At 39.0% G+C, this 69,144-nt stretch overlaps 1 protein-coding gene across 1 annotated transcript; it reads right to left on the bottom strand.

The window, feature by feature from the left end:
- Positions 1-3,229: 3,229 nt before the first annotated feature.
- Positions 3,230-56,796, bottom strand: LOC130076435 (uncharacterized; the record flags this gene model as incomplete). The annotated part of the gene is made up of 12 exons (XM_056241511.1): positions 56,666-56,796; positions 40,277-40,597; positions 21,601-21,948; positions 21,151-21,240; positions 20,688-20,750; positions 12,311-12,355; positions 12,085-12,165; positions 10,579-10,639; positions 10,441-10,493; positions 7,961-8,080; positions 3,554-3,741; positions 3,230-3,439 (listed from the first exon to the last, which is right to left on the bottom strand). Coding segments are annotated over exons 1-12 (1,641 nt in total), but the record flags the coding sequence as incomplete, so codon positions are not given.
- Between the last annotated feature and the right edge of the window lie 12,348 nt (positions 56,797-69,144).

Raw genomic sequence — 69,144 nt, forward strand, 5'->3', positions numbered from 1 at the left:
ACGCTTGGCAAAAGTTCTGCCAGTGGACCATTACAGTACACAAGTAAATGTTGCGGATCTATGCATTTATTCACGTGAAAATTATCAGCACTAACAATGTATGTTAGTAGATCTCATTAAATGACAAATGTACCCAAAATGACCCAATGTACTTTTGAAATTGATTTCTGGACATCGTAATGTTATTTAGCAACCTCCCCCCCACCCATGTTGATGAAATCAGCACGGGCTAGCACCGACACATCACTGGGCCCAAAGGGCGTTCCAAAATTTGATTGGCTGATAACACAAGTCAGTCAAAGTTATGATCAAATGGAAAATGTCAGCTTCAACGGAAGGCTCTATACTACTAGTGATGGCCTAAGCTAGCTACCTGGTCGCAGCTATAATGTATGTCCCACAACGTTAGGAGGACTCCCTTCTGAGGAGGCCTTTTAAGGTTAAACCACCTGAGGTAAGCCCATGGTTCTGGCTCAACAAAGCAAAGACTGACGGTCCTGGAGTGGCCTAGATCTGGAATAAAGACAAGGGCCACACATGGCCTAGCTCTGGCTGACAGGAGGCCAGCTGTGCCAGCGTTCGGGCCAAGATCACTTGCTGTGTGTGTGTGTGCACCATGAAGCTTTTATTAGGCTACTAAGTTTGTGCTTGTGAACCTACAACTTCCAGAAGTGTTGCATTGACAGATGCGTCAAGATCACACTTCATCTATATATACACAGCAAAAACTCCAGTGTTATATTAACTCTCCTGGGAGTTTATTTTAAACCACACTTAAAAGTGTTAAAATAAAGGTACATTAAAATCTCAATCTCATGAGCCCATTTAAAGCAAACATTGATCACCATAATGGTGACTTATTTTTTTTATTGTCTCCTTCAGTGATTCTGCTTGTTAACATCAGGTGTCTTCAATAAGGGTAAATCATCACTTAATGATTAATTGTAACTTAAGTATATCTTAATAATAACTTTAACACTGCTTCAGTGTTATTTTAACTCTCTTAGGGGCTGTTTATACAACATCGTTTTCAACGTTAAACTTTTTACATTCATTTACGACAATGGCGCTTTGGGTACCTGAAAACGCAAACGTTTGAAAATGGGTATCAAAGTGTACGTTTTTGAAAACGGTCTCCTCGAAAACAATCAAAATGTGAATCTCTGAATATGATGACGTCATGGACATGCATTTTATGTGTTCACTCGGAAAACTCAAAGGACAGAATTCTCCGTTTTAAGCATAACTGGGTTGTAACAACCAGACAAAAAGAAAAGGTAGTCAGGTGTATATCTGATGGTGTTGGTTATTTTTCGACATAATCATCATTTGACCTGAATGACTGAACTAATTTATAGTGTAATCTCTTATTTACCTAATTGATTACAGCATCACTGTGATTCTACAGGACAAGATCAAGCATCAAGCAAACTCTTTCATTAAGAGTGTTTAATTGTGTTAGAGAGACTTTAAATAGTACTTTATAGAGTGCAGACTGATTCAGAGCAGCTTCACTGGGATCAAGAGAAAAATAATGATGCAAACAGATTTTCCTGACTCCTGTAAAGACAATGGAGTCATTATTCAGATCAATTCAGTTCAGTGGTGATTTGGTTCAATAACTGTGTAAGGTTAATCAATTATGAAATGAGTTGAATTCAGATAAGCATAAAACGTACTCGGTTACTAACATAACCTTGGTTCCCTGAGAGTAGGGAACGAGTATTGCGTAGCTATATGCAGTGGGAAAACTCCTTTTCTCGAGAATATTGAAGATGTTAATTTAAAACGCAGTGCAGCTGCACAGCCAGCACAATGCAGAGCGGTCTAGCACGCTGATTAGCTGGGCTGCGGTAACTGCACGAACCTATGGCGAAGCAGTGAAGAAGCGCAACCTATCCGAACGCTTCCTGCGTTGCGTGCGCCAGAATGGGCGTAGCTGCTGACTATATTAGCGGCCCATCTCGCCATAGGAATCAGGTTAAATCAACTCAAGCGACAGACCTGAAGTGCAGCTTAATAGCATGGCTGGCTACGAAATACTCTCAGGGGACCGAGGTTACTTTAGCAACCGAGTTAGTAATCATGCATGAAGGGCCCACAAGTCGGGACGAGGGTGCCAAATTGTTTTTTTCGCCTGTGTGAGGAGGTCCTTCCTCAGCGGTACAGGCCATGGTGAGGCCTCTGTCAGCTGTGCCAACTCGGGAAACCATGTGTGGGTGTTCTAGAGGGGAGCTATCAGAAGGATCACACATTATTGTTTCCTGATCCGCTCGATGACCTGAGGGAGCATTACGACTGGGGGAAATGCATAAAGGGGGAGGCTGGGCCATTGTGCTGAATGCCAGCGCATTGTGCTGAGGCTGAATGCCAGCGCATCCCTGTCCTTTGAGAAGAATATTGGGCAGTGAGAGTTGTCTTTTGAGGTGAAGAGGTCCACCTCTGCCTTGCCGAAGACACTCCAGATCATTTTAACTGACTGAGGGTGAAGAGTTTTTCTGTTAGATTGGTGTCGTGTTTTTAAAAAGTAAAGTAAATATTACTTATTTATTAACTAAGGTAATAACTAATGATCTTCGCAACAGAAGTGAATCAATCAAAACTAACTTTAGCTGGGCCATAACTTTATTCCTAATGCTTTTTTAAAGCCTAAACAGTCTGTTACGGTAATTTCTATTATAACTATAAAGCTGCTTTGAAACAATCCATACTGTTAAAAGCCCTTTATAAATGAAGGTGACTTGACTTGACTTGAAGTGACCATTCCCCTGGGGGAACATTGTCTCAAGATAGCATATCTGCACGCTGGTTCAGAATGCCTGGTGTGTGTGCCGCTGTCAGCGAGCGCAGGTTAGCGTGAGCCCATAAAAGAAGGTGTTTGGCCATGGTGTACAAGTTGTTGGACCTGAGACCGCCCTGGCGATTTATGTAAGACACCACTGGCATCTTGTCCATCCAAACCAAGACGTGGTGTCCCACCAGGCTTGGGAGGAAGGTTTTCAGGGCTAGAAAAACTACTCTCATTTCGAGGCAGTTGATATGTAGGCGCTTCTCTGAGCTCGACCAGAGGTCAGAGGCTGGCCTGCACTCGCACAGAGCTCCCTAACCTGAGTTGGAGGCATCTGTCGAAATCACCTTTCTTCTTGAGACCACACCCATATTTACACCAGACTGGTACCAGCTGGTGTTTTTTCCACGGGGCCAGGGCTTTGATACAGCCGTGGCTCACCCTGATGCCTAAGTGGCCAGCGCTCTTGATTGGGGAGTCCAGGAAGGTTGCCCTGTCTGCATCCTTGATCTCAGTCAGGTTTAGCCAGAGAATGGGTCGCTGTCGAGGGCCCTCAGCAGGAACCATTCGTCGAGGCGGCGAGATCTTCGACGGCCTTGGTGAGGACGTGGAGAAGATCAGAGTCCGAACTCGCTCTGGCGCCACCAGCACCTGAATGAGAAGGGGGGGGGGGGGGGGGGGGGGATATCATCAATACATTGGCTGCATTGATGCAGCCAATGTCAAGCTGTCATCATGTTCCTCCTCTGATCCGCCGAACGAGACGAGGTCGGCCGCTTCGTTGGAGGGGCGCTGGTCTGTTTTCGTGAACAGGACAGGTGAAGGGTCTCTCTTCGGAGAGAGTAAGGCACGCAGGGACGTGGGCAGCGTAGGCTCGCTCATCTCAAAACACTCAGGCATCCTCTGAGTTTCTTCCTTCCTCGTCGTGGCCGTCTGAGGCATGCAGATGCGTCCTGCACACCGAGCAGTCGGCGCGTGACATTTGAAACAACAACAAATTTTGCTCTTTCAGAGTGACGCCGCAGTGAGCACTTGAGATAGCTTTTGGCGCACTTCGGCGCACACGACACAGGAAGCGTTCTGATAGGTTGTGCTTCCTCACCGCTTCGCCATAGGTTCGTGCAGTTACCGAAGCCCAGCCTATCAGCGTGCTAGACAGCTCTGCATTGTGCTGACTGTGCAGCTGCACTGCATTTTAAATTAATGGCTTCAATATTCTCGAGAAAAGGAGTTTTCCCACTGCGTATAGCTACGGACGTTCTCGAAAGGGACCAATAGTGTAGGCCTAGTGATTCAGCATTGTAATCTAGCTTTTCCCAAAGTTTGTTCATTTTTGCGATTGTCCCCTCTATGGCTGGGTTTGCATGATTTGTTTTATAGTATTTATTAATGATTTTAAATGTGAAGGAACGAGTGATAGTTTACTAGTTTGTGGTTCCTGGTTTTGTATATTTTGTAATATGTACCTGTAAGAATGGGATGTAAATCTATGCTAAATCATCTCATTTTAAAGGTGCCCTAGAATGTTTTTTTTTATTATTTTATAATGTTTCCTGGGTTACCCTTATAATGTTAGTATGTTTTTTAGATAAAAAATAATCATAATTTAGAAATAAATGGCATTTTTCCTAGCCTGCTTTTAGCCTCTGATTTGAACACTCTGTTTGAAGGGGCGTGTCTCTGTGGGATTCAGTGTAACCGCGGCCACTGCTGTGATTGGCTGACATGCTTGCATATGAAATAGCAACGCATTACATGTGAAACTCTCTCCCGAATACTTGTACTACTGCTATTATACGTTTTTACTATAACAGCTATCGAGATTAACGAATCGTGAGATGTTTTTAAAGTATTTAGATCTATTCCCATCACATAAAATGTTGCCGTGATGAGCATTGAGCAGATGACAGTGTTGATCGCGAGAATGAAGATCTTATCAGTGCAAAGCAGTTTCTGCACTCTCTCTCTGCTTTCACCAATGCAAACACGATGATGTAAATACAGTAAGAGCTTCGTTGTGCAGTAACGTGCGTCATTGATTTCATAACGAGTTTGGCAAGTGTCCAGATAAACTCGCGCTGTGTGGAAAGATTGTTCTTTGATCGCTTTCTGTATATAATTTGTTCACAAATTAAATACGATTATTTTCATCCTACTAAAAGAAACGATGTGAAGCTGATATTTTAGTCACTGGCTTGACTTACTGATGCATAAACAGTATTGAACGATTTTGACAGAAAGATTACCTGTCTGAACTTGAACAATTACACATCAGAAAGTGTTGCTTGGTAGCTCGATCCGAGGCCAGCTCTGTATTGGCCCAAGTTGAGGAAACACTCGGTGAAATGTTTGGAAATTTCCAGAGAAAATAAAATTAACCCATTGTTTCTTCAGAGGCTCAGATGAAGGAACTAAAAAATACTTTTGTGTTCATGTGTACATCCACATTGAGCAACTGCCATGCTTCGGCTGCGCAAATCCGCCTGGCATTGAGGGCTGGCATTATGCAAATATTTGGAGGCGTACATATTAATGATTCCGATTATTGCGTCACAGTCGGTATTGTGTGGAGAACCGACCGTTTTTCAGGGGTGTTTTTCATAAACGTGAATTAAATGAGAACGCGAAAACAGTCCAGTTTGAGATTCACTCTATGTCATGTCCATGCACTGAACTCTTGTTATTTGACTATACCAAGTTAAATTCAATTTTGAACTATAGGTCACCTTTAAATGATTATTGAAAGTCATGAAATTATGTGATTTTATGCTCAGATAAGATGATTAAAAATGTATTCCAGTGATTAAATTGAATCACTTTTGTGGGGTATTTTTCTAAATATTTTACTGTCCACATTAAAATGAAATGTCTGACTACATTCAGCTCCCGACGAGCTGGATGGCCTTGCATGGCTGACACTGCCATCGGTGTATGAATGAGTGAATGAATGGGTGAATGTGAGGCAATATGTAAAGCGCTTTGGTGGCCATTGGGTCTGTGAAAGCGCTATATAAATGCAGTCTATTTACCATTTACATTCATGTTTTGTTGGGATTTATTTAATGAATGTCTTGAATTTTGGCGTACGCATGGTTTTATAAATCGGAAAACTGTTGTGCAGCACGGACTTTTAGGTTGAAAACTACGTAAAGTTTAATACATGACATACATGCTGTTCACTCAGGTTTTCCTGACCGGTTCCTATCCATAATTCATTTAAAGACTGTGATTTATTACGGTTTTAAAGTGTATTTGTGTTCTAAAAAGCATTTAAACTAAATTAACTAACTCTCCTAGTATTTCTGGCGCTTTACTCTACAGTCTTATTAGTTAACAGCTAGATCTCTGGTGTTATATATCGTGCTACTGGCTTTATACAAACTGTTAATAATGTACTTTTAGTCTAGAAAGATTTTGAATTGAGATGATTGTGGACTTTAGGAGAAACCCCCCTGCACTCCCCCCTCTCACTATCATGAAACAGCACTGTGGAAGCATTCAGGTTCCTGCTCAATACTATCTTTCAGGACCTGAAGTGGGACAATCACATTGACTCCATTGACAAAAAGGCCCAGCAGAGACTGTCCTTCCTTCACCAGCGGATGAAGTTCAACCTGTGACAGGAGCTGCTGATACAATTCTACTCTGCAGTCTCTGAATCCTCTGCACTTCTATGACTGTCTGGTTCAGCTCAGCTATCAGATCTCAGATAGTCTGCTGAGCGAATCACTGGTACACCCTTCCCCACTCTCCAACAACTGCACTCATCCAGAGTGAGTAAAAGAGCTGGCAGAATCACCCTGGAGCCCTCACACCCAGTAGCACCTCATTCTAGTACACGAAATCCAGGGGGTGGAGTTGGATCCAGATCTAAGGGGTGGAGATGGGTAGGATTAGGGGTGGGGTTAGAGATCAGGGGTTGGAGATGGGTAGGATTAGGGGTGGGGTTAGAGATCAGGGGATGGAGATGGGTAGGATTAGGGGTGGGGTTAGAGATCAGGGGTTGGAGATGAGTAGGATTATGGGTGGGGTTAGAGATCAGGGGTCGGAGATGGGTAGGATTATGGGTGGGGTTAGAGATCAGGGGTTGGAGATGAGTAGGATTATGGGTGGGGTTAGGGATCAGGGGGCGGAGATGAGTAGGATTATGGGTGGGGTTAGAGATCAGGGGTTGGAGATGGGTAGGATTATGGGTGGGGTTAGAGATCAGGGGTGGGAGATGAGTAGGATTAGGGGTAGGGTTAGAGATCAGGGGTTGGAGATGGGTAGGATTATGGGTGGGGTTAGAGATCAGGGGGTGGAGATGAGTAGGATTATGGGTGGGGTTAGAGATCAGGGGTTGGAGATGAGTAGGATTATGGGTGGGGTTAGAGATCAGGGGTTGGAGATGAGTAGGATTATGGGTGGGGTTAGGGATCAGGGGGCGGAGATGAGTAGGATTATGGGTGGGGTTAGGGATCAGGGGGCGGAGATGGGTAGGTTTAGGGTATATGTAAGGTGAGAGGAGTTGAATCTGGATCCAACTCCTTCCCCTGGATTTCGTGTTCTGCAGTGAGGACCATCTCCTCACACCAAGGCCACTTCCTCTTTGAACTGTTGCCGTCTGGTCGGCACTACAGAGCACTGAGCAACAGAACGGCCAGGAACAGTTTCTTCCCTCAGGCAATCCACCTCATGAACAGTTAATGCCTCCACTTAGCAATAAACATGTGCAATACTTAAACACGATTTATACATTGATTTATTTAACACACCACATTTCTTCTTTACATTTGCTTGCATTTGTACAAACATACCTGTACATACCATCTATTGTCTATTTTTGTGTATATTGTTTTTGTTGTTTTTTAATCTATTTTTTTTGTAAATTGTGTATTTTACTTATTATTTTTTTATTATTTATATGATCTGTGTCCTGTCACTGTTTGTACTGTGGAAGCTTCTGTCACCAAAACAAATTCCTTATATGTGCAAACATACCTGGCAATAAAGCTCTTTCTGATTCTGACAAAAACTGTACAAGACATGTATCAAAATATCATAGACTGACAAATCTATTTAAAGAGCTTTTTATGTAGATAATATGTGTGATGATAAACCAGTGTGTGAGAGCCAGTGTAAACCACTGAAGCGAGAGTGATGATGTGTGACAGTGGTCATGTGATCATGAACCTTGTGTAGAAGCTGCTGCTGTAGTTCGGCTTGATGTCTTCTCAGAGTTTGATCTGCTGACTGGAGTCAGTGTTGTTGAAGAGACTGGAGCTGCAGAAGATGAATGTTCAGACGCATCACCTGTAGGACATTAACATCATATCTTCACATTGATCATAACATGCAGTTTGTGTTCAATCATCACAGCTTACACTGTAAAAAAAGATTAGTTGACTCAACTAAGTCAAGTCATCTTTTTGCTTTGACTGAGTTAATTTGAGTCAACTTATAGTGTCAAGTTTATTACACTTCAAAACAAGAATTGATGCAACATGCAGTCTGTTGAATCAACTTCCTGTATCAAGTAATGTGGACTGGAAAACATTACTTAAGAGAAGTAATGATTAAACTTTTGAACCAAGAAGATGGTTGAACTTATGTTGGTAAATGGACTGCATTTATATAGTGCTTTAAACAGACCCATGGCCACCAAAGCGTTTTACACATTGCCTCGCATTCACCCATTGGTGATTGCATTCATACTGATGGCGGTGTCAGCCATGCAAGGCGCCATCCAGCTCGTCGGGAGCAGCTGGGGTTAGGTGTCTTGCTCATGGACACCTCGACACTTGGTCAGGTGGAACCGGGGATTGAACTACCAACCTTCCGGTTTGTAGACAACCTACATGAACCAGTGACTACGTTTACATGCAGCCAAATTTCGGGTTATGGTCGGGTTAAGGTCACTATTCGGGTTTCTGAAACATTAGGGATAACCCGTTTACATGCGTGAGCAGAGAGAGTAACTCCTGTATACATGGAATTGCAATATCCCGATGTAAACGCGACGCGCGGTTAGCGTCTGGACGTACGGACAACCTTAAGACGCAATATGCGTCATTTCCGATTCTTCTTCCTGTATCCAAAGACAACAACAACAGCAGCACGCGGATAATGAATAGTTCGGGGCAGATAGCGATCACCTTTGTTTGCGCTTTGGTGCTGGTAACGTTACTGACCTCGCTCCAAAGGTACGCTGTGCTGCGTCTCGCCATGTTTACTTCCGGTATACTGCACGCGGGTTTTTGTATGCGCCGAGAAGTTTCTCTACTCAAAAGACCAAGATTCCTTGCGAATAGAACATGCGCAGAACACAAATCACTATGGGGATATGCCGATGCGCGTTTACATGACCAAAAATTCGGGTTAGAAAAGGGGTACCCCAGGTATAATATCCCGGTTTTTAAAATCCGGGATATGAGCATATTCGGGTTTTTGCCGGTGTTTACATGGCCGTTCGCGACCGGGTTATTGCTAATATCCCGGTTTTTAACGGGTTATTGGCTGCATGTAAACGTAGTCACTGAGCCACTGCCGCTCGGATTTTATCAAGTTAGGGCAACATTATTATTATTTTCTCATGCTCTATTACCAAGTTACTTGAGTTTACAGAAATTACTAGATTTCAAAAATGTAAGCAAACTAATATCTACAAAGAATCTACATGAGAATTGAGAATTGTAAACAACACTGTAAAAATTTGCTATAAAAAAACAGCCAAATTTTACAGTATCATGCTGTTTTCCATTAAAACAGCAATATACCGTAGAAAAAATGCATTCGGGGTGATATTTGTCGTTTTCGAGAAAGTAGCCTACAGGAATATACTGTGAATTAACAGTGCTCAAAGTCGACATTCAGAGGATGTGTTCAAAATCATATCCTATACCCTCATTCACTATTCCCTACATTAGTTCACTAATATAGTCCACTTGACTGAGTGAATAATTCAGTTAATGTTCTAAGTTAATTGAGACCCTGATGAACACCTGCTGTTAACAATCAGAATCACTGAAGGAAATAGGAACACGAAGAACAGAAAAAGACGAAATCAAGATAAAAGACATTAAATCTTAGCAAAAGATCTCAGCAGAGGAGGATTAAACATCTCCACAAACAGCATTACCAGCTTCACTTATTACTAACCAGACTGACTTTATTTCTGTCAGACGTCTACAGAACGTTCTTATTAAAAGGTGACAGAGGTTTAGATGTCATTTTATTTTAATTTGATGTTACCATAATGGTGATCAGTGATTGCTTTAGTTAGGCTCTTGACCCTTGACTTTTGAACATTAGTTGTTATTTCGCTGCTGTAGCTGTGTCTTTAAAATACATTAGCTATGGCACAAAGCTGAAGACAACAGGATGACAATGACTGTTTGTTAATAGTCACAATAATCATATAACGGTCTGATTTCCTGATCTCTTTTGCTGCCTAAAGTTGTTAAATGGTTGATGTCTTGTAGTTTTGATTTTGTTGTCATTGTGATTTTACAGATTGAGATCTATCGGGGATTTGACGTCCAGAAAATATGAATGGTTTTAAAAAGGTTATACTCCGAACTTCTTGATCAGCCAGACACACAGGCATCAATAATTGGTCTATGAATCTCAACAATGCAAATCTCAAACACTGTGAGGTTACACTTTTAGCTCACTGTGACTCACATTGTGATCATATGGAGAGATCACTGTGAGATCACCGTGTTGACTGGGAGTGTAAATGAAAATAAATCTGGCCTTGTATTTGTAAAAAAAATAAAAAAAATAAAAAAACAGATTTGCTCCAAACTCACCAGTTTTGATTGTAATATTCAGGCATCTCTATTTCCTCTGGGTGTTTCGAGTCCTTCCTCCCTGCAGAATAAAAGCATTGCCTGACCTCTCGTGTGTGTTTATCATGACTGCAGATCAGGGCCTGAAATTAACACCCGACCACCTGCCAAATGCGGGTGAATTTTGCTATTGGCGGGTAACACTGTCAATCTACCTGCCACATTGGCGGGTAGCCAATGAGAATTGAGTGATTCATTAGGTTTTTTTTTTACGTTTTCATTTTCATTGCGTTGGACCTTAGCTGTAATGTGGCGGCACATTACTGGGGTAAAAAGGCCAGCTGAAACAAGCAACCAACAAAAAGATGAGGATGAGTCAAAGAAAAGTAAAAGAAGACATTTTAAAACAAAGTGGTCAATTGGCGACAACGGCAAGGTTCGTGAACGGCTGATTTATGACAGCGACTGTTGTTTCGTAACGTTCATGCGATCAGAAAGAAGATGAGGCCCTTTTCTGACTACGTTTGGATGTGCCAGTATTGAACTGTTGGTGAGATGGGATGAGATAATGTAACGCTGACGTAGGCTCCAGAACAATGACAGTTGCACAGATGTGTGCGTGTGCAACTGTAGTACATGTTGGGAGTTGGGAACCGGTGAGAAAATGTCCGGTACGCCGGTAACTTTACCAGTAATAATATTAATTTAGTTCTGCTTAACGGTTCCTGAACGCTGTAACTAAAAGCTGTCAGGACCTAGCTGTCTACGTGACTAAATCAGCCATCAACACAGCCGCGGGTGATTTGTTTAACGTTACATACGAGCTGCGGTAGGTCTATAGATCTGTTGTGCGTGTGTGTGTCAAAATCAATGAATAAAAAGATTTTTTTTAAATGTATATTCTAAGAGTTATTATTACTTATATTGATTTCGTTAATAACTTGACAGCACTTAAATGTGTACAAGTTAAAGAACAATATTGTGAAATTCCCGTTTTTCACCTATGAAAATGAGGCAAAAAAAAAAAAAGGCTGGTAAAAAGTCTCTGTGGCAGGTGAATTTTGATATCCACCTGCCACAGTGGCTGGTGGCCAAAAAAGTTAACTTCAGGCCCTGCTGCAGATGTTCAGTGTGTGTGTTTATCATGACTGCAGATGTTCAGTGTGTGTGTTTATCATGACTGCAGATGTTCAGTGTGTGTGTTTATCATGACTGCAGATGTTCAGTGTGTGTGTTTATCATGACTGCAGATGTTCAGTGTGTGTGTTTATCATGACTGCAGATGTTCAGTGTGTGTGTTTATCATGACTGCAGATGTTCAGTGTGTGTGTTTATCATGACTGCAGATGTTCAGTGTGTGTGTTTATCATGACTGCAGATGTTCAGTGTGTGTGTTTATCATGACTGCAGATGTTCAGTGTGTGTGTTTATCATGACTGCAGATGTTCAGTGTGTGTGTTTATCATAATTGCAGATGTTCAGATCAGATGAGTGTGAATCTTCAGATTGTGTGCGGCTCAAACTCACCAGCTCTTCTTGCACAGATGATCTGAAGAAGAATCACAGTAGGAGCAGCAAACACTGCGATCTCAACAATACTCACAATCACTGCAGGAAACATGAGAGGAAGAAGAGAAACTGTACATGACTGAAGTCAAGGGTCTTCATCTATCAACAGTTATTGATGAAGCATTTACAGACTGACTGATAGTGTAATGTTATAAAGCTGTCAGTATAAATGAACGTGTCGTACCTCTGTATAATAATCCAGCAGTTTCTGATGCTGTATCAGCTGGATCTGTGGATCACGTCTGTTAGTTCAGTTCAACACATAATGCCACATCTACACAACATCATCATCACATAATGCCACATATACACAACATCATCAACACATAATGCCACATCTACACAACATCATCAACACATAATGCCACATCTACACAACATCATCATCACATAATGCCACATCTACACAACATCATCATCACATAATACCACATCTACACAACATCATCATCACATAATACCACATCTACACAACATCATCAACACATAATACCACATCTACACAACATCATCAACACATAATGCCACATCTACACAACATCATCAACACATAATGCCACATCTACACAACATCATCAACACATAATGCCACATCTACACAACATCATCAACACATAATGCCACATCTACACAACATCATCAACACATAATACCACATCTACACAACATCATCAACACATAATGCCACATCTACACAACATCATCAACACATAATGCCACATCTACACAACATCATCAACACATAATGCCACATCTACACAACATCATCAACACATAATGCCACATCTACACAACATCATCAACACATAATGCCACATCTACACAACATCATCATCACATAATGCCACATCTACACAACATCATCAACACATAATGCCACATCTACACAACATCATCAACACATAATGCCACATCTACACAACATCATCAACACATAATGCCACATCTACACAACATCATCAACACATAATGCCACATCTACACAACATCATCAACACATAATGCCACATCTACACAACATCATCAACACATAATGCCACATCTACACAACATCATCAACACATAATGCCACATCTACACAACATCATCAACACATAATGCCACATCTACACAACATCATCAACACATAATGCCACATCTACACAACATCATCATCACATAATGCCACATCTACACAACATCATCAACACATAATGCCACATCTACACAACATCATCATCACATAATGCCACATCTACACAACATCATCAACACATAATGCCACATCTACACAACATCATCAACACATAATGCCACATCTACACAACATCATCAACACATAATGCCACATCTACACAACATCATCAACACATAATGCCACATCTACACAACATCATCAACACATAATGCCACATCTACACAACATCATCATCACATAATGCCACATCTACACAACATCATCAACACATAATGCCACATCTACACAACATCATCAACACATAATGCCACATCTACACAACATCATCAACACATAATGCCACATCTACACAACATCATCATCACATAATGCCACATCTACACAACATCATCAACACATAATGCCACATCTACACAACATCATCAACACATAATGCCACATCTACACAACATCATCAACACATAATGCCACATCTACACAACATCATCAACACATAATGCCACATCTACACAACATCATCAACACATAATGCCACATCTACACAACATCATCAACACATAATGCCACATCTACACAACATCATCATCACATAATGCCACATCTACACAACATCATCATCACATAATGCCACATCTACACAACATCATCAACACATAATGCCACATCTACACAACATCATCAACACATAATGCCACATCTACACAACATCATCAACACATAATGCCACATCTACACAACATCATCAACACATAATGCCACATCTACACAACATCATCATCACATAATGCCACATCTACACAACATCATCAACACATAATGCCACATCTACACAACATCATCAACACATAATGCCACATCTACACAACATCATCAACACATAATGCCACATCTACACAACATCATCAACACATAATGCCACATCTACACAACATCATCATCACATAATGCCACATCTACACAACATCATCAACACATAGTGCCACATCTACACAACATCATCAACACATAATGCCACATCTACACAACATCATCAACACATAATGCCACATCTACACAACATCATCAACACATAATGCCACATATACACAACATCATCAACACATAATGCCACATCTACACAACATCATCAACACATAATGCCACATATACACAACATCATCAACACATAATGCCACATCTACACAACATCATCATCACATAATGCCACATCTACACAACATCATCAACACATAATGCCACATCTACACAACATCATCATCACATAATGCCACATATACACAACATCATCAACACATAATGCCACATCTACACAACATCATCATCACATAATGCCACATCTACACAACATCATCAACCCATAATGCCACATCTACACAACATCATCATCACATAATGCCACATCTACACAACATCATCAACACATAATGCCACATCTACACAACATCATCAACACATAATGCCACATCTACACAACATCATCAACCCATAATGCCACATCTACACAACATCATCAACACATAATGCCACATCTACACAACATCATCATCACATAATGCCACATCTACACAACATCATCAACCCATAATGCCACATCTACACAACATCATCATCACATAATGCCACATCTACACAACATCATCATCACATAATACCACATCTACACAACATCATCAACACATAATACCACATCTACACAACATCATCAACACATAATGCCACATCTACACAACATCATCAACACATAATGCCACATCTACACAACATCATCAACACATAATGCCACATCTACACAACATCATCAACACATAATACCACATCTACACAACATCATCAACACATAATGCCACATCTACACAACATCATCAACACATAATGCCACATCTACACAACATCATCAACACATAATGCCACATCTACACAACATCATCAACACATAATGCCACATCTACACAACATCATCAACACATAATGCCACATCTACACAACATCATCATCACATAATGCCACATCTACACAACATCATCAACACATAATGCCACATCTACACAACATCATCAACACATAATGCCACATCTACACAACATCATCAACACATAATGCCACATCTACACAACATCATCAACACATAATGCCACATCTACACAACATCATCAACACATAATGCCACATCTACACAACATCATCAACACATAATGCCACATCTACACAACATCATCAACACATAATGCCACATCTACACAACATCATCAACACATAATGCCACATCTACACAACATCATCAACACATAATGCCACATCTACACAACATCATCATCACATAATGCCACATCTACACAACATCATCAACACATAATGCCACATCTACACAACATCATCATCACATAATGCCACATCTACACAACATCATCAACACATAATGCCACATCTACACAACATCATCAACACATAATGCCACATCTACACAACATCATCAACACATAATGCCACATCTACACAACATCATCAACACATAATGCCACATCTACACAACATCATCAACACATAATGCCACATCTACACAACATCATCATCACATAATGCCACATCTACACAACATCATCAACACATAATGCCACATCTACACAACATCATCAACACATAATGCCACATCTACACAACATCATCAACACATAATGCCACATCTACACAACATCATCATCACATAATGCCACATCTACACAACATCATCAACACATAATGCCACATCTACACAACATCATCAACACATAATGCCACATCTACACAACATCATCAACACATAATGCCACATCTACACAACATCATCAACACATAATGCCACATCTACACAACATCATCAACACATAATGCCACATCTACACAACATCATCAACACATAATGCCACATCTACACAACATCATCATCACATAATGCCACATCTACACAACATCATCATCACATAATGCCACATCTACACAACATCATCAACACATAATGCCACATCTACACAACATCATCAACACATAATGCCACATCTACACAACATCATCAACACATAATGCCACATCTACACAACATCATCAACACATAATGCCACATCTACACAACATCATCATCACATAATGCCACATATACACAACATCATCAACACATAATGCCACATCTACACAACATCATCAACACATAATGCCACATCTACACAACATCATCAACACATAATGCCACATCTACACAACATCATCATCACATAATGCCACATCTACACAACATCATCAACACATAATGCCACATCTACACAACATCATCAACACATAATGCCACATCTACACAACATCATCATCACATAATGCCACATCTACACAACATCATCAACACATAATGCCACATCTACACAACATCATCAACACATAATGCCACATCTACACAACATCATCAACACATAATGCCACATCTACACAACATCATCAACACATAATGCCACATCTACACAACATCATCATCACATAATGCCACATCTACACAACATCATCAACACATAGTGCCACATCTACACAACATCATCAACACATAATGCCACATCTACACAACATCATCAACACATAATGCCACATCTACACAACATCATCAACACATAATGCCACATATACACAACATCATCAACACATAATGCCACATCTACACAACATCATCAACACATAATGCCACATATACACAACATCATCAACACATAATGCCACATCTACACAACATCATCATCACATAATGCCACATCTACACAACATCATCAACACATAATGCCACATCTACACAACATCATCATCACATAATGCCACATATACACAACATCATCAACACATAATGCCACATCTACACAACATCATCATCACATAATGCCACATCTACACAACATCATCAACCCATAATGCCACATCTACACAACATCATCATCACATAATGCCACATCTACACAACATCATCAACACATAATGCCACATCTACACAACATCATCAACACATAATGCCACATCTACACAACATCATCAACCCATAATGCCACATCTACACAACATCATCAACACATAATGCCACATCTACACAACATCATCATCACATAATGCCACATCTACACAACATCATCAACCCATAATGCCACATCTACACAACATCATCATCACATAATGCCACATCTACACAACATCATCAACACATAATGCCACATCTACACAACATCATCAACACATAATGCCACATCTACACAACATCATCAACCCATAATGCCACATCTACACAACATCATCAACACATAATGCCACATCTACACAACATCATCATCACATAATGCCACATCTACACAACATCATCAACACATAATGCCACATCTACACAACATCATCAACACATAATGCCACATCTACACAACATCATCAACACATAATGCCACATCTACACAACATCATCAACACATAATGCCACATCTACACAACATCATCAACACATAATGCCACATCTACACAACATCATCAACCCATAATGCCACATCTACACAACATCATCATCACATAATGCCACATATACACAACATCATCAACACATAATGCCACATCTACACAACATCATCAACACATAATGCCACATCTACACAACATCATCAACCCATAATGCCACATCTACACAACATCATCATCACATAATGCCACATCTACACAACATCATAAACCCATAATGCCACATCTACACAACATCATCAACACATAATGCCACATCTACACAACATCATCAACACATAATGCCACATCTACACAACATCATCAACACATAATGCCACATATACACAACATCATCAACACATAATGCCACATCTACACAACATCATCAACACATAATGCCACATCTACACAACATCATCAACACATAATGCCACATCTACACAACATCATCATCACATAATGCCACATCTACACAACATCATCAACACATAATGCCACATCTACACAACATCATCAACACATAATGCCACATCTACACAACATCATCAACACATAATGCCACATATACACAACATCATCAACAGATAATGCCACATATACACAACATCATCAACACATAATACCACATCTACACAACATCATCATCACATAATGCCACATCTACACAACATCATCAACACATAATGCCACATATACACAACATCATCAACACATAATACCACATCTACACAACATCATCATCACATAATACCACATCTACACAACATCATCAACACATAATGCCACATCTACACAACATCATCAACACATAATGCCACATCTACACAACATCATCAACACATAATGCCACATCTACACAACATCATCAACACATAATGCCACATCTACACAACATCATCAACACATAATGCCACATCTACACAACATCATCAACACATAATGCCACATATACACAACATCATCAACACATAATGCCACATATACACAACATCATCAACACATAATGCCACATCTACACAACATCATCATCACATAATGCCACATCTACACAACATCATAAACACATAATGCCACATCTACACAACATCATCAACACATAATGCCACATCTACACAACATCATCAACACATAATGCCACATCTACACAACATCATCAACACATAATGCCACATCTACACAACATCATCAACACATAATGCCACATCTACACAACATCATCATCACCTAATGCCACATCTACACAACATCATCAACACATAATGCCACATATACACAACATCATCAACACATAATGCCACATATACACAACATCATCAACACATAATGCCACATCTACACAACATCATCAACACATAATGCCACATCTACACAACATCATCATCACCTAATGCCACATCTACACATCATCATCAACACATAATGCCACATCTACACAACATCATAAACACATAATGCCACATCTACACAACATCATCAACACATAATGCCACATCTACACAACATCATCAACACATAATGCCACATCTACACAACATCATCAACACATAATGCCACATCTACACAACATCATCATCACATAATGCCACATCTACACAACATCATCAACACATAATGCCACATCTACACAACATCATCAACACATAATGCCACATCTACACAACATCATCAACACATAATGCCACATCTACACAACATCATCAACACATAATGCCACATCTACACAACATCATCAACACATAATGCCACATATACACAACATCATCAACACATAATGCCACATCTACACAACATCATCAACACATAATGCCACATCTACACAACATCATCATCACATAATGCCACATCTACACAACATCATCAACACATAATGCCACATCTACACAACATCATCAACACATAATGCCACATCTACACAACATCATCAACACATAATGCCACATCTACACAACATCATCATCACATAATGCCACATCTACACAACATCATAAACACATAATGCCACATCTACACAACATCATCAACACATAATGCCACATCTACACAACATCATCAACACATAATGCCACATATACACAACATCATCAACACATAATGCCACATCTACACAACATCATCATCACATAATGCCACATCTACACAACATCATAAACACATAATGCCACATCTACACAACATCATCATCACATAATGCCACATCTACACAACATCATAAACACATAATGCCACATCTACACAACATCATCAACACATAATGCCACATCTACACAACATCATCATCACATAATGCCACATCTACACAACATCATAAACACATAATGCCACATCTACACAACATCATCAACACATAATGCCACATCTACACAACATCATCAACACATAATGCCACATCTACACAACATCATCAACACATAATGCCACATCTACACAACATCATCATCACATAATGCCACATCTACACAACATCATAAACACATAATGCCACATCTACACAACATCATCAACACATAATGCCACATCTACACAACATCATCAACACATAATGCTGGAGCTTCACATCACAGAAGGAAGGAATATGTGCTCGAGTCTGTCATCATTATCTTCTTACTTCAATCTCAAGCCGTCAGGAGGAGAACGACTATCGCCATTGACCAAAAATAATCTATTTGATGCTTTATTCATTCACAGATATTCATGTTAAGTGAGGTTCTAGCACACTTGCATTTAAACATTGAGATGAGGAATATCTATTTATTGACGGCATCTAAAACATATAACGTTTCCTGTATGAAAACATTCAAATGCACAAATATTGAGGAATCCTTCGAGGTTGATGATGTGTGACAGTGGTCATGTGATCATGAACTGTGTGTCGGAGCTGCTGTAGTTCGTTCATACACACCTGGACTCAGAGAGTTTGCTGTGGTGTCTGGAGTCAGTGCTGTTGATGCAGTTGATGTTACAACTATTAAAAACAAGATGGAAACAGAAATATGATTACACAATATCAAGGCATTTCTTTGACAAACTGCTGTAGTGTAGAGCTGCTCCACATCAGTGTGACGCTCAGTTCTGGGGCTGGGATGACATACTAACATGGGATGAGTTGTGTTTAATAAATCCTCACTATGATTGTATTCATTTATCATAGGAGTGTCGTGAGTTACACTAGCTGTATATTATGATTATTTTGCATCAGACAACAGACTGTACAAGACCAGTTATATGTGTCAAAACTCACTGACAAATCTGACTAAAGAGCTTATTATGTAGATAATATGTGTTATGATAAACCAGTCTGAGAGTCAGTGTAAACCACTGAAGCGAGACTGATGATGTGTGACAGTGGTCATGTGATCATGAACCTTGTGTAGAAGCTGCTGCTGTAGTTCGGCTTGATGTCTTCTCAGAGTTTGATCTGCTGACTGGAGTCAGTGTTGTTGAAGAGACTGGAGCTGCAGAAGATGAATGTTCAGACGCATCACCTGTAGGACATTAACATCATATCTTCCCATTGATCATGACATGCAGTTTGTGTTCAATCATCACAGGTTACAGTGGCAGTAGTTGAGAAGAGAGAAGTTACTGTATCATTTATTCCTGGTTTATATGAGAGTGAAACAAAAATTAAACATAATTACCAAACATAAATTGGTAATTTATCATGTATGAAATAAATTGGGAATTATAAGGATTTTACATGCATGATTTGACCTCTAATATTTTACAATTGCCAAACGTATGAAGTCATCATAAAGAGTAGAGCCAGTCTGTGAAAGTTTTCACAAATCTGTCAGAAAAGAGTGTTTTCTCACCTGAATACTTGACAGTGTATCTGACTGAGGTCTTGAGTTGATTTCTGAGAGTAAGCTGACATCTCCACTCTCTGTTGTCATCTTCATTCAGGAGTGTTGTAGTCAGAGTGATGATGATACAGCGATATTGATCTGATGATGATAATATCTGATATCTGGAGTCTGTCTTCAGATCAACACCAGCCTGATTCACCCACAACAGCTCAACTCCCTCAGAACGAACCCGATCATCACAGGAGAATCCAGAATAGGAATACAACTGACAGGAGAGAGTCACAGAGCGGCCTGGACTGATCTCAGTCTGTGAGGATGAAGATGATGATGATGAAGATGATGAAGAAACTGAAACTGAACACAAGACACAAATTACAGACTCTTCAATCATCATCTGAGTTTAATAAAGAATCTGCCCTTTTTATATTGACCATATAATCATAAACTCACCATGAAGAACATGCAGATAAACACGTGCATCAGATACATGTTTCTGTCCGTTCACATATTGTCTGCAGGTGTAAGATCCAGAATCTTCTTCTGTGACGCTCTTGATGTTCAGAGAGCAGTCAGACTCCAGACTCAGTCTCTCATGTCTCTCTGTGTCTTTCTTCTTTATCCCTCCAGTAATCAGTTCAACTGCTGCTGAATGACTAAATCTGTTATAGGTCCATGATGTTGATTTGCAGTCAGGAAGAGCATTATTACAGGACAGACAGACATTTCCACCAGAACTGATGAACACATGATCATAATCCACTCCACTGGTGCCTGAAACACAGTAGATCTCAGTGATCATTATGATATTTATTAATACATTAAACCATAAACCATACCAGCATAACAAGCAGAAGATTCAAATCATACAGTCTTCTTCCAATAACGCGTTACAATAAGGGTATATGAATAATCATGTACTAATACCTGAATTAATACTTAATTCAACATGATCTAATGATAATTAAAAGCAGAGGTGTAAAGTCCAGGTTCAGAAAGTAAAAGTCCTCCTCAGTATTTTGTTCAATCACCTGGATTTGCTAATTAGCAGTTTTCCAGCCGGAGAGAGAACTAATTAGTGGAATAAACATATGGCAGGACTTTTACTTTCTGACCCCTGGACTTTACACCTCTGATTAAAAGCCTGAACTAATCATGAACCAATGAAGAGTTATCCTGAACTACGACTGGAGTCATAGGGTTGCCAACTCTCACGCATCTGGCGTGACACTCACGCTCTCAGCATCAATCTCACGCTCTCACGAACATGCAAGAAATGTCACACCAAAATCCATTTTTCTCCCCTCTCAATCCGTTAATTTTCTGTTGATGACTAGACCACAGCGTATTAATGACAGGAGAGGGGTTTAAGGCCCACAGCTGTAACATCAGCCTACAATGTCGTTCTCACTGTATTCTCTGATCGTTGATTCGCTGAAATTGAAAACCTTGCACCTGATACGTCAGTTGAGTGTGAAAAGTTCAGAGAGAGTTATAGGTTCGGAGTCGGAGCCACTGATGCAGGTTTGAAAGTTTGGATGACAATCAAGGTAAGCAGATAATAAATGGTGTGCCTTTTCACTGACAACTTTTGTTGTGAATTCGGGCCAAGAAGGTGTGGTTCAGACGATCACTGGAATGTTTCCATGTTACTAGTGAACTTGTCAATGAGTGAGTGAGTGTGTGTGTGTGTGTGTGTTCATGTTTATATTACATTGTGAGAACCAAATGTCCCCACAAGTATAGTAAAACCTGAATCCACCTACGCAGTCTTTACCAAATTGTAAATTTTTTGGGAATGCTTGGTTCAGGAAATGTGCTACCAGGATGGTGTGTCCATTAAAACACAGGGGTCCAATACTCAGTCCATAATCATTTATTATAACAGATGAATCAGGCCATAGAGTAGACTTGTAATCAGATATAGAGTTGTATGGTTTCTGTAAACAAATAAACAAACATAATCTTACATATAATTAACAGCATAGACCTTCAACTAATACATCAATAATCACATAATCCAATCCTAAACAATTCAACATCAAAACAGTAAGAAACATAAGAATCATAATCACATAGAACATTTCAGAATTAGACAAACAGAATCTCAGGAATTAACATCATGAAACAAATCAAAAGGGCACACACTTACATTGTCAGGAACACATCAACTCTTCAAAGGCTCTCATTAGGAGAGAAAGAAAGGACTATGGGTGCTTCTCATTTCTTATTTTTGCATCCTCGTTTCCTTTCCTCGCTTCCTTTCCTCGCGTCTCAGCTCCACCCCCTGTAGGACGCGAGGGAAGGCTGCAAGGAAAAAAAATGATGACGGAGGAATTGAATGAAAGCTTTTTTATACATTGGAATACTTGATCACTCGAGCGTCATTTCACTCCGTCATCAGCAGTGCTCAAAGGATCTGCCCTTATGTTGTTAAAGTTTGTTTATTTAAGAAATTCATAATAAATAATAATAAAGCAAGATACCTTGTTGAAATATGTGAGTTGTGTGGTTTATGTAAACTACAAAAGTAAAGTATAAATTCAATTGATTGTGACAGATGTGAAGGGGGAGGAGAATTGATACGTGCGTCATGTTTAGTCGATAAAACTCTTCCGCAAAGGGTACACCTGTGTATCCTCGCTCATAGCTCCTCTGGAAGCCTCCTCACTCCTCGATCCTCGCCTCCTCGCGGTGCAATTAGAGAATTGAGATGTCCTTCAAGATGGCTGAGCTCGATTGGTTTCCGGGTCATAGGATGGAGGACGGACATTTTTCATTTTTCAAGTCTATAAAACTCTAGCCTGGTAATACCAGACTCTGCTACTTCACTTTGCTTCGTACACAGAGTCTGGGATAGCATAATAGAGAAGTGTTTTCTCTCTCGCTAGGGGGCGCGTACTGAAGTTTAAAATCATTGGTTACCTGTAAGCCAATCAGATAAGTTTGTTTATGACGTATGTTATGCGCCGACACAGCCATCGAACCACAGACATCATGCATCGAACTCAAATCTATGATCGAACTTCCACTGTAAACACTTGATGATGCGAGCGAAATACCCGAGTGAACATGGCTGTAAACGACTCCCACGTCTACAAACAACACGAGCGCAGTCTTGCTCTCTCTCCCTCGCGCATATTCATAAAAATCAATCGACAAGATAGTAAGAGGTCGGAAGACCGCGGTTTCACGTGGAGTATCAAAAGGCTCCCCAGTTTCTCGCTGACGATCGGTAATAGTTGATAAATTAAACTTTTCCCAAAGGTAGTTGGGCCACAACATCACCTCCATTCAAAATGTTTAATACACACTCTTCGTGTTCGGGCTTCAGTTTGCTAATGCCGGGAATATTCTCCACAACAGAGCGAATTGCATCCGCGTCTCCATATCAGCGGTCGTTTTCGATTTCCCTGACCTAATCTTAAACACGGCGCTTACCGACTACGTCACGGCTTTCAGCCCGCCCTCTGTTCGTTGATTGGCCAGGCTGTTTTCAGGCCGGTGGAAAACAGAAAGATAGGCTGCTATCTCAGACTGACTACAGGAGCGAAATTAAATTAGCGGAAGTAGGAAGTCTGACGTAGTCAGGCTAATAAAACTCGTCAAAACTCTGCGAATCACAACAAGCGTATCGGTGAGAACACTCGTCTAAACAGCACACAGTTTAAACATCAGTCATTCTACGAAACGGGTGCCACTTCCACTTAGTAATTTTCCAAATGTTCATTAAGAACAAACTTATTTTTCAAATACTTACAACTTTAAAGATATGTTAATCCTCCAAAAAACATATTTTCCCACCTCAGGCACAAAATCCTTAATATCCTTTTTTATTCAGGCAAGGGAGTCTTTCTTGTACCACCCCGTCACGGACAATATGCAATATGTAAAACAAGAAATATATTTTTTTAAATCTAATGTTTTCCTAATAGTAAAATGCCCCCTTTTTAAGGTTGGTAAACACATTTTGGGACATTTTGTGCCTTATGCATCTCATCAAACGTTGCGGACCCAAATGGCACCAGTTTCGTAGAATGACTTGCATCAAATTTTTGACATTATTGATACATCTTTCAATCGTAATGCAACGGACCGGTCTACAGGACATAAATTAAGCCTTTAAATAAAAGGGTTATTGGGCTGTTTACACTGAAATACACAATAAAAGAGCGTACACAGCGACAGGAAATAGAAATGAACACAAAAGCTGCTGCACCCCCACTTCCTGTGTCTCTGGTTTGATTTGGTTTATCCATAAATGTTAATGAATGCATTAATTATCAAACATGTATAACATGTAGTGAAGGCTGCCGTTATTCATGTGTGAATCCATAATGACTCCAGTCGTAGTTCAGGATAACTCTTCATTGGTTCATGATTAGTTTGTGCTTTCAATAATTATTAGTTCATGTTGAATTAAGTATTAGTTCAGGTATTAGTACATGATTATTCATATACCCTTATTGTAAAGTGTTATCACTCTTTCTTCGCTTAAAGCAAACAACACACTCTCCAGAATAAACTATTAGTCTTTATCAGAGAGCTGTTCAAATCACTGACACACTCTTAATATGAAGATCATTCTTCATCATCAGATGTTTGAGTGACACTATGTCCAGTATCAGGAATAATACAGTATGATCTGTGTGTATCAATACACAACTCTGAGATCACAACGTGAATGTGTGCAAGAATAAACTGAGCATGTTCAAATCAACTCTTTCCAGACTAATTCCACTAAATGTGTTTAGAGAAAATACAGATTCCTTTACCTGTGAGAAGTGAAGAGAGAATGATCAGTCCCAGCAGACACAGATCACACTTATCAGACATTTCTGTTTCTGTCAGTCTTCCTCTTCATTAGATATAGTTACAGCTCTTTCTCTTCATTATATACAGTTACAGCTCCTCCTTTAAACATCATCAGCTCCTCCTGTGGTTGGTAACTTCCTCTGATCTCATCAACTGAGTGTTTAGTCCTGACTCTATGATACAGCTGAAGAAGCGATCAGAAAGATCTCTGGTGTGAAACTGTGTTGACTTTGAAAAGCTCTGGATCAGAAAGTGAGCTGAACTGTGGCATCCAGAAACCAAGTCCATAAAGAAGTATTATGTTTGACACTGAACAAAGTGCTTTGAATGAACAGTTTCACACAAATCAATACAAACATATATTTTTCCTCTCATTAGCTCTGTTTTCATCACCCTGTTTTTATGCGTTTTTTTACTATTTCAACATAATAGAAAATAGTTACTTTTAAGTGACCCAATACAGTGTCCTCTTTTTCTTTTTTTTGTATGCGTGCGTGCGTGCGTGCGTGCGTGAGTGAGTGAGTGAGTGAGTGAGTGAGTGTGTGAGTGAGTGTGTGTGTGAGTGAGTGAGTGAGTGAGTGAGTGTGTGAGTGAGTGTGTGTGTGAGTGAGTGAGTGAGTGAGTGAGTGAGTGAGTGAGTGTGTGAGTGAGTGTGTGTGTGAGTGAGTGAGTGAGTGAGTGAGTGAGTGTGTGAGTGAGTGTGTGTGTGAGTGAGTGAGTGTGTGTGTGAGTGAGTGAGTGAGTGAGTGAGTGAGTGAGTGAGTGAGTGAGTGAGTGTGTGTGTGAGTGAGTGAGTGAGTGAGTGAGTGAGTGAGTGAGTGAGTGAGTGAGTGAGTGAGTGTGTGCGTGCGTGAGTGAGTGAGTGAGAGAAAGAGATCATTAAACAGTAAATTACTGTATAACATCAGATTGATCAGAGATGCATCAGTCCAAGAGAGATTGATGGCATCAAATACGTATGCCACGTGATACTGCAAACAGATTACCATGGTAGAGACATTACTGTAACTCACCCTTCATCTGTAAAGGTCAACTACACTATAGATTCAATGTTTGTCTGGCACAGCTCCGGTCCACAAAGCCCCTTTTCCCTCGGTCCTCGTGTCCCAAAGAATGACGCCCTGGAGTGGCCTAGATCTGGATTAAAGACAAGGGCCACACATGGGCCATAACTGGCTGACAGGATTCATGCCATTGCTGACATCAGGCCAGCATGAGGCCACATTCAGGCCAAGACCGCTTGCTATATGTGTGTGTACTATGAAGTTTGTGCTGGTGAAACCACAAATGCACAACCCCCAGAAGTGTTGCGTTGACAGATGCGTCATGATCACACTTCATCTATATATACACAGTAAAAACTCCAGTGTTATATTAACTCTCCTGGGAATTTATTTTAGACCATTCAAACCAATTAGTTATCACTTCACAGTGGTTCTTTTACAGCCATTATCATGTTGTCAATAATATTGGTTATGTTGTCTCTATAGTCTGGAATGTAAAATCAACATGATGCATCCCAACATTTTCCACACTCCTCCTTTCTCAGCAGTTAACATGTCTAACCGTTATCTATTCTTTATAACATCATCTCTGATTTGTTTAATTTCATCATCACCCATTGTCAAAGCATTCTCAGTGCTGTTTGCTATTTCAAACACAGTATAGCCCACATGAAAAATAAAACAATAGAACATCAAATAAAACATAAATGAACATAAACCTTAACTTTGTAAAATACTCATTAGCCTTGTTACTACACCAAAATAGTTTGAACAAGAACAGTCAGATTTTCATAATCCGCTAATAACTTCATGAATCTCTGGTTTGATGTCGTGCAGTGGTGTATCAGCTGCCTTTCCTTGAGCTGCTTTCACCTAATCATAAATGTTAGATAGGAGAGAAGACGTTTCTTTACAACATGTCATGTTCACACACCTCGGTTGATGGCACTCGTTGTTTAACCCCTTCCATTCCCATAAATGGGTTTTCCCAGTTACAACTCAGAAGGGTCTGGTGTCAACCAGGCTAAGTGTGACTTCATATTTTCAGTAGTATTTTCAGAGCGATGAACTCACTGTTGAGGTTTGGGAACATGTTACTGATGAGTGTGAGAACTCAGTTAGTTTGACCACACATGCTATTAGAGAAACACGTGTGGTTAAAGAAGAAAGAAAGAAGAGTAACTGACATCTTAACTCACACAGAACTGATCATCTCTGAACCCAGTTTGAACTGAACCTGGTAAAACTAAAATAACGTAATAATGGATGATTAATACTGGACATAAACATGTTTTGCTCAAAGTTGCGTTGGATTTTCTCCTCAGCGTGAAGGTTAAGAGGTCTATCTATCACAGTTTTAGTGAGTAAATATAAAGGCAATAATCTGTGTGTTTACACAGCCTTTTATTAAAATGACGGGTGCTTGTGTTTTGCATTTAGTTCCTATAGTGTGAGTGTCACGTTTACTATAGGCTTGTTTGAGATGAGCAAAATCTGCGCAGAACCGATCACCGGTGATCAGCGCGAGATGCATGCCGGTTAGAAATGTGTCCGAGTGCGGTCCGCCTTGCTCTGATGTCATGCCGACGTATGTCAAAAAACTCTCGCGAGCGCAAGGCGCACGTGTCGGACTCTGCAGTCGCGCGCAGTTGCTCTCCACCGACTGCGCTGATCAAAAGCATGATGGGAAACGACTTGCTGACGACACAGCTTAATGCTCATTGGTTTAAACAACCGTGATGTATTGTTCTCTTTTAAAATGTTTGATTTTAAAACTCTGATATCATGTTTTATGTGTATAAATTATTTGAGAATATTCCCAAACTCTCTGACAGTGTGATCTATATGATGTAATAAAAAAAAAAAAAAAAAAAAATAGAAACACATATCTGTATTAAAGAAAAAATTATTGATAAACACGTAGGCCTATTTAAAATGGAATTAAATAAGTACTTTGGGTGTCTTGTTCATTATATTTATTTTCATATTCAAGCAACAAAACTTCAATTACATCCAGTTTATTAGCAACACCGTGCACGAGCGTGAATCCCGCGATATCCGCCTTTGATCTCACAGGTGTCAGATCCACTGCGAGAAGCGAGATCTGTCCGGCTTGCCTGCGCTTTCTTCACTCCTCCTCTCACTGCAGCCGCCTACTCTCACCTACATTTCAGGCGAGGCAAGGCGCATCTCAAACAAGCCTTATGTGTTTAGTCCAGTTTTGCGTTCCTGTTTCCCCCTGTCTTTTGTGATTTTGGTTCAGTCCTGTTAGTTTTCCCGCTCTGTCTGATTAGTAATTCGCTCTGTGCACGAGAAAAATGCTAACTTCCGGCTTGAGGGTGGAAATTGGGTACTTCGTTTCCGGTTGCCGTCTTGTTTACATCAGTGGACCGGCGTTAAGTTAGTTTAATCGTTCGCAATGGACCTAAAACATAAAAAAAACCGATTCACTTTTCAAAGGGCAGTCGGTGGTAATACCATAATTCCTCAAATAAAAGCTGGGGCCTTTATTTACCTAAACTGCAGAAGGTAACAGGCTTTTATTAGAGGCAGGCGCTTTATTTAAAAAAAATCTAAATCAAATTTCCGTCTGGGTTCCATGCTCCTCAAGACAATTTCGTTTTCATTAAAGTTGTTGAAAAGACCGTTACACTAGCAGCACTAAATTATATGTGTGTTACATCTATTGTCTACTACCATCTATTGGCTGTACGTTACGATGAACTTGAATGCATATTAGGGGATGTTTACACCTGGCCACTTCATGTGTTTTCTCAGATCGGAAAGCTCTCTGATTTATCAAAACAATTCTACTTAAATCTGCTCACAAATGCGTTTTCGCAAAACGGATATAAATCTTCAATTCCCACGCTATATGCGGATTTAATGGAGTGGACGTCACCGAAAGCAACAGATATGAGCTGCATTTGATAGATCAGCTCATTTCTAAATCAAAAGACCGCAATAAGCGAGAGCGGCAACAAGCCTGGTAAGATCATTTCGTTTCTTTACTTTTAATGATGAGGAGAATTGTCTGCGACTTACTTTCACTTTAATTTGCAATAGTTTGCACGTTGGCTTTATGGATAGATGCTCGGCTGCCGTGATGCGTGTTGCAGTAGCGTTGTCACATCTTGCTATAACATTACATAGCCTATAACACGCTCTCACACTTATTTTTTAGCGTTTTTGGGAGGAGTAAAATTTAGATACGTGGTTTCAACAATCAGATGCATTTGATTTACACTTGTGCAGTTTCGTCTGGAATCTCGTCTCAGATCTCCTCCTGAAGAAGTGGTTTGAGCGATCGGATTTAAATTGTCTCGAATGTGCTTCGGATGGCATTTATACATGGTCTTTTCACGATCAGATCACAGAACACGCATGAAGTGGACAGGTGTAACATCTCTTCAATGAAAGTCATTTAGGAGATTATCCACACTAATTTTCCCCCGGCCTTTATTTGTCCGCGTTGATCACGCACCCGGCCATTATCAGAGGCCCGGCGTTTATTTGAATACCGGTTTTTATTTGAGGAATTACGGTAACCAGGCGCTGCTGCATTGTGAAAAGTAAACAATGTTTAACGTTACTTCTACGTCGTCCATCAGGCTACCGGAAACTAGACACCCCCTATCGGTTTCGCAGCCGGAAGTAGCATATGCTAACGTGCACATAGTCTATTCCCTTCACCTGTGTTCTGTTAATTATCCCATTAGTCCCTGTTCATTTAAGCCCTGTGTTTTCCCTCAGTGTTTGTTGATCGTCGTCTTTGTATGGTTGTGTGATTTGAGGTCCTGGAGTTTTCATTTGTTTCTGTTAAGTTTAGTTTGTAATTAAAGCAACTATACTTAGTGATGGCAAGATGAGGCTTCCTGAACCACTGAGACCTCGCAGCCCATTGGTTCACCCAAAGGTTCATACTCGAAGCTTCATTCAACATTGCTCACTAGTGACACCTAGCTATTGTGCAAAGAAATTGCAGGCAAATTAATTCATTGTGAACCAATGACCCGCCCCCCTCCCGCAATGTTTTCTTTATTTATCTTCTTCTCACTGATAATGTCTCTGTAACCTTTCATAAAGATATCTGTGCAGACATTTGTCCATTGCCTGGGTATGAAATAAAACGTGTATCTTTCTCTGTCTGCATTTACTTGTACAGAGACAACTGTCACACACACAGTTAATTAATTATTCCAAAAAATATTGGATAGGGACAGTATGAACAAAAGTGACTGTGTTGAGTGCAGTGCTTATGGTGGAGGGACTCGAGGGAGTGTAATAAAGTAAACTGCAGTAAACACCACAGTTTGGGGTGGATGACGGAAGGATTGCAATAGATTTTTATTGAGAAAATGATTTTTTTGAAGTGTTGGGGTCTAGACAATTCCTCTTCTTGGTCAAAACCTCACCAGCCTTGGAAAAATATCCTTTCACAAGGAACAGAGGATGCAGGGGAACATAAAATGTCAGTGCCAGCGGGTATAAATGAAGATACTGATGCTTCTGTTGAGCCCAGACAGGGGAGGATCTCCTCTTTCTTGCTGGCTCCATTACCATGAAAAAGGAAGATGTCATAAAAAGCAAACAAATCCAAAAGGGCAATCCAAATTAAAAAGCAGTCCAGTCCAGATCCAAAAATCTAAGCTACCAAAAATCCAAAGCAATCCAAATAATCTTATCTAATTAATATAACAAGACTATAATATAGCTACTATAATTAATAATAACAATTATTAATTATTATTAATAACTATTCTAACCTGATATAATGTAATAATATACAGCCCTAACACATATATGACACAATAACGGCAATTAGAGTTCTGTAACTCTCTGACTCTACTACAACCCACAAGGTGGCGCGAGTTTCGAACCCCCTTTATCCAGAAGCGACACTCAGACCGAACCGATGACGTATCCACACAAACCGAGGCCTCGTTTGTCATTAGTCACGTGATTTTCACGTTAACAACACAAGCCTCGAATCGCGGCTTCATCTGGCACGCCCATTTTTTCTCGACACAAGCTCCGACGCCTCGGTTCAAATGTCACATCACTAAATATACTGCAGTGCCCGTGTCCTCGTGTTCAGTATCCTGCAACAACCTGACAGACAGGTTGAACTTCATCCGCTGGCGAAGGAAGTACATTGCTTTTTGACAATGGAGTCTATGGGGAACTCCTACTTCCGGTCCTGAAAGACTCTTGCTGTTCATGATGGTGAGTGGGAATGATGTTGTGGCGTTTCTCCTGAAGTCCACGATCATCTCCACTGTTTTAGTTCACCCAAAAATTAATATTACCCCGTAATTTACTCAAGTTTAAAACATCCCAGGTGTATATGACATTATTCTTTCAGACGAATACAATCAGTTATATTAAAAAAATGTCCTGGCTCTTCCAAGATTTGCTATTTTTATGCTTTAGTGAAGTGAAAAAGTTACATCCAGCACCTTTAAACTCAGATCTTGAAGAATGTGCAGTCCTGTGGCTCTCTCTAGTGCACAACATTAGTGGGTTATGAATCACATTGATATTTATGGCTGATTCTTTTTAATGATTAGAAATTTTCTAATGACTTTTTTTTACTAATAACATACCCACATTAAAGGGATATTCCACTTTTTTTGGAAATAAGCTCATTTTACAACTCCCCCAGAGTTAAACAGTTGGGTTTTACCGTTTTCGAATCCATTCAGCCGATTTTCTGATATTTAGAAGAATATCAGTAACCAGACAGTTTCTGGTCCCATTGACTTCCATAGTATATATTTTTTCCTCCTATGGAAGTCAATGGGACCAAAACTGTCTGGTTACTGATATTCTTTTAAATATCAGAAAATCGGCTGAATGGATTCGAAAACGGTAAAACCCAACTGTTTAACTCTGGGGGAGTTGTAAAATGAGCTTATTTCCAAAAAAAGTGGAACATCCTTAAAGCTCAAATTCACTAATCCTTGGTACCTTATTTAATGCTTTAACAGTTGAAATATAAACTTGAACTCTAAACATCCCAGTTTAAAAAAATACTTTTTTGTGTGATCATGTTGATACATTTTGTACATTTATTAGACAAAATATTTTTAGAACATACAGACATGAAAACGTGTTGATTTTGAAAGTATGCATGTTAAAATAATGTATCAATTTAGGCTATATGTTGAATAAATAAAAACAGTAGAATAATCAATATTAACAATTTAAACGAAGCTAAAAGTTGGACTAAAAATGCAATTTAATGATGTTTGAGTCTGAAATCAAACAAAAGTTTAGACGTCAACCCAATTTACATTTTCAACCAAACTTTGACGTCTAAATGACGAAGTCCACGTCCAATAACATTTCTAGCTGGGGTGAGCTCATATTGTGGCCATAATACGAGCACGCAGTAGCTGTGTCCCAATATGAAGGCTGCATCTTTCGAAGGCTGCGACTTCGCCAAGCAACGGTGGAAAAGTCCCGTGTAAATGTTACTCCCGCTCGTCATCGGCAGCTGTCAGTCACAGTTGCTAGGCGACAAGAACAGTCCGTAGGCTAGACCGGTCTGAGCGCTTCAGATGCACACTTTGATATGGGACGCAGCTGTAGTTACCAACAATTTGTTAATATTGTGACAATAGGCCTACATTTTGTTACAAAATAAATCTGGCCTTTTATTTGTAAAAAAACAACAACAAAAAAACAGATTTGCTCCAAACTCACCAGTATTTTATTGTAATATTCAGGCATCTCTATTTCCTCTGGGTGTTTCGAGTCCTTCCTCCCTGCAAAATAAAAGCATTGCCTGACCTCTCGTGTGTGTTTATCATGACTGCAGATGTTCAGTGTGTGTGTTTATCATGACTGCAGATGTTCAGTGTGTGTGTTTATCATGACTGCAGATGTTCAGTGTGTGTGTTTATCATGACTGCAGATGTTCAGTGTGTGTGTTTATCATGACTGCAGATGTTCAGTGTGTGTGTTTATCATGACTGCAGATGTTCAGTGTGTGTGTTTATCATGACTGCAGATGTTCAGTGTGTGTGTTTATCATGACTGCAGATGTTCAGTGTGTGTGTTTATCATGACTGCAGATGTTCAGTGTGTGTGTTTATCATGACTGCAGATGTTCAGTGTGTGTGTTTATCATGACTGCAGATGTTCAGTGTGTGTGTTTATCATGATTGCAGATGTTCAGTGTGTGTGTTAGTGTGTGTGTTTATCATGACTGCAGATGTTCAGTGTGTGTGTTTATCATGACTGCAGATGTTCAGTGTGTGTGTTTATCATGACTGCAGATGTTCAGTGTGTGTGTTTATCATGATCTGCAGATGTTCAGTGTGTGTGTTTATCATGACTGCAGATGTTCAGTGTGTGTGTTTATCATGACTGCAGATGTTCAGTGTGTGTGTTTATCATGACTGCAGATGTTCAGTGTGTGTGTTTATCATGACTGCAGATGTTCAGTGTGTGTGTTTATCATGACTGCAGATGTTCAGTGTGTGTGTTTATCATGACTGCAGATGTTCAGTGTGTGTGTTTATCATGACTGCAGATGTTCAGTGTGTGTGTTTATCATGACTGCAGATGTTCAGTGTGTGTGTTTATCATGACTGCAGATGTTCAGTGTGTGTGTTTATCATGACTGCAGATGTTCAGTGTGTGTGTTTATCATGACTGCAGATGTTCAGTGTGTGTGTTTATCATGACTGCAGATGTTCAGTGTGTGTGTTTATCATGACTGCAGATGTTCAGTGTGTGTGTTTATCATGACTGCAGATGTTCAGTGTGTGTGTTTATCATGACTGCAGATGTTCAGTGTGTGTGTTTATCATGACTGCAGATGTTCAGTGTGTGTGTGTTTATCATGACTGCAGATGTTCAGTGTGTGTGTTTATCATGACTGCAGATGTTCAGTGTGTGTGTTTATCATGACTGCAGATGTTCAGTGTGTGTGTTTATCATGACTGCAGATGTTCAGTGTGTGTGTTTATCATGACTGCAGATGTTCAGTGTGTGTGTTTATCATGACTGCAGATGTTCAGTGTGTGTGTTTATCATGACTGCAGATGTTCAGTGTGTGTGTTTATCATGACTGCAGATGTTCAGTGTGTGTGTTTATCATGACTGCAGATGTTCAGTGTGTGTGTTTATCATGACTGCAGATGTTCAGTGTGTGTGTTTATCATGACTGCAGATGTTCAGTGTGTGTGTTTATCATGACTGCAGATGTTCAGTGTGTGTGTTTATCATGACTGCAGATGTTCAGTGTGTGTGTTTATCATGACTGCAGATGTTCAGTGTGTGTGTTTATCATGACTGCAGATGTTCAGTGTGTGTGTTTATCATGACTGCAGATGTTCAGTGTGTGTGTTTATCATGACTGCAGATGTTCAGTGTGTGTGTTTATCATGACTGCAGATGTTCAGTGTGTGTGTTTATCATGACTGCAGATGTTCAGTGTGTGTGTTTATCATGACTGCAGATGTTCAGTGTGTGTGTTTATCATGACCAGATGTTCAGTGTGTGTGTTTATCATGACTGCAGATGTTCAGTGTGTGTGTTTATCATGACTGCAGATGTTCAGTGTGTGTGTTTATCATGACTGCAGATGTTCAGTGTGTGTGTTTATCATGACTGCAGATGTTCAGTGTGTGTGTTTATCATGACTGCAGATGTTCAGTGTGTGTGTTTATCATGACTGCAGATGTTCAGTGTGTGTGTTTATCATGACTGCAGATGTTCAGTGTGTGTGTTTATCATGACTGCAGATGTTCAGTGTGTGTGTTTATCATGACTGCAGATGTTCAGTGTGTGTGTTTATCATGACTGCAGATGTTCAGTGTGTGTGTGTTTATCATGACTGCAGATGTTCAGTGTGTGTGTTTATCATGACTGCAGATGTTCAGTGTGTGTGTTTATCATGACTGCAGATGTTCAGTGTGTGTGTTTATCATGACTGCAGATGTTCAGTGTGTGTGTTTATCATGACTGCAGATGTTCAGTGTGTGTGTTTATCATGACTGCAGATGTTCAGTGTGTGTGTTTATCATGACTGCAGATGTTCAGTGTGTGTGTTTATCATGACTGCAGATGTTCAGTGTGTGTGTTTATCATGACTGCAGATGTTCAGTGTGTGTGTTTATCATGACTGCAGATGTTCAGTGTGTGTGTTTATCATGACTGCAGATGTTCAGTGTGTGTGTTTATCATGACTGCAGATGTTCAGTGTGTGTGTTTATCATGACTGCAGATGTTCAGTGTGTGTGTTTATCATGACTGCAGATGTTCAGTGTGTGTGTTTATCATGACTGCAGATGTTCAGTGTGTGTGTTTATCATGACTGCAGATGTTCAGTGTGTGTGTTTATCATGACTGCAGATGTTCAGTGTGTGTGTTTATCATGACTGCAGATGTTCAGTGTGTGTGTGTTTATCATGACTGCAGATGTTCAGTGTGTGTGTTTATCATGACTGCAGATGTTCAGTGTGTGTGTGTTTATCATGACTGCAGATGTTCAGTGTGTGTGTTTATCATGACTGCAGATGTTCAGTGTGTGTGTGTTTATCATGACTGCAGATGTTCAGTGTGTGTGTTTATCATGACTGCAGATGTTCAGTGTGTGTGTGTTTATCATGACTGCAGATGTTCAGTGTGTGTGTTTATCATGACTGCAGATGTTCAGTGTGTGTGTGTTTATCATGACTGCAGATGTTCAGTGTGTGTGTTTATCATGACTGCAGATGTTCAGTGTGTGTGTGTTTATCATGACTGCAGATGTTCAGTGTGTGTGTTTATCATGACTGCAGATGTTCAGTGTGTGTGTTTATCATGACTGCAGATGTTCAGTGTGTGTGTGTGTTTATCATGACTGCAGATGTTCAGTGTGTGTTTATCATGACTGCAGATGTTCAGTGTGTGTGTTTATCATGACTGCAGATGTTCAGTGTGTGTGTTTATCATGACTGCAGATGTTCAGTGTGTGTGTTTATCATGACTGCAGATGTTCAGTGTGTGTGTTTATCATGACTGCAGATGTTCAGTGTGTGTGTTTATCATGACTGCAGATGTTCAGTGTGTGTGTGTTTATCATGACTGCAGATGTTCAGTGTGTGTGTTTATCATGACTGCAGATGTTCAGTGTGTGTGTGTTTATCATGACTGCAGATGTTCAGTGTGTGTGTGTTTATCATGACTGCAGATGTTCAGTGTGTGTGTTTATCATGACTGCAGATGTTCAGTGTGTGTGTTTATCGTGACTGCAGATGTTCAGTGTGTGTGTTTATCATGACTGCAGATGTTCAGTGTGTGTGTTTATCATGACTGCAGATGTTCAGTGTGTGTGTTTATCATGACTGCAGATGTTCAGTGTGTGTGTGTTTATCATGACTGCAGATGTTCAGTGTGTGTGTTTATCATGACTGCAGATGTTCAGTGTGTGTGTGTTTATCATGATTGCAGATGTTCAGTGTGTGTGTTTATCATGACTGCAGATGTTCAGTGTGTGTGTTTATCATGACTGCAGATGTTCAGTGTGTGTGTGTTTATCATGACTGCAGATGTTCAGTGTGTGTGTGTTTATCATGACTGCAGATGTTCAGTGTGTGTGTTTATCATGACTGCAGATGTTCAGTGTGTGTGTTTATCATGACTGCAGATGTTCAGTGTGTGTGTTTATCATGACTGCAGATGTTCAGTGTGTGTGTTTATCATGACTGCAGATGTTCAGTGTGTGTGTGTTTATCATGATTGCAGATGTTCAGTGTGTGTGTTTATCATGACTGCAGATGTTCAGTGTGTGTGTTTATCATGACTGCAGATGTTCAGTGTGTGTTTATCATGACTGCAGATGTTCAGTGTGTGTGTTTATCATGACTGCAGATGTTCAGTGTGTGTGTGTTTATCATGACTGCAGATGTTCAGTGTGTGTGTTTATCATGACTGCAGATGTTCAGTGCGTGTGTTTATCATGACTGCAGATGTTCAGTGTGTGTGTTTATCATGATTGCAGATGTTCAGTGCGTGTGTTTATCATGACTGCAGATGTTCAGTGTGTGTGTTTATCATGACTGCAGATGTTCAGTGTGTGTGTTTATTATGACTGCAGATGTTCAGTGTGTGTGTTTATCATGACTGCAGATGTTCAGTGTGTGTGTTTATCATGACTGCAGATGTTCAGCGTGTGTGTTTATCATGACTGCAGATGTTCAGTGTGTGTGTTTATCATGACTGCAGATGTTCAGTGTGTGTGTTTATCATGACTGCAGATGTTCAGTGTGTGTGTTTATCATGACTGCAGATGTTCAGTGTGTGTGTTTATCATGACTGCAGATGTTCAGCGTGTGTGTTTATCATGACTGCAGATGTTCAGTGTGTGTGTTTATCATGACTGCAGATGTTCAGTGTGTGTGTTTATCATGACTGCAGATGTTCAGTGTGTGTGTTTATCATGACTGCAGATGTTCAGTGTGTGTGTTTATCATGATTGCAGATGTTCAGATCAGATGAGTGTGAATCTTCAGATTGTGTGCGGCTCAAACTCACCAGCTCTTCTTGCACAGATGATCTGAAGAAGAATCACAGTAGGAGCAGCAAACACTGCGATCTCAACAATACTCACAATCACTGCAGGAAACATGAGAGGAAGAAGAGAAACTGTACATGACTGAAGTCAAGGGTCTTCATCTATCAACAGTTATTGATGAAGCATTTACAGACTGACTGATAGTGTAATGTTATAAAGCTGTCAGTATAAATGAACGTGTCGTACCTCTGTATAATAATAATCCTGATGCTGGATCTGTGGATCACGTCTGTTAGTTCAACACATCATCAACACATAATGCCACATCTACACAACATCATCAACACATAATACTGGAGCTTCACATCACAGAAATGAGGAATATGTGCACGAGTCTGTCATCATTATCTTCTTACTTCAATCTCAAGCCGTCAGGAGGAGAACGACTATCGCCATTGACCAAAAATAATCTATTTGATGCTTTATTCATTCACAGATATTCATGTTAAGTGAGGTTCTAGTACTCTTGCATTTCTAAGTTTGCAGAAACATTGAGATGAGGAATATCTATTTATTGACGGCATCTAAAACATATAATGTTTCCTGTATGAAAACATTCAAATGCACAAATATTGAGGAATCCTTCGAGGTTGATGTGTGTGCCAGCGATCATGTGATCATGAACCTTGTGTAGAAGCTGCTGCTGTAGTTCGGCTTGATGTCTTCTCAGAGTTTGATCTGCTGACTGGAGTCAGTGTTGTTGAAGAGACTGGAGCTGCAGAAGATGAATGTTCAGACGCATCACCTGTAGGACATTAACATCATATCTTCACATTGTGAAGTCATCAGAAAGAGTAGAGCCAGTCTGTGAAAGTTTTCACAAATCTGTCTTCTAACAGTGTTTTCTCTCCTGAATACTTGACAGTGTATCTGACTGAGGTCTTGAGTTGATTTCTGTAAGTAAGCTGACATCTCCACTCTCTGTTGTCATCTTCATTCAGGAGTGTTGTAGTCAGAGTGATGATGATACAGCGATATTGATCTGATGATGATAATATCTGATATCTGGAGTCTGTCTTCAGATCAACACCAGCCTGATTCACCCACAACAGCTCAACTCCCCCAGAACGAACCCAATAATCACAGGAGAATCCAGCATATGAATACAACTGACAGGAGAGAGTCACAGAGCGGCCTGGACTGATCTCAGTCTGTGAGGATGATGATGATGATGATGATGATGATGATGGAGACACTGAAACTGAACACAAGACACAAATCACAGACTCTTCAATCATCATCTGAGTTTAATAAAGAATCTGCCCTTTTTAAATTGACCACATAATCATAAACTTACCATGAAGAACATGCAGATAAACACGTGCATCAGTTCCATGTTTCTGTCCGTTCACATATTGTTGGCAGCTGTATAATCCATAATCTTCTTCTGTGACGTTCTTGATGTTCAGAGAGCAGTCAGACTCCAGACTCAGTCTCTCATGTCTCTCTGTGTCTTTCTTCTTTATCCCTCCAGTAATCAGTGCAACTGTCCCTGAGTGTCTGAATCTGTTATAGATCCATGTAGTTGATGTGCAGTCAGAAAGAGCTTTATTACAGGACAGACGGACATTTCCACCAGAACTGATGAACACATGATCCTCATCCACTCCACTGGTGCCTGAAACACAGTAGATCTCAGTGATCATTATGATATATATTAATAAATTAAACCATAAACCATACCAGCATAACAAGCAGAAGATTCAAATCATACAGTCTTTTTCCGGTAACATTTCACAATAAGGGTATATGAATAATCATGTACTAATACCTGAATTAATACTTAATTCAACATGAACTAGAAAAAGTTCGTCGAGACAAACTTTATGTTGGCTTGTGAAAGTTTGGACCAGAAAGTTTGAAGAAGTTTAAAGTAGTTTGAAGTTTATATTAGTTTATAGAGTAAAATTTTAAAGTAGTTTAAAGTTTAAATTATTTTAAAGTTTGAATTTTAAAGTAGTTTAAAGTTTAAATTAGTTTAAAGTGTAAATTAGTTTAAAGTAGTTTAGTTTAAAGTTTTGAATAGTTTAAAGTTTAAAGTAGTTTAAAGTTTAAAGTATAGTTTGAAGTAATTTAAAGTTGCTAGGGTGTTTCTAGTGGGTTGCTATGGTATTTTGGGTGGTTGCTATGGTGTTCTGGGTGGTTGATAGGCGGATGCTAGGGTGCTCAGGGTGGTTGCTAAAGTATTTTGAGTGGTTGCTAAGTGGTTGCTAAGGTGTTTTGAGTGGTTGCTAGGGTACTATGGGTGGTTGATAGAGGGTTGCTAGGGTGTTCTAAGCTATTTTGAGGGGTTGCTATGGTGTTCTGGGTGGTTGCTATGGTGTTCTATGGTATTTTGGGTGGTTGCTATGGTGTTCTGTGTGGTTGCTAGGCGGCTGCTAGGGTGTCCTAAGGTATTTTTGGTGGTTGCTAGTGTGTTCTGGGTGGTTGCTATGGTGTTCAAAAGTATTTTGAGTGGTTGATAGGCGGTTCTGGGTGGTTGTTAGGCAGTTGCTAGGGTGTTCTGGGTGGTTGCTATGGTGTTGTTAGGGTGTTCTAGGGTATATTGGGTGGTTGCCAGGGTGTTCAAAAGTATTTTGAACACCCTAGCAACCCACTTAATACACTTAAAGTATATTAAGTGTATGTTTATAAGTGTATGAATTCATGAGTTCATAAGTGTATGAGTTTTTGGAGTTTAGAGTTTATAAGTTTAGAGTTTATAAGTTTAAATGAGTTTATTCATTTATGAGTTTAATAGTCCATAAGTGTATGAATTCATGAGTTTATAAGTGTATGAGTTTTGGAGTTTATAAGTTTAGAGTTTATTAATTTATTATGAGATTAAGAGTTGATAAGTGTATATAGATAGATAGATAAGTGTCATAGATAGATGAGTTTATTAGTTTAAATGAGTCTCAATGGCTCATAGTGTATAGCCTAGTTGCATAACAACGGAAATAGTATTTCCGGTTTGTCTGTGGTGAGCTGGATCACTTCCGGTCACTGCTTCCGTCAATGGCACTCGCTTACTTAACCGACCGTTCAGCATAGTGTAAAAAAAACACACGAGTCTTTTTGGTATTAAAACAGGTGTTGTACCGAATTCCGACTCGCAGACAAATCACACGCCCCTTCGCGTGCACGCGCCTCTCACATAAATACGCGCTGAAGCGAGTTTGAATGCACTTCCTTTGCCGTATGCGTTTATCGATTAATTTTTCTCACAGCAAGCACCCAGATCCTGCATGAAAGCTTTGTCTACACTTACATAAATTAACAGAAAGTGAACTAGTGTGGATAAAAGATGCAAACAAACAAAAACGTATGGCAGATCGATTAAAACTATAAACTATAAACTGTAAAGCTACCATAATAAAGCTACCAGATGTCAAAACATAACTGTTAATTTCACATAATTTAACTGAACGTAACTTTTGTGTGTTAAACACGATGTGGTTCATGGGAAAATATTGTATTACTCTCCCCATTGCACAAGAATGTCATTAAAAATAATAATATTTAACCTTTTTCATGAAGATAGGCTTTAGTTCATAAAATACATGTCTGTATATTGTATATAATCGACTATAGCCTGAGGCAAATACCTGTTTTTATGTTTGTTTGTTTTTTGCTTAATTGCATCTTAAAAATAGAAATTATAATTGATAATTATAATTTTAATAATGTGATCATTGACTAAAGCTAAGGATAAATAAAGCTAAGGATGTAAAGAAACCTTAGACATTTTTTTTTTCATTATAGTTATTTTCCGGCACATTAGGACCACAAAAAAACATTATTTATTTCATTCATTCTTTCAATTTCACATCTTGCATCCTAGCAGGGAACGTTCTCAGAACTTTGGCTAACATTCCCTACAAGTTTGGTTTAAACTTGTAAAGCCCTACGAGGGTACTGTTTTAAAGAAAACATTTGAATGTAATGTTTTAAGGATGTTTTAACTGCAACATTTTGAGGATGTTTTGGGAATGTTGTTGAGATCACAGATTATACAATGTTCTTTTTGGGAACAAAAATAAAACTACCCGCTGAAAACATTAGAACAGAACAAACAAAATTCTAGCTGGGATTATGGATATAGGCCTACAATTAAAATAGCTGGAGCAATTGTTTTGCGTTCAGGTGCCCTTAAAAACTGCTGCCATATTACAAAAAAAATAAAGATTGAGTGCATGCATAATAATTTGTTTATGAACTAAAGCCTATCTTCATGAAAAAGGTTAAATATTATTATTTTTAATGACATTCTTGTGCAATGGGGAGAGTGATACAATATTGTCCTATGAACCACATCGTGTTTAACACACAAAAGTTACGTTCAGTTAAATTATGTGAAATTACCAGTTATGTTTTGACAGCTGGTAGCTTTATTATGGTAGCTTTACCCGTCGAAGTTTATAGTTTTAATCGATCTGCCATACACTGTAAAAAAATTTTTCGTAAAATAACGGTAAAAAGTCTGGCAGCAAAGTTGCCAACCACTTACCGTCAAATTACAGTAAAAAAACTTAAATTATTTTACAGAAAAATGTTGTTTTTTGAAAACGGATATTTACCGTAAATATTTTCTGTATTTTTACAGTCAAACTGCTGTAGAAAAAAAATAAAATCTCATAAAAAAATGTCTGTTGAATGTTAAACGAATGTATAAATCTGTATAAAAACTTACAAATATTGCAGAAATACCTTAAAATTACATAATTAAAACAAAGACTTCTGTTTTAATACAGTATTATTTGGTATATTTTTAGGATAATCCAATCCATCTACAAGAACTCCTTGTCAAAGTAAAGACTTTTCTATGTAAAACACACAGAAAATGTTGTATAATTACCTTCAGATACCCTAATTTAAAGCCTAATACCAGTATATTGATCGATTTAAACTTTTATTTTATGTCATTATTCAATCTATTTACAGTAAATTCCTGTTAAATATTGGTTTTATCCTGTACAAAAAAACAAGATCTTGTGATATTAAGTTTCAGAAACATATTTTTAACAGTTATTGCTTTATTAAAACATTATTTGACAGTAATTACAGACACATCTCCAATAAATTTACAAGCTTTTACCATTAATGTATGCAGGTTTACTTTATATAAAGATTATTTGACAGTAATAACAAGCAACTCTCCAATATTTCTACATATTTGTACCATTTAAATACAGTGTGCTACTTTATATAAAGATTATTTGACAGTAATAACAAGCAACTCTCCAATATTTCTACATGTTTACCATTTAAATAAGGGGGTTTACTTTATATAAACATTATTTGACAATAATTACAGGCAACTCTCCAATATTTCTACATATTTGTACCTTTAATGTATGGGGCTTTACCTTCTATATACTTTTAACATCAATGTATGAGGTATACTTTGTATAAACATTGCTTTATACTAATTAAAATCAACTTTCCAATATATCAACATGACATTTACTCAATGTATGGGTTAACTTTATATACACATTAATAGACAGTAATTACAAGCATTACTCCAATATATGTAAAAATACACATGTTTATTTTATGTAAACAATATTTGATAGCAATTACAAGCAACTGGCCAATATATGTACATACTTTTTCCATTACGGCATGGGGTTTACTTTAAAATGCACATAGGCTAAAATGCACATAAAATACGGTCAAGTCCTTCAGTCAAAAAGTTCTTTGTTCTTAGTTCAGAAGCTAAGTTCTTTCCAGTAACAAACAAAGTTAATATATAATCAGTATTAATATACAGATGTGAATGTGCATGCTAAAAAAGTTCATTTGGCAGATTGATATTCACCCACGTCCTTTCAAAATTCCAACGATGGCTATGATCCTCTGTAGTGGCTCTCACCAGGCATTGTCCTGAAAAATAGATAAGATGTATCATGCTTGTAAAAATCGCCAGAGCAGAGCCATTAGGTTGCCCCCTAACAATAATTGCAGTTTGGAGCTTGAATGAAAATTGAACTGTATGCGTTGCGACGTTCGTCTGTTATAGGACAACTTAGTTGGAATAAACGAGCAGACACTGATTAGCTACTTGCTCTACGTTTATTTAAAATTAACAGCAAGACGACTAGAAGTGAATGTGCTTTCCATTAAATGAATCACACACAGTTAACAAATCCTTAAGAAAAAAAAAAACTTTGTGTGATTTATTTAAAACAAAACACGTTCATTGCACAGTAAACAAACCCTTAAAGGAGAACTCCGGCGCAAAATGAACCTTTGGTCTAATAACACATTGGTACCTAGTCAACCGTTCTCTGAGATTTGTTTTCCTGATAATCGATGTAAAGAGTTTTATCTCTAAAAACTGTTTAGCGTATAACGCTAGTAATGGGGGCATTTAATAAGTAAAAAGAAATCGCTAGTTAATACCACTAACAAGGCTCAAAATAGCCCCACACTAACACAGTAACATAATGAGGGTCCCTACATGCAAACCGAAGCATTGAGAACTTTGTAAGTGTACAGACCGTTTAATAAGAAGATAAAGATAAAGACAGTCCTTTTCGAGTATACAGACAGGAGCCATCTTTGGAAAACAGTCTCGACTAATCAAACCACGAACGCCATTCATTCAGTTCAGAAGTTCACTGAACTTCATACAGTTCAGCTCACTTAGCACGTCGTTCGTGGTTTGACTAGTCGAGACTGTTTTCCAAAGATGGCTCCTGTCTGTATACACGAAGTGGACTGTCTTCATAAAATATCTTCTTATTAAATGGTCTGTACACTTACAAAGTTCTCAATGCTTCGTTTTGCATGTAGGGACCCTCATTATGTTACTGTGTTAGTGTGGGGCTATTTTGAGCCTTGTTAGTGGTATTAACTAGCGATTTCTTTTTACTTATTAAATGCCCCCATTACTAGTGTTATACGCTAAACAGTTTTTAGAGATAAAACTCTTTACATTCGATTATCATGAAAACAAATCTCAGAGAACGGTTGACTAGGTACCAATGTTTTATTAGACCAAAGGTTCATTTTGCGCCGGAGTTCTCCTTTAACAAAAAAAAACTTTGCAATGAAGTCGTTCATCCTCGGATGCGGCGCCGTGCGCACTGTTACAAAAAACCCTGTGCACACAGCCAAGCGAAATGGGGTCTTGCGCACCCAACGCGTCATTTTTTTAAGGTGCGCGCGGACCATAGACAGTAAAAGAAACGGACGCGTCGAGTATAAACAAGGCTTTACTCCGTGTCAGCGCGCGCTCTGATCGGTAAACGTGCACAGACCTCTCCCGAATCATCTCCAGCACTCAGCCTCCGAAGCACCACTAACTCTACACCTCTGTTTCCCTCGTAAGCTGATAATAGTATTTAAACATTCTCTATGATAAAAAATTTTGTAAAAAATATTTGAATAACGGTTTTGGCGGTTATAGAGTTCTAATGACGGTGTTCAACTGTAACTGTTCTCACGGTTATATAATAACCTTCACACCCCTACTGTTACGTGTTTGCAAGAGGCAACAGTAACTTGTAAGATGTAACGTTAAGTTAACAGCTAACGTTATTAAATTAATGTTAGTCAACCAAAGGTATTTAACGTTAATGTTATGATGGCTGATGCATGTTTCACATTCAGGGCTAACGTTAATAACGGTTTAACTTTATTAGGACCAGCATAATGTTACATTTGCTAGACAGACTTTTATAAGGTTAATACATAATGTAACAAACGGCGAGTTTTAACGTTAGCCCTGCTGACTCGACAATGTTAACTTGCATATTAAAATTGTAAAATGTATAAAAGCTGCCGCACTTAACAAGCACATTTGACATTGTGAGGAAACATAAATATATATATATATATATTATGTATATGAAATTTATTTCAATTGTAAAAATGTTATCTTTGAGTAATGTCATCTTTGAGACTGTTAGTTGTTACATGATTAAAAATGTAAACATACACATAAAGCATGGCAATCAGTCAGAAATGTGTATCATAGAAAGGGAAGCACACACAAAAAATGCCAGTTGGTACACCAAAATCAAATAACCCTAACCCCATCAAATAATTTTACCTGCATCTGAGGGTCTTTCCCTTAATGTTTCCAGTGATTAAAGAAAGGACTGATGAAGGTGACACGAATCTCCCCTTTCAGTGCGCCACTTCAGCAGAAGAAAGACAAAAGGACAGAAAGTTACTCAGACTTTCCATCAGTAACAGTATGAAAATCACACTTAATACTATCCCAGTGTAGGTTTTCGAACAGTGGGTAAAATTGACTTACTGTAACGTTAGTTGGTGAATGGGTCTTTCTGTTGGGTGTTCTCCCCCGATAAACATCTTATTCCAATGCTTGATCTAAAAAATAAAGTACACAAATATCTTTTCAATATGTTATCAGTGTTTGAAGAGGTTATGTAAACATACTTCTAACGAATAAATGACGGTTTTATCACTTTACTCATTCCCACGCTTTTTTACCTCTCATGTTAACTTACCAACAACAAAACACAGCAATGTTAGATGGTACTAACACATTGAAATACGTGCTAATATCGCTACGTTAATAGTGAAGCAGTACAAAAACACACACAGAGATAACTTATTCATCTTATGAGGTTGCAGTAAGCCTATGACAGTTAAATTACCCGTGTCCCTAAACGTTAGACTGTTAAGGACTGAAAAATGTTTTCTTACCTGATATCGCCAACAGACCACGTACGACCCCTTCCTCTGTTCATATTCCAGCTTTTGTTCTTCATTGACATAGCAACTAAAATTCGCTCAGAATTTAAGAATTCAACAGGCAGATATAAAATAATCCAGGTCTGACCGAGTAATCAACAACGCAAACAGCAGCTGCTCACACCAACCGAGAGTAACGGACGTATTTTCAAACTTAAAATAGGCGCGCAGAGCCGCGCACATTCTCATTGGACAGTTTCCTGGAAGACAGACAGATTAACCATTCATGCTCAAAGTAAAACGGAGAAACAACCAATAACAATAGCAATAGTTTGCGCGAGTTGCAGTCTGTATTACTATTTAATTAATTGGTCAAATGACATGACAGTGTATGAATATGTAATAATGCAATGTAAACTGTTAGGCAAGCAGACAAAATTGGCAAGCATACAAAATTGTAAATTCACACAAAATCACATAAAGCAAAAGGTTTCTGCTGCACTGCTCTGTTGAGGGTGAAACTATTATTGTTAATGATAATACTTATATTTTAACATATACATTGAAGAACTGTTATGAAAATCAGAAAAATCATTAAATGCTAATGAATTATCATAATAATATGTTAAAAGGCAGATATTTATGTATGTTGTTGAAAACATTACGTTGTTTCAACGTACATATCTTGTAAAAAATTAAACGTTGATTTAGAAGTGTTTTTGTTAACCTTTTTCAACCATTTAGCATTAAACGTTGTTTCAACGACTGGCATTATTTCAATCATATTTCAACGTTGAAGGTCGGTCATGTGCCGGCTGGGTATATTAATCTACCTTTAGTGAAAGCTGAATGCCGATATCGTGGAAATGTTCCATACTTTATCCAGGCTCTCTACTGCTTCGCGCGAAGTTATGACGTATCCCCCTCCCAAAGTCAAACAATATCATTGGTCGAGATTGCCTCTGGCGTATGATTCGTCCAATGATTGTACAACATTCAATTATTTGAATCTGCGCGCACTTTCTTGATATCTAAAGCACAGAGACTAGAAAAACAATTAGGATGTTTGTTTACACGTTGTGTAATGTTTCAACCATTTTAATGTCTTCAATTCCTTCACCCCCAGTTTACCAAAGCTCAAGTTTATGCTACAAGAGCCTTGGTTGAACTCGAGCCCCAGAATAAATTCCTTGTCTTTCACACATTGCTCACCTATTGTAAATTAAAAATATATAGCACCCCATTGTAAAGCTTTATTCATAGTGTGGCGGTTTGTTCCCATCAACCGAGAAAATTGTGGAGTGGCCTAATGATTTCACTGCAGTGAGGGCCTTGAATTTTGTTGAATATAGATTGACTTTGTGTCTTAATGCTTCAACGTTTTTAAAGTTGATTTACAGCCTTTACTTTTAAATTGAATCACATATTTTCTTCTCAAATAAGCATATGAGATACGTGTCAGTATATGGTCAGAAAATCACTGTCAGGGCAGCATTTCAAACAGACAATGTCACCCTTAAAAGCCAAGCCAAAAGAGGACATATCAGCACACAAGATTCAAGAGTCCTTTCACACCAACAGGCAGACAGGCATTAGGAGGTTAGTGTCCAGCATTCTTAAGCCTGGTTGTCTTGCGGAAAAACTGTCCCAAAGCATGATGATCCGAGACTTGAGGGTGCAGCAGACAGCAGCAGCTACAGTGCACGGGGTGGGGTCTGAAAATGTTGCCACTCAATTTTTTCTCTGCCACTTATGAAATTGTTACAGAACACTTCAGAATTGTAAACACTGAGTCAGTGGTACCTGACAGTAGAAACACTGGATATAGGATGCATAAACAATCACTGACTATTCTTGATTTAATTTTATAATAATTAAACTTAAGCTCAATTATTTCATGTACAATAACTGTATATTTAGTTACACTGTGCAAAAATATCTCCTACTGTATTCATCCATCTTTCGAGGCAATATTTTTAGATCTGTTTCTGTAACACAGTAATTATTATGTTCAATTTTTATTTACAGCATATGCATGAAAGGTATAGCCTACATAGCTGTTTTTTTATTTTTATTTTATGTATATATTTTTTATCTATCACTCTTGTATCTGCACTTGTTGAATCTTAAGCTGATGTGGCCAGCAAAGTTTATCTTTGCTTCTGAAAAATATCTGCATTGGTGGCAGGGGACTTGGAAGTTTTACATTTACCCTGTATTTGATAGGTGTGAGGTGCTAACCTAACCCTAACCCTATACATTAATGGTAAAGTAATGTAGATATATTGGATAGTTGCTTTTATTTACTTTAAAACAATGTTTATATAAAGTGAACTCCTTGAATTAAAAGTATGTAGATATATTGGATAGTTGCGTTTAATTACTATAAAAGTAAGTTTATTCAAAGTAAACCTATACATTAATGTGAAAAGTACGTGTTTTACATCTAAAAATCTGTACTTTGACGGGGAGTTCTTGTGGATGTAATTGATAATGTTATGAATTTACCAAAGAATACTGTGTAAAAACAGAAGACTTCTTTAATTGTATAATTGTAAGGTATTCCTGCAATAATTTCCAGTTTATATGCAGATTTATTCATTTGTTTAATGTTCTACAGACATTTTTTTAATGAGATTTTCTTTTCATTCTACAGCAGTGGAACTGTAAAAATACAGAAAATGTTTACAGTAAATATCTGTATTTTAAAAAACAGAATTATTCCGTAGAATAACTTAAGGTTTTTTAATGTAATTTGACGGTAAGTGTTTGGCAACTTTGCTGCCAGACTTTTTACCGTTTTTTTACGATTGTTTTTTTACATGTATTTACCTTAAATTTAAGGTTTCACAGTAAAAAAACACATAGTTGTCTTAATTTTAAATAAGCGATTTTTTTTGTCTTTTTACATAGAATTTAATGTAATTTAACATTCAAGCCAATTAAACAAAAGAATAATCCTGTAAAAAAACTATAATTTCTCCTTATATGAATTTACAGATTATTACTTTTATTTTATGGTTAATGTTTTTAATAAAAGTTTTTTTCTGTATTTTAATGACATTTACACGTAATGTTAAAAAAACAGAAAATATCTGTAAAATAATACAGTATATTTCTGTGAAAAAACTTTTTTTTTTTACAGTGTACGTTTTTGTTTGTTTGCATCTTTTATCCACACTAGTTCACTTTCTGTTAATTTATGTAAGTGTAGACAAAGCTTTCATGCAGGATCTGGGTGCTTGTTGTGAGAAAAATTAATCGATAAACCCATACGGCAAAGGAAGTGCATTCAAACTCGCTTCAGCGCGTATTTATGTGAGAGGCGCGTGCACGCGAAGGGGCGTGTGATTTGTCTGCGAGTCGGAATTCGGTACAACACCTGTTTTAATACCAAAAAGACTCGTGTGTTTTTTTTACACTATGCTGAACGGTCGGTTAAGTAAGCGAGTGCCATTGACGGAAGCAGTGACCGGAAGTGATCCAGCTCACCACACACAAACCGGAAATACTATTTCCGTTGTTATGCAACTAGCGAATAGAATGGCAGTTTGATTGAGTCTAGGGCTTCAAGGAGTTTAGATTTGAAATTTTGGGGAGTTTGAAAATCTGAAGATTCCGCAATGTTAAATCAATGGGATTATTTCCGAGTTTGATCGTCATTTTTAGGAAAACCGTAAGTCCGATCAGTTAGAAAAGATAGCCTATGGCACACTAAGTCAAAACAGTTTGAGTGTCCGAGCCGAGTTTGGAGTATGTGGAGTTAAAGCTCTAGTCTAGGAGGAGTTAGAGTCAGAAATTTGAGTCTCATAAAAAGAATAAAAAGAATAATAAGTTTAAATATGATTTCAGTAAGTTGGCTCTCACAAGCCAACTTAACTAATGATAATTAAAAGCAGAGGTGTAAAGTCCAGGTTCAGAAAGTAAAAGTCCTCCTCAGTGTTTTGTTCAATCTCCTGGATTTGCCAATTAGCAGTTTTCCAGCCGGGAGAGAGAACTAATTAGTGGAATAAACGTATGGCAGGACTTTTACTTTCTGACCCCTGGACTTTACACCTCTGATTAAAAGCCTGAACTAATCATGAACCAATGAAGAGTTATCCTGAACTACGACTGGAGTCATTATGGATTCACACATGAATAACGGCAGCCTTCACTACATGTTATACATGTTTGATAATTAATGCATTCATTAACATTTATGGATAAACCAAATCAAACTGCCTCTTTTAGTAAGGAATAAGAAGTACCCTGACTTTGAAACAAATTGTAAATAGTTTAATATCATATGCAGCTTTGTCATAAACATTACTGGATGGCACAGGATTAGTTGATCCTCCTCTTCAACCGTAGAAAATACACTAATACCTTAAAATGTCTGTAGCGCCCCCTACCATTGACCATTAATAGGGCGGAGCACCCAGGTTCTGAAATGTCTCTCGACTTTATAATAATGTCTCTCCTATGACCCTAGTTGACTACTGTACTCAGATTAAATATATTTGTATTCTTTTAGTAATATGCTTATATTTAATGGCGATGACCCAACAGAGAAAAACCCTAAATCAACACACAAGGTAAGTTTAAAGAAGTTAACAATAGGATTTATTAAACAGAAAGGGAAAAATTATCAAATAAATGACTAGTGTATTAATAAACCCTGGATTGAATTATCAAAAGACAGAAGTGTATATCACTTTTGATAAATACTTCTCAAACTACCTGTTGAGTACCTCACAAAGTCTCAGTAAATATATCTCTAATGTAAATTAAATGAATTTCACCCTAAAATATATTCAATTACCCATGGAAATAACAGCAGATACAGATAAATGTGATGGGGGAAAATCAGTATCCCATAGAACACTTGGTTCGTATCAAAACCACAAACAAAAGTATAAAACACAAAAAATAACAGAACAACAGTAAATTTACAAGCGTGGGCCTCTCTGTAATCAGCTCTCTGCAGACTTGCTCAATGTCCCGCCCACGGCGCTCTCTGATTGGTTACTCCTCACGTGTAATAGCCTATCAACACTTGCGAGACTGTGCCGTGGAGCTGTGTGTCGGAGGCGTTTAGCGTTTAGGCGCGAATTGACACAGATAATACATCTGTCTTTTCTATCATTTCACTGTAGCTCAGCATCGCGATGTAACGTTAACGTTATTACTTTAACAGCAGTACAACTGTTTCTACTGTGATGGTTTAACTTTGCAATCAATCCATGGTTCAGCAGACTGATAGAAGTAGCCTAGCCTAAACTTATGCCGCGTTCCAGGCAACCTGTAACCCGTGTTTTTCCAACCTTATACACGTGAAAGTGCACTGGAACGGCAGTCAAACCCGTGACTTCCCACCCGTGAACTCGTACTAGATCGATGTACTCCCAGTTACGAGCTCTGACGTCACATAGCCCGTGAAACCAATCAAACCATACAAAACAACAATGGCAGCCCCGGATGCAGTGTTTCTGCAGGCGGTACACGGTGAGAATACACTTAAGGACAATATAACGCTGCAGTCAAATTAATAATAATGATAATAATAATACACACGATTATGTATTACAATGTTATGTGTCTGAAACAATAATTATGTATATTGCGCTCAGGTAGTTTGGCGTGACTGGCCTGGAACGCTACAAAGCCGTGAGTCGTGGTTTGAAGTTGTGATTTACGTGCTCAAAAATCTGCCTGGAACGCAGCATAAGTAAAGCGCTGTAATGTGAACTGTCAGTGCGATAGAACAATAAAATCCGAAATGGACCACCCAATGGAAAGCTACGGATTTTCCCACAGGAAAGCAGAAAAAGACTGTTTTCCTAGTATGATGCAAAGGCCTACACTATAGCCTATTTATGTTTAAGTTGACAATACATTGTGCCATTTAATTTTGCCATTCATAAATAAGTGTTTTGACATGTCAAGCAGAGTGGCACTATCCATGCACTGGGAGGGGGATTTAACCTCCTACCCCCCCCCCCCCCAAAAAATACTTGGGGAAATCCACGGGAGAAACCTCCAGGTGGTAAACAGGTTCAGGAAAGGCCTCCCGGAGCTTGAAGGGCGCAGGCAGGGCGAGGCGCAGAGGCGGGGCCGGCAGGGCGAGGCGCAGAGGCGGGGCCGGCAGGGCGAGGCCGGCAGGGCGAGGCGCAGAGGCGGGGCCGGCAGGGCGAGGAAACTGGGAACGCCCTCCGGAGCCTGGCGAGCCAAACGAGTCCTCCTCTTCCTTCTGCGACAGCGCTTCACTGGGCTTGAATCTCTCACTTGGCTAGATTCACTCACTTGGTTAGATTCGGCACTTGACTCACTTGTCTCGGCACTAGACTCACTTGACTCGGCTCTTGACTCACTTGACTCGGCTCTTGACTCACTTGACTTGGCACTTGACTCACTCGATTCACTTGACACGGCACTAGATTCACTTGACTTGGCACTTGACTCGGCACTTGACTCACTTGACTCGGCACGCGGCTCACTTGACTCGGCACTCGGCTCACTTGACTCGGCACTCGACTTGGGACTTGACTCTCTTGACTTGGGACTTGACTCTCTTGACTTGGGACTTGACTCTCTTGACTCGTGAACCGCGGGCTCGGAAGACAGAAACTCAGGCATGTCGGTCTCGGCGGGAAGAAGCTCAGGCATGTCGTGAAAAGCAGGCTCGACTTGGCTCACGTAAAGCGGGTTCGGCTGGACAGACGTGAATTGCAGGCTTGTGGAGCGCGGTCTCGGCAGGGCTGAAGTGAAGCGCGGGTTCGCCAGGAGACAATTGATGCGTGGATTCAGTGGGTACCTTGTAAAGTGGCGAATCGTCGGGTCCTTTGTGAAGCAAAAGTTTCAAAAAATCCACAGTAAAAGCCGAACCGCTCATGGAAAGGGCCAGGTCAATATATTGGGTTAGAGTCCAGCTTGAACACGGAAACGGTATAGCAGAGCCGAGCGGTTCAGACAATCCTCCCCGAAAGAACATCATCAAACAGAAATCAATCAAGTAGGACTGACGAGCGAGCTTCAAAAAATCTGTCACAAAAACCTTGAGAGGACTTTCTCCTTGACGGAGGCTTACGATCTGCGCTGTGGGATCCATAACGAGGTCCGTGTTCCTCTCAGCCGCTGGATCAGTAGTGGCTCAGTATTCTGTCATGAACTGCTCGGTGGAAACAGACAGTGGTGATCCAAATGCAGGCTTTATTGAGAGGACAATCCAGAAACAGGTACTTCGCCAAACATGGATCCAGCAAACTTTCAGCATCCACCGTGGTCAAGACCCGAGCTTCCATGCTAGCCTCTCATCATTCTCAGTTGGCGAGACTAACTTCTCTCCTCGAGGAACTAGCAAGCTCCGTGCAAACCTGGTCTACGCAGAGCTCAAGCACAACGGCTAATCAAGCCCGAACTGCCGCTGCACCTGTTCCACCGCAACCCAGTGTGAGTACCGCATCTGACTATCTCAGTCTGGCATTTCCTGACAAGTTTGATGGCTCACCTGTGGCGTGTGAAGGATTCCTTCAGCAGTGCAGCGTATATATGAATCTTCAGCCCCAGTTGTACACCTCGAATGACGACCGCGTTTCCTTCATCTGCTCACTGCTCACTGGAAAGGCTCTGGAGTGGGTCGGTACATTCTGGGAACCAGGTCGGATGTCGTTCCCTTCTTATGAGGTATTTATCGCCCTATTCAGAGAGGCTTTTGAACTCCCCGCAGGAGAAGATCCTGAGGAACTGCTCTTGTCCCTGCGTCGGGGAGGTTCGTTTGCGGCTGATTTCTCTCACTCGTTCCGCACGCCGCTAAAGCCTCATCTCCACAAACTGTTCGATCCTTCCTAGATGACCGTCAGAGGGGCTTTCAAGTTTACCGTTCCTGCCAAACCCACCCATCGTATCGGACCCCTCGAGCCCGTATTCCGCACTGGTTTTGTTGAACTTGCTAATCCAGATACAGCTGAGGTTTCGCCGGCCGAACTGGAGTTTGAGCACGTGCCAGCCGACTCGAAAGAATCAAATCCCGAGTCAAGTGAATCTAGCCCTGAGTCAAGTTCCAAGTCAAGTGAATCTAGCCCCGAATCAAGTTCCGAGTCAAGTGAGTCAAGTGAGTCAAGTGAAGTGAGTCAAGTCCCGAGTCAAGTGAGTCAAGTCCCGAGTCAAGTGAGTCAAGTCCCGAGTCAAGTGAGTCAAGTCCCGAGTCAAGTGAGTCAAGTCCCAAGTCAAGTGAGTCAAGTCCCAAGTCAAGTGAGTCAACTGAATCAAGTGTATCGAGTGAGTCAAATGCCGAGACAAGTGAGTCAAATGCCGAATCTAGCCAAGGGAGAGTATCAAGCCCAGTGACTCGCCGTCGCAGGAGGAGAAGGAGGACTCGTTTGGTTCGCCAGGCTCCGGTGGGTGTTCCCAGACTCCTTGCCCTGCCGGCCCCGCCTCTGCGTCTCGCCCTGCCGGCCCCGCCTCTGCGCCTCGCCCTGCCTGCCTCGACCTATGCCTGTTTGTACCACGATTTATTGGATTGCCCTTGTTTCTTTGTGTGCTTGATTGTCTAATAAAGTTCTGCGCATGGATCCGACCGTCTCTGCCCGTACGTTACAGGCTACTTCATGAGTTAATAAGAAAAAAGATTACAATTCCTGTAAATGCAGTGATGAAGTTCATGTTCTCATGATTTATTTTTAGGAATAAAACTTTTTCAAAACATCCTGTTTTTTTCACAAATCGCACCCTGCATATACCCTTATTGTAAAGTGTTACCCTTTTTTCTTCACTTAAAGCAAACAACACACTCTCCAGAATAAACTATTAGTGTTTATCAGAGAGCTGTTCAAATCACTGACACACTCTTAATATGAAGATCATTCTTCATCATCAGATGTTTGAGTGACACTATGTCCAGTATCAGGAATAATACAGTATGATATGTGTGTATCAATACACAACTCTGAGATCACAACGTGAATGTGTGCAAGAATAAACTGAGCATGTTCAAATCAACTCTTTCCAGACTAATTCCACTAAATGTGTTTAGAGAAAATACAGATTTCTTTACCTGTGAGAAGTGAAGAGAGAATGATCAGTCCCAGCAGACACAGATCACACTTATCAGACATTTCTGTTTCTGTCAGTCTTCCTCTTCATTATATACAGTTACAGCTCTTCCTTTAAACACTATCAGCTCCTCCTCTGGTTGGTAACTTCCTCTGATCTCATCAACTGCACTGTAAAAAATTCAACCGTATATTTACAGTAAAACACTGGCAGCTGTGGTTCCAGCCATTTACCGTAATTCTACCGTTTTTAATTTTACGGCTGTGCTGTAATTTCACAAAGCACTGGCAGCAATGGTTCCAGCTATAATTCTACAGTATAAAAAAGTTATAATATAAATACTGTTTTCTATTTACTCTATTGTCTGATATCTATTAACATCCCTATATGTAGCATAATGTATACAGACATTCCAAACAGACTTTTTACTCAATGAAAAAAAAAGAAAAAATAGATTATGGTGCAGTTCATTGTTTGCCATTTATTTAAAACGGGTAACAGGTTTTAACAATTCATTAACAGTAGGGTTAGGGTACCCTTTAAGGAAAAAAAGTCACAGAAAATACATTTTAAAATTCAATGAGATGAGCAGGTTTCATAATCACGAGTACCAATGGGTGAAAAAACGTAAGAAGAGGCAAAAAACAGCTAACATGTCCCACATCAGCTTTTGACACATCTGGTCTGAGGAAATCCAGGTCTGAGAGGAAAGAAAATCAAGAAAATCTTAGTGGTAAAATAAAGCACATGGCAAAAACTAGTGATCACAAAGCCTACTCTGCGAACACTTTTAAAAGACATACAATGATCATGTTAATGTACTTAACTAATCTAAGAGAGCAAAAGAGGGTGTATGTTTGTTACAGCATGGAAGAAAAACATAAAAAACATAATCTTAAACTCTGTGTCACGCCCCTTATTTTGAATATACATGAAAATGCACAATCTGAACTTAAATGGTTGTAATTCAAGAATGCTTTGGGAATATAGACGTAAGATTGGTCTTGTTTTTGTTTAGACATTTTTGTAGAAGTTAAATAAATTAAGAAAGTGAAACAGAAGAAAAGTTAGAGAAGTTTGAGTTTATGAAAATGTAAAACGTAAAAATTTAATTATTCATATTTTATATAAAATATATTTTTTCAAAACCTGGGCGACTCTAAAAATGCAAGAAAACTCTGAACAAGTTGTGTTTCAAATGTGTGTCCACTGTCCAGACACCATTACTGCCCATATAAGGGCGCCTCCATTTCCATATGTGTGATCAGAGTGATCTGAACCATTATTTCCACAATTTTCATTCAATTTATGAAGTAGGCATCCTATTCAGAAGTAGTAAGGGAAGTTTGGCATATTTTGATATGAATTCAACCTCTAATAATCACATAAAAAGAACACACATGTGCGTTATAGCTCGCCGCCGTATCACAAATGGTGAATCTATCCTTTAAACCATTTTCAGAAAAAAAAATAATGGATGTTATCTTTTGAACTATTGGCATGAAAACAAACAGGTTTCAACAAGGTCGAACACGCCTTAGGAGTATGAAAATATTCTTGTTGCAAATTGATAGATTACGGCTCCTCTGTAATTTATTTTGAAAATCAATCACAAAATATGAAAACTACAGATTGTAAGCCTTCAAATGATATATATATTGTCAATATTAGTTTAGGTTTAGTATAGGATATATTACTGTTTTAAATATGTAATGGCTATGGCTAATGGTGACACTTAAGGTTAACAGAAAGATTATGGGGTCAAGACAAGACCAGAAAGTTTAGCTGTGTGTAAAAAGAAAGTGATTGTGTGTTTTCCAGTTAGCCGGAAAGGAGTAGATAGTTAAGTGATTGAGTGTGAATGTATATTATAAGTGTGTGTATAGAGACCTGTTAAGTTATATGTGCAAACAAATGTTTAAAGCAGAATAAGTATTTGAGAGTACAGTGGGGGAAAAGAACCCTCAACCTTTTGGAATTGGTTGGTTTTCTGCATTAATTGGTCATAAAAATGTCATCGGATCTTCACCAGTCACAGTTTACTCACCCATGCTATTATACTTGACAATCTTTGAGTCCATACAATGGCATTGATTGGCTGCCGTTCTTTTGACACTTAAATAAACAACAGCACAATGATCGTGACATTAATTCACAAGACCCCAGTGGATGAATCAATGTCTTCTGAAGTCAAACGATAGATGTGTGTATTAAAAATATGAATAAAATGTCAGGCAGAGGACTGACGCGAAATGTGTGGGGAAATCTATTTGATTGTAGTTTAAGTGAGAAATAATTTCAGTGCTCTGGTCAACCGCTAGAGTGAAAACTGGTGAATGCAGTTTACAGGTTCCATAGAAAGAGAACGATGTGAGCACGTGTGATTGGCAGTGAGTGTGTGTGCGGACCAAATAGCTCAACACGAGAGGCAACGAGAAACGCAAAGACATGTGAAATAAAATCACATCATAATGTTTTAAAGAAGAGTGGTTTGATTAAAGTGGTGGAAATAACGGTTGATGGACACAGAACGGTAACAATTACACACCCACCCGCGTGCAAACTCAAAATACATCATTAGTTTAAATAGATGTTTTTCAGGGATGGTTAGATTTTAATAGAGTTCACATTCACTTTTCTTGAAAATATTTAGCTATTAGATCCATTTAAATGCTTCAGTTTGTTTTCATATTATGATATTATAATATGTAAACAAATTGAAGCATTTAAACTGTCAGAATTGAACTGTCCTGCAGAAGATTTTGTAAATTTTTTTTTCATAGGATTTCTTGGTAAAGACTGTACAGTTAACAGCGCTGTAAAAAAAAAAAAAATCAGGTAACCTAAAATGTGCTTCATTTAGTGACTTCTTAATTTGTTAAGAAGCTTGTTTTTCGAAAATATGATTTACCAATAAGTTACATCAAGGGTCAAATAAAATAGAAATGGCACATTCAAGTTAAAAGTTACAACTGAATGTTGAACCCATTGTGTTTCTACGTATGCTGTACAGGTCGGGTATAAAGAATATTTTTGCTCAGGTGGCGAAAAATGTCCGCCCAATAGAAAAAAGTTTTGCTCAGCAAGAAAAAAAAATAGAGGGAACATTGATGGTGACGTGACGTGAGTGAGTTGTGAAGTTGCGAAGTGTTGGTCATCCTTGCTTCTGTGTTACTTCTCGCACAAGCTTTCACAATTCACATGTCACAATGCCCCTTTCGTAAGTGCTCGTATGACAGTAAACTGGAAGCAATGAGTTCTAGTTAATATAGCATTTTTAGGTTCTCTTTATTTTACTACACAGACCTATCGTTTGGCTTCAGAATGCTGGGTTGTTTTAACCCAATTTTGGTTCAAATATGGACAAACCCAAACATTGGGTTAAAAAAGTCATTTTAAAATTTAACCCAACGGCTGGGTTTGTCCATGTTTGACCCAAAGTTGGATTGAAACAACCCAGCATTTTTTAGAGTGAAGGCATTGATTCATCCACTGAGTTCATATATACAGCAGGGATCACATGTAATGATGAAAGATTATTGTGGGTGAACTAGCCCTTTAAGCTAACAACACGCACACAATTACAATCTTTCATGTCTTTACTAAACACAATCCATTAAACATTCAGAGTGCTGCAGTAAGTGAACTTCTTGTTGTTACTTAATGACCCATAAATGTTTTTTTTGTTTTGTTTCTGTAATAGTTGTTCACGATTCCCTTGTTCTGAGCAGTTAAACTGTCCACTGTTGTTCAGAATGAAATTCTCCCCCTGGCACTCTTTGTAATAGTTGAGTCCATGAGTAGTTCTCATTGTGAAAAGATGGGTCTTAAAATCATGCAGTCACTATTGTAAAGGGTTGAACTGTGCAGAATATGCTGGAAAACCAAAGACTGTGCAGGACATGGTGGATTTCTCTTAAGAACATTGGGCAGTTTAACTAAGTTTAACTAATGAACAACCATCACAAAACAAAAACAACATTAGTGGTTCATAGAGGTAACAACAAGGTTGTCACTTACAACATTTGCATTTTTATTACACAGCACTGAGAGTGGCTAATGGGATGTGTTGAGTAAAGTCATGAAAGATTATAATTGTGTGTGTAGCTATAGCTTCAACTCTCTGTGTTTTGTCTATACATGTGACTGATGAAGATCACATGACATTTTATGACCAAGAAATGCAGAAAATCCTCCAATTCCAAAGGGTTCAGATACTTTCTTACTACTGAATATGAATGCAGTTAAGAGGTGCTGATTCTTTTAGGAAGCTGCACAAATGTGAGTGTCAGTGGGCGTTTGAGTTTAGTTACCGAGACGAAATTCCATTCGACGTCGATGAGGTTCTTTAGGAGAGAAGCAGCTTTGGGATTGACAGTGGCAGAAGTTTTCCAGTCTTCTTTGAAACCACCTTGCCTCTGCAGGTCTTCAAACCTCTTTCAGGGTTTATCCCAACGAATCGTCTAAGGGTAATAAAACACACACACAGACAAGGGGGAGCGCGCTCTCGACAGCTACACAGTCTAGCGCAGAGACTAATCGTGTGGGGCAACACTTGGTTTCTGTCATTACGAGCAGCGCCTGTACCGGGACGAATGAACAGAGGGGCAGATTTGTTGTCCAGAGGAAATCCTATGTCAGAGATTGGACACTCCACCCGCTGGCGTTGAGTCAGATATGCCTGAGATGTGGACAGGCTGCCATAGATCTCTTCGCATCGCGAGAAAACGATGTAATAACGAATGTAATAATATTGTTAAATATAAAATTAAATGTCCCCAACTAAGTGTAACCGTGGCGCTAAGCCACACTAATGGCGCGTTTCCACTGGGCGGTACGGTACAGTACAGTACGGTTCGGGTCTGTAGACCATGATCCGGCTAGCGTTTCCACCGCCACTTGATAGGCGTGGTGTTTGCCGGAAAGAAGCGATCGACGTCATTTTCGCGCGAAGAAGAAAGCGAAATAGTAAACAACTATGGATGACATACTGCAGATCTTGTTCTTGCTTCTCGGCATGTTTGTCACAAGAAACAAGCGCCGGCATTAGGCGTTTCTCAATACCAAGTAGCCACGCAAAGTCCGACTCAGGAGAATGATCTCGAGGACGCGAGTCCAGTAATTCTGCTGATGGAACAGCGCGTTCTTGAAAGCGCCACTCAGCTCGCTCTGCTACTCCGGTTATCTCTGTATGTACATTTTAGGCAACAATAAAACGAAATATGTTATAAAACACCACTCTGCTTCTTTGCGATTTCATTTAAATACATTTTAAACATTATAAGCACACAAATGTGGTTCAGACAACGCATATCCTATTGATTTATAACATTAATATTGATCCTATATTTATAACAAAACTAAATATAAAACACAACCCTGCCTCTTTTCGTTTAAATTTAAAAATATTAAACATATTCGAGGCAATATGTGCATTGGTACAAATGTTGCAATAAACAACATTACAGATGATCTTGTATTATAATAAAATAAAAAATGACAAAACTCAACCCTATCTCTTTTTGTTAAATTTCAGTTTTATCAATAATAGCCATTATAAAAGTATAAGTAAAAAGCTATACAGTAAAGCTTTAATAACATAAAGCAAACAATTCAGTCAAATATACAAATTCAGCGCTCAAATATATGAAACTTTACTTAGCCTTCTGCCAAAACTATTGGCCAGGGAACGAATTATAGATTCACGAGACCAAAGATCGCCTGTTAGGTCTGTACAAGACGAATTATATCTCATGTTTAACCACTACAGACAGAGACGTCAGAGTCAGCGGCAAACATCAGAATGACTAGCCGAGGAAAGGCTGTTCCAGGCGGGGTACTTGAGCCCCGAGCGCCCGGTGATTTCTTGGAATGGATCTCAGTCAAATTATCATAAATCTAAAAATAAACCACAGATTTGAGCTTTAAAAAACTACATTCTCGCCTGAAAAACTCTTAAAACTACATTTCGTGACAAAATAACAGTAGTATTATATTTCAACTGTATAATAAAAAATGATGTAGTGTAGTGTGATTAAACAAAATCAATATGATTAATGCAATACTAAACAATATGGTGTGTGAATTTATTATTGTTTTGTTGGTAAAAAAAATAAATGAAGCGTAAGTCAGGAAATGTCCACTAGGGGGAAACACGAACAAGGAGTTCGTGTCGTCTCATTTATTTATCTCTATTTTCCCCTTTTCCAGGTATAGACTATTTATTAATTCATTTCTGTTGTGAGTTAAAAACTACACAGTGTTTATAAGGCTGGTTATTTCTCCTGAACATATGTGGAAATGTGAGGTTTGAGGTTTAATTATCGTGTGTTTGACATGCTAACCACAAGGAAACTGTGGGTTAAACTGAACGCATCTTATGTCCTTGCCTAACTGTAAAGTAAAAAAAATATAACATTTATTAACTAAAATGGTTAGGAGCAAATGTTATGTGGAACATAGTCCATGTTGTTTTTCTGTATTTCATGGTTAATCTGTTTAATGATAAGTGACAGCTGAAATAGTGTTTCATTTTATTTTAGTGCCAAAGAAGTTGTAGAAAAGTTGATAAAAGACTGAATGTTAAAAATGCTGGTTTAGTGCTCATTTAAATACACATAGTGTGGTATACAAATAATATGGTGACTGTTGTGATACATTTTTATGCATTGCTGATCTCATCTGCGTATTAATGTGAACTAATGTATTGATGTATACACCCAATTCTCTGTTATATATTGTGTTGGAAAAGAAAGAAGACACAGCCAATACAGCTTGATGAGCAGACAACAAGGAGTTCGTGTCGTCTTATTTATTTATGTCTATTTTCCCCTTTTCCAGGGGTGCAACAATGGCGCTTCTAATGCCCCTGTAGCACGCGCAAGTGACGATACTCTGTCAACCAATCAGCGTTCTGCAGTGAGTCTAGCTCCACCTTTTAGTACCTTACCACTGTGCTAGGTACCCAACGGAAGGGTACCCAAAAACTGCTACGGTACAGTTCGGCTTTTGACAGTGGAAACGCAAATAATTGCGTACCGTACCGAACTGTACCGTACCACTCAGTGGAAACGAGCCATAAGTCCCGACGATGCCACCGGGGTTACATACCCACGGAAATAACTGCAACACAAGTTCAAATAGACAATACTTGATAAAAGAGCGAAGACGTGACTTTCAAGTTCAATAACTTTATTGACAATGAGTTAAAAACCTCTGAATAAATAATCAATTTTAATTATGAATATTATAAAAGGAGCAATACAAATTTAATAAACATAGACGTTAGGTCAATTATTAAATATCACAACCCACCAGTCTCACGATAGGAGTGACCAAGCCTGTGCGAAACAGAGAAGAGTCATTGGGCCACGGACCCGCCGCCCTAAGAGCACACACCACACGTGTACGATACTCAAGATGATAAAATCACCTCAGTGAATAATACAAACCACTCTACACTCCCAAATCAATCCCCATGCAGTGCAGGAAATCTCACGCCACATGCAGTGAAGGAAAGGCCCAGACGACCCCAGAGAAAAGCACTCCCACGCTCCTAAAACACAGAAGATATAGATTAAAACTCCCCTTTACACATCACACAAACCACAGCGGTTGGTCTTAACCAAACTCAAATAATAAAATCAATGTACAAAAATAATAAACCAAAAGTAAAACAAAAACAGAAAATCAGTATATAACCAAAAGCTTAAGATTATTATAACAAAAATAAATCATAAACAAAACAGCAGGGCCTAGACGTCCGAGGTCCACATGCATAGGACTCCACAAAGGAGGATCTGCCAAATAAAAACAAACCATAATATCTGGAATACAAATCCAAATAGACCTCTTATGACACAACTTCCATACAGCATCATACACATTCAAACTACAGAATTGTTAGATAATCCGATAATTATACACAAAATGTTAGCAACGAGCCAAACCTTGCAATCTAACACACACACACACACACACACACCTCTGCCATAATCCAAGAGTAACATATAGACTTAGACTGGGTGATACAGCTCGTGGCTATAGGTTAAACACAGCATCCAGCGCTCGGCACTAGCCCCATTAAATCACCCACGCGCTCACACTCTTGCCTCAAGGATTTCCTCCCTGCGTTTAACATAGAATCAACAATGTAAACAAACTAAACGTCTGTGTGTATCAGAAACAGAAGGCCACACTCACACCTCGCTATGGCGCTTCGGGGTCACAACACTGGAAGGAGACGGAAAAGGTCAAAGCGTCAGGAAGTTATGACGTCTACTAACTGTTGCGCTTTTTATAGAGTGAAATAAATACACGCCTCACCTCATACATCCTTATTCACTCGGTCACATACGCAAGTCAAAAGCCAATGGCGACAACGGCGAAGAAAGGAGACAGCGGCAAGGAACCAAAACTCCATCAGTGACAGAATGGAGAAAAAACCCTTGGAGAACCCAGACTCAGTCGGGGCCAGTTCTCCTCTGGCCAACGAATAAACAGTGTGTGATTATGATTCGGGGACGATGAGGCCTTCACAGGGGAGAGTCTAGTTAACACAAGCTCTGCTGACACTTCAGGGATGTGTTGTGGCCGTGTCCAGGCGCAGGTCCAACATCTGATCTGGATACGGCCCGGGTCCGGCTGATTACAGTTCACCTCGGAATAAACAGAAAAACTAAAATTAGCATAGATGCCATCCTTCTTATGATGTAGCGAGTACATCTGGTGTTTAAGAAAGTGTCCCCAGTTCCAGCTGACTTATGCAGCCTAATAATCATTTAACTGATTTGAAAAATAGGAATGTATAGTGTTATATGTGAATGCCAGGTTGAAGAGATGTGTTTTTAGTCTAGATTTAAACTGACAGAGTGTGTCCCAGCTCCGGTCCACAAAGCCCCTTTTCCCTCAGGGCCGCAAAGATCTGGATTAAAGACAAGGGCCACACATGGGCTATAACAGGAGGCCAGCTGTGTGTGTGTGTGTGTGTGTGTGTGTGTGTGTTGTTGCTACTTAGAACTTTTAAATACCTAATAAATATAATATTTGACTGCACACACATGACTGACATTGAATGCGATTTCTGTCTGTCTACATTATTTACAGTTGATTCAGGGACGTGCACAGGAATTTTGTGGGGCAGTTGCTCTGACCTGAAAAAAGGGCACTACTCCCGAAACTCACGGGCTATATGAAGGAATATATTCAGTTGAATTTTGCCCATACAAATTGCCTTATCTGATCGTGTTTATTTCCAAACGCAATGCCTCATATTATGGTCTTATTATTATTTATAAAGATTGCAAACGTCAAAGATGACAGGTTTATGATATACAACTTTGTAAAAAGTATACAAAATGTATTAACAATATGTTAAATGTCACCAAAATACACATGAGAAAAAGAGTTCCTCATATTATTGTTTATTGTTTTTTAATTATTATTATTATTATTATTTTATTTTTTAAATAAATAATCTGGATTGAATTGACAGATGGGGAAAAACTCGCTTCTAATAAAAAAAAAAAACCTTAGATTTCGGAAAAAATACAATCCTTTTTTAACCTTTTGGCTTCCCGTACATTCAATTGTGCTTTTTGCTCATCTGGGCAACTACGCATGATTTGTAGTATGATTGCGTAAAGGGAACAGGAATTCCGGTAAGGAACAGAATCGACTGCTACACCCAGTGCCGATCCTGACCTCCCCCTGGGGCCCTAAGCAAAATTCTGCTAAGTGGGCCTCTACCTGACCTGTGATGTCTTGAGCTATGTAAACCATTTGCCATTGCCACAATCACACCTGACACTTCAGCGCTCCCATACAATCCTCCCTCCTTTAAACAAAACAGTCAAAGAATAAGTACAACAATATAGAACAGAATGAGGTTCAAACACACAATATTTATTGAATAGAGTATTTTCTATAGAATGTTAAGATAATAAGTGAATATTATTAAGTAAGTGAATATTAACGTAAACATAAATAAGAAGAAAATAATAAATTATAACCCTGAGCTTTGGCTTTTGGGATTAACTTTGGTTCTTTCTACAGCCTGGGCATTTTCGGCATCAGTATGATTTTTTTTATTTTTTTATTATGCATGTTGAAGCAATTCTTGATTTATGGTTATTATTTACTGAGGGATGTGCATCCATTTTTACCATTATGTCCAGCTAATCAACATTTTTAATTCAATATAGCCTATAAATCAATAGTCAATCAATGTCAAATTGTCAATACATTGCTTTCTATCTTGCATAATTAGTGCAGTTGTTTAGAGTTTTTAACTACACTGAGACTAGATAATCAGTGTCTTGTTTTAAAAGTATAATGTGTACTTTGATTGGGAGTGCCATCATTCACGTGCATGTATTGTACAGTATGTCTGCTCTCCACATATTTCTGCTTGAAAAATGCGAGTTTCATTTAGGCAACGCGCATATGAACGCATGATAACACACGCGACGCGGTTATGTTTTCCGAGCTGCAGTAAACAAACACCGTTGCACTTTGTCGTTTATCAAAATCAAACGTAATAAATAATTGTATTTTACTCTCACTTTTGTCAGGCACAAAGTGATGCAAGAGATGCACTGCCTGCCCAGCTAGGTTAGCAAGACCGAAAAACATCCAACTTTGCTGACATCAAACTTAGAGAGGAGAGAACACAAGTTTACCTGATTGTTGTTCCCGCAATTCACTCTCATGGTTTTTTTCTTCTTCCTCTTTTCGTGACCAGAAGGATAGTTTCGCTTCATTTTGTCGTGGATGTTGTAGCTACACATTTGACGGCGCGCTATGACTATGACACGAGATGGAGGCGTGGCCTTAAGTAATTTGCGTGGCCCTACGCCGGTCGCGTGCAGTCTATGGTCGCGTGCAGCGTTTGCCCTTCATACTGACTTTCACTTTCGGTGCCCGAATGGAAGTGAATGAGGCTTTGCGATTTTTTTTTTAATCTAGGCCTACGTGAAATTCTGCATCCATTGCACGATTTAATTTTTTTCTCGGAAGGGCAACTTGAGTGAGAAGGGCATATGGGCAGTTGCCCGGGCAACCTGAGCAACCCCCCTGTGCACGTCCCTGAGTTGATTTAATCCCAATGTTGATTGGATACGGGCAATAAGACGTGAAGCATCAGCTGGAAGAATGGGTTACTTGTGGGATCCTGACACTCAGTATGCACTAAACATACACTACGTGTGCAGTAAACATTGTCACTTAGTCAAATATCAGTTTTATATATTATATTTCTGCAAGCCAAGCTATACCGGTCGCCGATTACGTTCCTCTCCAGTGGACGTAAGTTAGTTCTCAGAGTAATATTCAATTGCCTGAATCCACTTTTGCGTCCTTAAACGCTTTTTGGGGGGGGCTATATGAATATTCATATATATAGTCATGTTTAATTCACTGACAATATATAAAAATGTATAGGAGACATTAAAAACTTGTAAAGGAATACATAAAGGATCTGCAATATATGGAAGTTATTTTTTTCTTGCAACATTAATACGTTTTTATGTACTTATGGGACTGAATAAAATATACATTTTAAAATGTTTGTCTTAGTCAGCATCCAATAAAAGGTACCAGACAAATACTTGTATTTATCCATCAAATAAGTTATTTTTTTGTCCAAACTGGGTTCAGAGATGATCAGTTGTGTGTGAGTTAAGATGTCAGTTCCTCTTCTTTCTTTCTTCTTTAACCACACGTGTTTCTCTAATAGCATGTGTGGTTAAACTAACTGAGTTCTCACACTCATCAGTAACATGTTCCCAAACCTCAACAGTGAGTTCATCGCTCTGAAAATACTACTGAAAATATGAAGTCACACTAGTTCCAGTTAATTAGACTAAAGGTTATTAAAACAGTTCTGAAAGCGCTAGAACTCAAAGCCAGAACACCAAAGAGGACAAAAGACAACAATTAGGCAGAAACATGTGTGTGTTAGTTTGGCCATACTGGTTTTAGATATTGAGAATTGAGAAAGCCATAGATATATTGGCATAGGCCTATTTTTTTTTTTTTTTTTTAAGTTACATTGACAATGCATACAATTTCCAGGTCTAGAAAATCTATTGCTATCGTGTATATTCAGGTTTCCAAGCTGTTTTCCAAACCGTTTTTTTAAAAAAAAAGCTGATTTTTGTTGTTGTTTTAGCTTATTTTAATGTTCGTTTTTTTCTTCATACATTTTGTACTGTTTTGATGATGTGAATATATGGTTTACGTGTCAACGTCTGTGCTTTTGTAGTTCAAAGAACCACTGAAACAGACCCTGAAATGTAAAATATCTATTGAGAGCATCAAAACTGCACAAGATGTTCTGCAGAATCCACTGCATCTGTGTCTGTAAAGGTTTGAGCCCATACAATCAGAGGTTCCTCAGGAGGTTTCTTCACAAGAAAATATGTGCAATGATGGAAAATATATTTCACCATAAATACCCACGTTCAACATGGGCTTTATTAT

This window comes from Rhinichthys klamathensis, unplaced genomic scaffold (assembly GCF_029890125.1).
Source record: "Rhinichthys klamathensis goyatoka isolate OS25496 unplaced genomic scaffold, OSU_Roscu_1.1 h1tg000651l_1, whole genome shotgun sequence".
Classification (NCBI taxonomy): domain Eukaryota; kingdom Metazoa; phylum Chordata; class Actinopteri; order Cypriniformes; family Leuciscidae; genus Rhinichthys; species Rhinichthys klamathensis.